Genomic DNA, 72089 nt, shown 5'->3' with positions numbered 1-72089 from the left:
ATTTCAGTTCAGTCTATATCTCCAAGATACTTGGGATTAGTTTCACTAACAGATTACTACTTTATTTTCTTCTAAAAGAGAAATCACAAAGCAGAAAGAAATAATATTCTCCGCAGAAAGGAGGCTCTTTCCCCTCTTTTCAAACAAGGTGAGTAAATGGATTTAGGTTTTAAAATAATATAGAGGGAATAGAATGAGCATTTTCTAGGGCAAAGACTGTATCACTGAAAGGAGTCCACTGGCTAGAAGCAAAACGGTGTGGGGAGGAAAGCATGAGTTTCATTATCTAAACCCTGAATCAAAATGGGCTAGAATCTGGCATCCATCTATACGCTCAATGGTTCCCTAAGGAACAGTCCTACACTGAAGTAAGGTGAAATAATGCAGCACCAGCTACTAAAATGGAGCTTGCACAATGAATAATTCTTAATTCTTAAGAAAGCTGCCTGCTGTGGGGGAGAGAATGGTGTGTTCTTGGTATTATTTTTTAAAAATAAATGAAAAAAAATGAAACAACACATTTTCCCTTCAAGAAAAGTCTGCACATATATGACTCATATACTATAGTAGAAAAATAAGGGATTTTTTTTTTCCCTACTTTAGGCTTTGGTGTGAAAATTTTAGCTGAATGAGACAGTAATTTTTTCCAAATTCCATACAGAGCTTTAGCCAATGATTTTTCCTGATGATATCTAATAAGGAAATTACAATAAGAATGGTGACCATGGAAAAATATATAATAGCTAATAGTAATTTATTATCCTTGGCATAAATATAATGTTACTTTACTTTGTTAGTAGAACTGTTTTTTTTTTTTGTTATGCTAAGACAAACAAGAAGTTAATCAGGTAAAGTTCTGAATACAAACAGTAGATATTTGGTGAAAAATTTCCAGGAATTTAAAGGCATGCATGAAGCTGAATCTGAGAATACTTAGACTGCTGGGGGAGCTAAAGCAAACCAAAAGGAGAAACTGAGGCAAATCCACTTCTATGCAAAGAGCAAAGAAGAGCAAAAAGGTGTCTCTGCAAATTCTCATTGATTCAAGTCAGGATGAACTGGTACCCTTTGATGGATAATGATCTGAACAGAAGACTGCAAGAACAGAACAAAAGGAAATAAGTAAAAATATCAGCCTTTGAAATCATCAAAACACATGCTCAAGACAAATATACTACGGATCCCAGCAAATGCTGAGCTGGTGCAAAATACAACCAAATTTATAAGGGGATATCTCCAAGGACATCTGCTTTTTCTTCCAAGAAGAACAAGGTTTTATCCAAACAGGACTTGAAAAGCTTTGTAGGCAAGAGAGAAATATGCTAGTAATCAGAGTTTAAATTAAACCATAAAATGAAGTGGATTAGAATTTCTGACAAAAGTACTAATTGTCTTGTGAAACAGCATTAAAAATGCCTAGACCTAAATGCTTCTGAAACAGAAAATTCTTAACTTTGAAATTTGTTTCTACCTCAAATCAGTCAGGTCCATTGAAAAACAAGAGTCTAATTTTCCTAAGGAGCAGTGTAATGTTGATTTATGGTTTTAGCAACATGGAAGTAAAAAACAAAAAACAAACAAACAAACCCTAAACAACAACAAAAATTTAAAAACAAAAAACAAACAAAACCCCAAACAAACAAAACCCAAAAACACACAACCACACAAAACAACTCTCTTTTTACCATCACAAATGTAAATGGATCTGGCTTTTGATTCTCATCCAAGTTTATCTGTATTGTCTTCCCAACATAAATCACTGATTTTGCATATGGATTGTGGACTACACAAAAATAATGTGTTCATTCATAACATTAAATTTTCACTTGGGAATCACTTGGAAATTGACTGCTTCAAAGTGGCTGATCTCAACTATTTTTCTATATAACTCTTCTTGGCCAAATTTGTATTTTCAAGGATACTCTCTTATTGATTTAATTTAATTGGGAATTAGCCCTAAAACAAGAGTTTTCCTTCAGCCACAGAGTCCTCATTAGCTATATTAAAATAAACATATACAAAGGCATATTGAGAGCATTACAATTACATTTCTTTGATGTCTTCTCTCTTTTTTAGGTGTCCTAGCCTCCTAGAAAGCTTGGCTTATTTTTTAAAACCTTCCTTAAATGTTTAAATAATCAGGTAGTAACACTAAATCTATTAGACTGGCAGGGATGTGAAAATGCATTTATACAGATCAGGATAAATATTGGTACTTAAAACAAGAATGTTTACTACATCTAGTGCTAACAACTAATCAATATCTATTTAAAGGCTTAGCATAAAGAAAAGCAGAAGCGTACCATGTGAAAACAGATGCTGGTAATTAGTTTGTAAACGTTTTGAAAGATTTGCAAGGAATTCAAACCCAGCAACAACAAAACATCACCCTTAATGTACATAAATTGTTCACGATATATCCTCACTCACTACTTCACACCAGTTTACGGCTATTGCCACCAAGATTTTGGTCCTATATTCAGAGAAGCATTCAGTGTAGAGATACCAAGATTATTTTAATGTGCACAGTCTCTCAGTAATCCCAGAAGAAACGTTCTGTAGATCTGTACCTGAATGTAAAGACACTCTCCTCAAGGCCACTGGTCTCAAACTTTGCCTGCTGTGTTCACTACAGGCAAATAAGAGATTTGGTGCAGCATCTGCCATACAAGCAATTGCACCTTCAGACAATTCTCCTGTGCTCAAACATGAAATTTAAGACAGCGAAACCCAATCTGATCCCACAGCCTCCCGAGTTATTTTTCTCTTGTGCATAATTACTAGTAAGGCTGGAAAGAGACTGACTTGACTAGATTTGAGCACAGCCACTGAGACCATTCCTCAGTCCTGCCCACGGGTGCATTAGATCTGGTGCAGACTGTTCATTTACAAATATATTTGCATATGCATGTTCTGTATATGTGTGTACATGTATTCTGAACACAGTTAAGAAAACTTCTTGTAACCATGTTCACAGATTTTGACCACAATATAAACAAATAGTTGGTGATAATTAATTTTAAATGCACAGCATATTCTGATAAAGACATTGTATATGCAAAGAATAAATCAGTGGGTAGAAGAAAAAACACAGATGATAATCCAAGTAATCCAGTGTGTTAGGTCAGAGTTCTAGGTTGCTGTATGTTGTAAATTCATGATGGGGAGGAATATAGTGACAGGCCAGTCTTTAGGCCTTAATTAATGTCATGAGGATGATAGATCTGCAGTGCCTTCATTTCATTTCATACAAATGACTACGCAAGTCACCTTTGTTATCTACTAACTGCTCTGTGGGAAGAAAGAAAACAGTCACAGACAGGGCATTATAATCCAAAAGAAAAGGTCTTAGACCACCATTTCCAAAGATACCTAAAGTAATTAAAATGTTTAAATCCCTAGGGATTTCAATATGATTTAGATAAGTACATCTTTCAGTTGTACTGAAAGTCTCAGCTGCAGCACTTATTTTCTTCTAGGCTACACTATCAGTTTAAGAAATAAACATTAATATTCATGGTGTTAAAATTCCAGTCTAATTTCTAATGGTCCTATTAAAATCGCATTGGTATTTATTTTAAGAAATTGTGGATAATATATGACCCTCTGATGGCTTTAGCACGCAGGTTTCTTTCTCTTTTCATCACCCAGCTGAACACTTAGTTAAGAAACCACATCTTATTGGCTTTTGTGCTTGTAAATGATTTTAATTGACAAGACTTGTTTACAACGAGACAAGTGACCTTTTTTCCAGTGAGTAGTGTTCCATGGGGCATAGCTAATTTTTATATAAATTGTAAGAACTTGTGAAAGCCATGTGATTTTACCACAGACTGATCTTGAGATCAAAGATGGTATGCCAGGCCTCCACAGGAGATGGATCTAACAGGATTTAATCATCTGGAATAAGTCTATCACATCCTGATTTGCTCTGCTCTCCAGACAAATTAAAAAAAAAAAAAAAAAAAAGAACTAATGTGGCTGTTTCAGGTACATGTTACTTGAAGTTTCCAAATTTGAATCCGGACTTTACAGTGAAATAGAAAGAGGTACTTTCATCACTGCAGAGCTACCACAGTGGAGCAAAGAGGCTCAGCGGGGCCAACACTGAGGCTGTGAAGCTGTGCATGGTGATGTGCAGCTGACACCACAGCCTCACAGCCTCCGCTCTCCTTTTCTGCTTATCCTGTAGCCGCTGCAGGAGAGCAGCTGCATGGGGTTCGTATGACTGGCTGAAATGCCTCAGTGTGTGCATCACAGGGTGCAAACCACGGCCGTTCAGGAGCTGCTTCTCCCCCATTCAGCAGCGGTTCTGCAGGAGCTGCTCTCTTCAGGAAAAGGGCAGGGCTGCAGTTGGGTCTGCCCATGTCATCTCATCCCAGATGTGCCAGCACAGTCGGGCTCACACCCTCACCCATGGAGAACACTCCTCCGTGCTTGTCAGGAGCTTCAGAAAATAAACAATTATACCTGTTAGATGTCAACATTATCACATGCAATCTCTGTTAAATGGTACAGGTCTTTTGTTCAATTATTTAATCAATGTGTTTGTCCAGCTCTACATCTGATGCAAAATTTACGTCACTGAATACACATGGAAATGTATCTCACATATTCAGTATAGCTTAACATTAGCATTGGCATTTAATATTGGCTAATTCCACTTTGAAGACAAAACATTAAACCTTCGGAACTAAAATTCTTATTAAATATCAGACCAATTTTATCTGCATGGTAGTCACAAGGGGCAAAGGTGGTAGTAACAGAACAAGACAGGAGATTTGAAGGTTCACAATCATTAATTTTCTGTACTACCTATTTTTCAAGGGATCCTAGCTTTAGTGGCCCAACTCATAGCCCTTAGTCAGTTTTCCTTTACGGAATGTTAATCCTACAGGAGGTTGAGATTTTGCTACAGTTCATGTTCAGGATCTAAATCCAAGCTGGGGTCTCAAAAATTTGCTACTATGATGCAAACAGTAATGGTTTTAAAATCAGGATCACAAATGTTTCAATCCTTTGTGTACATGCCAGAAGGTGAGAACGTATTGCACCATGGAGTATATAATGGAGGATATACCAGAAGGATGTAAATTACCTTGAAATATCAGAGCCACGGGCTTATCCTGCACACCAGTGCAGGAAGGAAATTCACACTTTGCACCAAGCCCATGAACTGATCAACTTCACCAGCACATTACTAAACCCTGTGTCTCTAAAAAAATCCCAATCACTCAATCTCTTGACCTAGCATTCAATGACATTGGTATAAAAGCTGGGCTAGATTTAGTAAGGTCATATCTGTACTTATTGCTTTAAATAATCATGATCTAGTGTGGTCCCAGTTCTGCAACATTTCTCCTCATATCAGCTATTTTTCACCCTGTGCGAAAACTGAACAGTGTGTCCTGTCTATAGGGTCTGACATTCGTAGCCAAGTACAGAAGATAAGAGAGGGTCAGATGACCGGGTACCAGGAAACAGTGAGATAATCATGGTCAGCACAATAAGAAGACACTCGTAGCCAATTGCCCACAAGCTTTTAAGTATCAGTTTCCCTTGCTGAAGAACACAAAGTGCTGAAGGAGTGATCTGAGAGATGATAAGGATGTATTTTTGTCAATGCTCAAGGAGGGGGAAGAGTTGTCTGAGACATGTAGATGCATGCTTGAAAACAGAACAAGAGAGAAAAGGGAAGTGGCAGCAGAGGTGGATTGCAAGCTGGAAGTCAACAGCTTGACATGGCCTGAGAACCAGAGGAAAGGAGGAAAGCAGGGAAAGGAAAACCAGCCCCTTCTGTTCAATACAGTGGAAGAGAGTAACTGAGAACTTAACTTGTATTATCACGGTATTTGAGGAAAGTGGAACCAATAAATTGAAGAGGATGGGCTGGATTTAGAGAAGGAAGGCCTGACACTAAGCGCTGTTGCAAGATGATAGCAGGTGTCTATTTCTAACCACAATCTCTTTAAGGCTTTATAACATGGGAATGTGAGAGTATATTCCTCAGTCTCTTAAATCTTGAAAATTTAAGTGTAGGAAGTGTAGGAAGATCTTTCTTTCTAAAGCAAGGTACATAATCTTTTAAGTGTGTGACATTCAGCATGGAAAGTGCCTCAGCAGACAAGTCTTGATCCTACTCCATGGAATTCGACTACAATATGAAATGCAGGACCAAAATACCTTGGTTCAACAATGCTTCATCTCTCTCACGGGTGCCTCATCATCTATGCCATCTTCTCACTCTGTTTTAAACCCAGAACTGAACTTTGTGCTTATACTTTGTCGTGGTCTCCCATTCAAGTTCAGAAAAACCTAACTGAAGGCCACAATGCCCTCAGCCTAGATACTGGTCTCCATAGCACCTGATGAGCTGGGATGCAGTTTCCATAAGGGGCAATCTGCACCACACAACCCAAAGCACCGCTCCAGAACGATTTTCCTATGTGACCCTCAGACTGTGGTCTGATTTTGTGTTGTGACATGGTGGTCTTCGCTGCAATATCTGCTTAAGGAATGCCTTCCCTATCACCTCACTGCTAGGTGGTCTCCTTTCATAGCAGCATTGAACCCCTGAACTCTGTCAACTTGTTTGCACAGGTTTACTATGAACCTGATCACTGAACCAGATTTATGAGCCTGTTCACAGCAGTTTTTGTAAGTATTTCTTAAAGGAGGGCACTTTGGCACATGGAAGAGACCAAATATAAAGAACAGGGACAGTGGCTTCAAAGAGGCCAGTATCACCACTGAAGACTCATCCTTTACTTAAGCTGATTCTGGAGCTGGGTAAAAGCAAGACGAATTCTTCTCTTCCTCCCTTCCTAGGTAAATGACTTGCATCAAAGTCAGGAACAGAACGGGCAGGACAGGCCTATATTTTGGTGTATTTTTTTCCAGAGCATCTCAGAGCTGTGCCTGAATATGGCTGTTACCTCTTCACCTTGCTACATGCAGTAACTGTGACTGTAGCACCAATGGAGTTACCAGCCACCAAGTATTAATGGATGCCAGGTGAGGTCTAAAATAGACCTTTGTCACTTTGTGTCTTGGGTGGAATTAAGCATTTGAATACAAGGGACACGGACTTTCTGTCTCACAAAGGACCTAGATTCAAGCTGAAAACTTGTTCTGGACCTACAGTTTTAGTACTGACTTCAACTAAAGTTGTCACCACCTAGACAGTGATGAACATGTAGGCGATCAAACCTGCTTGCAACCCACACAGTCTCTTCACACCTAGGTTGCCACAGGCACTCAGTCCTGGAAGCATGTTCTGAGACTGGCTAACATGCCCCAGCAGCACTTCACTGCCAGACGCAGGCAACACATGGCTGAAAGAGCTAGAGATTAGTTCTATTTCTTGTATAATTTCTTAGTGCTAGAAAAAGTCACACAGGAAGTTACAATCCTAGATTCAGAGCTCTCTGAACTCAGAGGCTATCCAAATCTATTTGGCCTCTGCCACCAGGTTACAAACTTCTGAACAAAGGCCAGAGTATTCCCAAGATGCTTTCAGACCCAGCAAGAAAGTAGGAGAGAGAGTCAATGTCATATTGTTTGTCTTTGCACTAGCAGCAATATTCTGTCAGCCACCAGTCACAAGTAAGAAAGCTCAGAACAGTCTCTGACTTTCAGTGATCAAAATCCTGGTGTACCCATGTAAATTCTGCTTCAGAGAAACTAGTAAATAGGACACCTATAATGTCAAATAACTGGAAAAATGTCTCTATTTCTCAAAGACATATTGTAAATAGAGTCACATTAAATTTCTGATGTGTCCTAGTCAGAAATATTTCTTTTTGAGGCATTTGGTATTTTGGAGAATAGGTGAAGAAACACCAAGTGAAAATAGGGAAAGATGCTGAAGAGAGAAAACAACATTTTTAAACACATGGAGAGAGAGAAATATGTGTGTGTGTGCACACACCTGTGTATATGCATGTACACATAGGATCATCAAATTTTGTCCATCCCTGACTGTGAAGAAAAAGCAGATGTAGTTGTGGAATTCAAAGCCATTGTTCCTTTGAACCTGAGTTCACATCACTTGCACTACACCTGAACCAAGCGCAATATATAACAGGGAACACGTTACTTTAACAAGTTAATCTAGCAGCAATAGAAAACTCTCTCTCAAATACAGTATATTTTCTTTACTTCCTTTCACTTCTATTCAACTCCATGGAGCTATCTACTTCCTGACTTTAATTCTCTAAAATTGTGCCAAATGTGTTCAAGATTTTTACCTTAGCATATCACAATAGGATCTTTCCAGCTCATGAGAACATACAGTCAACAAAGCTCCTTCCCCTTCATTTCCTGAGCTACTGGCAAAAGCAATTTCATTTTCAGGATGTTAACATTATTATTTTTGGCTAAGAAAATAGTAATTCATCATAAAAATGCTGATAATGTATCAGCAAAAAAATGTTTTGATTGTGGTTGCTATCCACAAACAGAAATTCATATGTAGCTTTTTGTAAATTACAGCACACTGTCAAGGAGAGTAATAATAAAATAAGTGCTGAAGAAGGCTGTGAATAATGGGACAAAGTGAAACCCAAATTAACCAGAAAACTATATTTGATTCTAACACATAAAACTAACAAGAAGCAATCTCAATTTTATACCTAATTGTTGCCTTTGGAATACATGCTGGAGTTTCCTTATATTTGTATTATTGCATTGGTTGGTATTTCAGTGGTGCACAGTGAAGTTGCTCAGTGGACTGGAGAAAGAATACCTGTATGGAGACCCACTTAACCCAGATTCCTGCTCCCTTGCTTCAGGTCAGACACCTGTTGCAGTACACATGTGAAGCCGATATCCAACCTTCCTTCTGCAGAAGACACTAAGCAAAAAATTTACAGAAGGGTTTTTGCAGGTCTACATCTCATCCTCACCTTGAGTGCAGATACAGCTGAGCCTCACTCCAGATCTGAGACATTCAGAAGTATCTCTGGTTTCCACCATCCAGGAATAGCTTGAAAATGCTTTTAAACTCTTAAACACAGCATTCCTTGAGCAAATATGCTCTTCCATAACTCGTGAATTGCAAGAAATCTAAACAATCAAGGTATTTTCCAAGCAATGGTACTACTGTTTCCATTCTTTCAGTTCAGGGTAATCATAAATAACACAACTCTTATCCAGCAGCTCTAATTGCATTACAAAAAAACAGTAGATAGACTTTAAATTTATGAACTCCTTGACAGAATGAACAGAAAATGCAGTTTGTTTGGTTTTTTTTTTTTTCATTTTATTTCTAAATGCCTCAAATTCTATTTTACCCAGGGAATATTTTGTTGCTTTTTTGTTAACTAACACCTCCTGTTTTCTCGCAAATGCTAAACAAAATCTTTCTGATCATCTAGTTACAGTCATCTCAGCCTTGTTAGATAATTTCCTACAGAAATATTAGTGAGTTTTAATTACAGCAAGAAAAGCTGTGAAACTTCTGAAAGCTTATATATAATCTGGCCAGAGAGTTAAGCAATTGTGCTTTCTTTAGGAACTTCTTTGCAAACCTTAACCTTCCTTTCCCTTTCTCTGAGTTAGGGTGCTGGGTATTTTTTCCATGCCATGTAGAAATCGAAGTACAACTGAATTAATGGATTTCCTATTTCTAGACCACTTTATGTTATATAAAGAAAGTAAATATTTGTATTCTAGGGTGTTCTTGTTTTCTTTTGACCTGCGGTAAACAAAGAAAGATCCTTTTTTAACCTGAATCTAATATCATAAATCTCTTTCAGGCCTTTCGTTTTGAATGCAAACTTTCTCTTCTCCTGTTCCATACCATCTTCCTTCTGTTTGATTGATTCCAGCACCTAGGTAACTCTGCTCATTTCTGATTTTTTCAGAGCATGCTCAAAACTCACTCATAGCTCCTACAGTTGTTCCAGCAATAAATCAATAAGGAACCAACCAGACATTCATGTTGAATAACCTCAACCTAAACAATCTCCAGTTCAACTCAAATGTTAGAGGCCAGATCCAAAGGAATATTTTTGCACCTAAAATGTAGATGTACCCAGCACTGAATCCAAGCCATGAGTTGCAGAGCCACATCGTCAACAGTGTCCATGGCATGAGTCGGACATCTTGAAAGAGGTCAAAAAGAGTCACTATCTCCAACAGAGTTGGCTAATGGCAGTGAAATCAATGTACTGATGCTTAGAACTGTCCAACTAACCATCTGTGTCTAAGCAGTCATGTTTTAAAATTCTCTTTTCTTTGACTTTTCATTTAGAGGCTTCTCTCCTCACTTGAGTGGAGCATCTACTAAAAGAAGGCACCTACACATTTTATTTCAAAAGACAGCCATGTTCGCCAATTCTATTAAAACACCAAGTAATGAATTAAGATCCCCTTTTGCTACAACAGTAGCATACTTAGAGCCATTAGCTAGAAAAAGGATGATCATTTCAGTTCTGTGCTAGATAAATTATTTCATCTGATTGAAAGCATCCAACTCACCAAGTTTTGCTGCCTCAAAGACTGCACAAAACACCAAATCACAAGACAGCTCCTTTCAGTTAAAAAGTGACAATGAGTAAAAAAATCCAAAGCTATTTTGTAATTCTTCCTCATTCTAAGTTGTGAAGTACTTCACAAGAAGTTTCAATGAGTACACGCAAGGCTTTCAACTAACAGGTTTGAATTAATTTTGTTAGTTTTTGGAAAGGAGAAAAAAGACTTACAGCAGGTATGATTATATTACAAAGGCCAGCTTCAAAAGGCAGAAGTACCAAGTTGAACCAGAGGAACACTATTTATGAGCTGTGACTGACTGGACACACTTAATTCTTAGAGTATTTCCAGATTTATCAGATGAAGTCAATATGATGGAATAAATGAAGAAAATTCATTCACTAAATAGATAGAACAACTGTTCTCAAGTACCCTATGCTTTTTCTTCTATTCAACTATTTATTTTACAAGTTATCTTTTAGAGTAGTTTTATATCAATATTTAGGAATATGTATGTAGAAATTTGTATTTCTAGGAGGGTGATACTGACTTGAGAAAAGTGAGTCAATTCGACAAGGTTTTCTGATAAATGTGATAGAAGCCTGGATGGCAAAAGGCAGAGACTTACACTAGAAATAATTACTTGGGGTTTACTTGAAACTTTGACTGAAATTATTTTAGAATTTTTGAGGAAAAAAAAAATAAAATAGAAGGAGATATCTGTTATGACAGGCATTTTTTACATCCACGTTATGAAGGTGTAATACTAGGGAGCTAACTGTTTGCATTTTTGGTTAAAGTTTTACCATAATTATTATGCCAAAAAATATTTTTAATAGTAGTAAGATACAATATATTCCAAACTATACCTCTTTATAGATTTTAAATGCTGAGAAGCAAATACTTATTAAAAAGTCCAATTAATAACTTGTGAAATGCTATCAAAACTTGCAAATATTTAACATGTCATAGTAGTATGAGCTGATGAAGTAATCAGAAACAATCCACTGAGGTTTTTTTACCAGAAGATATGTCAAAGAGAAGGAACAAAAATCCCCAAAACCAGAGAGTGAGGTCAGGAAGACAAAATAAATTCAAAAGCTTAGGGTTATTGTAGCCTTGCATACAGAAAATAACCTGGGAATAGCATATTAACTCAGAATTAAGCAGAAGATGGGTAAAATACTGACTAATTAGCAGCTGAGCTAATGAAACAGCAAGTCCATGGAAGATAGAATAATGTGCTGAAAGTTTAATTAAAGCATCAGAGTTGTAGATATAAACAATTGCAAACTAAGACCAGAGCCATGGAGAAAACCCTGTTTAACTCTCCTTGATCAATTGCCAGGTACAGAGCTAAAAAACCAACCATTGCATGGCTCCCACTGACAGTGGGTGATGTGATCCATGCATGTTGGTGCAAAGGCAACTCATAACCAAATTAGGGAGAAAACCAAAGTCAGGACAGCATTGCAACCAGTTGTAGTTGCCCTACTTGAAAAGCAAGAGTGTCCACTGAAGGAGCTGCAAACTAAGCCAAAAGCAAGAACTTGTAGCAAAAGTGGGTGTCTCAGAGGCAACAGCCAAGAACAGAAAGGATTAGCAGATACCACTTATAAGAAAAAGAAGGTGAAATACAAATCTAATCAGTTTAATGCAGTGTGGGAGGCACAGCAGAACAGTACACCATGATCAGTAAAAATGCACTAAACAAAAACTAAAGAACAAAAAGATTGCATAGCCTCATTAAAACAGGTATGTGAGGGAGGACATAAAAAGAATCCTTGTGGAAGAGCAACAAGGTTTTTCATTTACTCACACCAGATGAGATTTACTTAAACCAAACTCATGATCAGGCAGGTTTTTTGTTTTATTTTTGTTCGGTGTTTTTTACCTTCTATCTCAACTCTACAGCATGGTACATTTTTCTGCAGAATTCACACTCTACAGGTTGAACCTAAGGCACTGGTGGTGAAAGTAAAGAATAGTAAGATGTTTTACAGATTGGAAATTTAATTAGGGGAGAATACTTGCAATGAAACTAACCTTGCCGTTTAAATTCTCTTAATTAGAAGGATCTCAACAAAACGTTGAGCTCACATTACCCTAATAGGAAGAGCTGACAATAGAGTCCTTGTTGATGCTAAGCATGGGTATATGTTGCAAAGTCCTGCGAAATCCTTATCCCCATCTGTGCAGGTTAGGTACCTAGTGAGAGTGAACTATGGACCTTTCTGGCATATGAATACAGATTTGCTTTTATGGAAACAGGTTCACTGCATATCCCTGTTTGCATCTGGAATGAGGTCACGATATATGTGTTGGGCCTAACCAGCCCTTCAGGAACACTCCTAAGCCAAACGCTTTAGATAGTGACAACCTTATCCCTGATTTGCACTAATGTAACATAAATCAGAATTTGCTCTTTGTTCAGTACCTTTCTCCACGATTAACACAAACTCTAAATTTGCTGCCTGCAAGAGAAGAGACTGTAGTCACCTCACAGCTAGCTCTACACAATTACCTGCTCAGTCAGTAAAGTCTCATTTTACAGAGAGCTGACAGTCATTCACCTCTGCCTTCTCACAGAACCTAGAACAGTAGATCCCTTCTCTTAGTAAGAATGGTTGTAAGAGAAACTGTGTTACATTTATACATATGCAGGCCTACATGCAGTTGAAATGGGAATTTGCATCTTTCCATTATGCCCAGCACAGCCTTTTCCCTGTGCCAAGTGTCAACATCTTATTGCTCTGTGACTTTCAGCTGGCCATATTCCTACTGTACTGGCATGAGTCCAGTAATCTGCTGATCTGACAAATTAAAGTTGCAGAATTTGACCCTGAACAGTGGTTCTCAGTTCTTTCCAGATGTGGTTATTAACATTTATTTCTCCAATCATTCAACCTCCTTGTCAGTAAAGCACTCTGGAAGTTTCTCTACTTTTTCCTAAGGCATAACTTCCCTGTTTGTTTGAATTCTTTCTGCATGATTAAAGCCACTAGTATTACTTATTTACCTGACTTTATTCACAGAGAACAATAGGTTTCATATTATCCACTTCCTGCTGAGGGGCAGGGAAACACATCCCAAGTATGTGCAACTCCCCTGCTCAGTGAAGTTAACAGAAGAAAGAGAATTTATTCCATCCAAAGTTTTGCTGATGTGGAAATCTGAACCCAGAAGCAAAATGCATCATAAGGGCAACAACTATGAGAGTGACACTCTTCAATTTTATTAAAAGTGCTGAAAATGTATTTGTTAAATTATAACCTTTCCTGCTTTCATTTTTTTCCCTCTGGTAGAACAGGCTATAGTCAAAGAATTCTGGTGGGTGATTAATTTTGGCTGGTTTCAGTGAATTATAATGTGGTACAGCTCAACTCTCGAATTAGTCACTCTCAGATAACTGATACAGACACTCACAGACTTACCACAATCTTTCCTACAGAGATAATAACACTCATTTATTAAGATGACCACTACAATCAAAGGCAGACAGAAGACAAAGATGCAGACCAGTTGGAGTTTTCTCTTCATGCCTTCTAAACTTTCATCTTTAACTGATAAAACAGAAATCTGAAATCAAGCTACTATCATATGGGGAAGTACAGTTTGTGGCGGTTTTTCCCTCCCCGAAAATATGTTTGTAACTGTTCTAAACTACACTGTTTCACTCATTTATTCTGAACACTGATTTAAAAACATGACTTGTATTTAATTTTGCTGTGTGCAGTACTCTGTAAATTAACTGTTGTAGTAATTTACGTTTAAGTCCATCTATGCCAATGAGTTCCTGAGGCATTGCTGTGGGATTATTGCAGTTGTACTATTTATTTATTATGGCTTGGCCTGCATGCAGTACTAATTCTACAATTTAAAATATGCCTACTTTGCTATAGTAGTTAGCGTAGATCAGTTGTACTACATACAGTATATTACTTATCTGCATTCAGATCTGTATTACATAAACCAGCAAGACAGCACTACAAAATTTACATTTGCCAAGTCTCATGACAGGTTTTGGGTTGTTCTGGTGGCAGACTTAGTTTTTTGTTACTCATGTTACTGGGAAAAAAAAAAAAAAAGCTCTAAAATGATAAAATATGCAAATTTGTAGTGCTTCTCTACCTAACCTTTGCACAGCAAGACTGAGAGATAAAAATCCAACTTTAAACACAAAAAAGCAACTCAATTGTCTGCTCCAGCCTAAGGATACAAAAAAATAAAATAAGGCTACCATCAAAAAAACAAAAAAACAAACAAAACAAAACAAACAAAAAACAAACAAAAAACAAACAAACAAACAAACAAACAAACAAAAAAACCACCACCACACACACAGAAATCTTCAAAAGATTTTCATTCAATGCTGCCACATTCATACTTAGTCTTGAAGATCTGGGTCTTTTTGCACCATTTTATGCAAAAACAAGGAGACAAGATTGTCCTGAGTGTGCCATCCAGGCTGCAGTCTGTGTCTTTTAGTTGACTTCAGTGTTAGGGAATGAGACCACAGACCACATTAGGATGAACCTAGAGTAGGGATGTCAAACTTGTTTTCACTGGGGCCACATCAGCCTTGCGGTTGCCTTCAAAGGGCCAACTGTAATTTTAGGATTGTATACATGTAACTAACTACTCCTTGGAGCAGTTCACTATCTCATTCACACCCTTTACAACAGAGTGTTTAATCACATGATCACACACTATCTTCTAAAAGATCTGCTTCACACAGAAGCACGGAAATGTTGATGTTTTTTAAGAGGGCTTGTGTATCTTTGCCCATTCTTGTTTGAACAGCAATGGGCAAACACTGACCTTCTCTTCTGGTGTTCATCATTGGGTAGGTGTGTATTGCCCTGTTCTTAACTTCACTGAATGGAGAATTATTATTTCCTCCAAAGTTTGTTGTGCTGTCCTCACCATATTTTAGACCTGGTTTTGAAGTGTAATTGTGTAAACAACAGATGAGCTTACAGGTCATGGTGCAATTACCTCTCAAAATTATTGGGCATTTAGCTCTCTTCAGAAAGTCCAGCCCTCTGTGAATGCTAAATTAATGGATACAAGGTGAAATTACAATATCGCCTACTCTTCACCAAGCAATAATTGACAAAATTTAAGGTAAAAATCAAATCCAAGAAGTCTTGCAGCACCCAGTACACTGACTCAGGTGAGTAAAGATAAACAGTTGTAAGAGAAGCTTTGTTCCATCCCTTAAAAAGGTTCTGTACTGCTCTAGGTATGCTGCACATCCCATCCAGTCACCATGTGGGAGTTTTATGAGATTAAAGTGTGCTCAGTCAAGGGGGAGTCTTCTAACCATCCCACTGTCCCACTGTCCTGGACTCTGCTTAGCATATAAGAAATCAAATTCTCTTTGGATTCTTGGAAACTGGCAAAAACAAGCTGATTTTTCACAGATGGTAAACACATCTGTTTACTACCATAACAAATACTCTAAATCATTGATCGAAAGCACTCAAATTTCTCAACAAACAGGTACAGAGACGCAAAGAAGAAACAACAGTATTTTTCCTTAACTTTATTCTTAGAAATGGCCAAACCATTAAAAAATAATTTTCTGAGTCATACATTCAGCATGACAAATGTGTGCCCAAAAGCTTTAAATTTAGCAAAGTCATATATCTCTGGAAACATGGTCTTGCAGCATAAATGCATTTATTTTGATAAAACTGTTTACACTGCAGCATATAAAAGGGCTGAGATATGAATTGGATTTGGGATTATCTACAAACTTGTAAGGAGCACTGAAAAGAAATAATTCTTTATGTATATTTCTTATGTAATACCTAATCTCTTCCTATTTTACTTAGGGAAAATAGCATATTTTATATGTGTGGTTTAAGGACTGACTTATCTTCTGTATGGGTAGGTACCAAACATCACAGACCCCCCATCCTGTGTCCTGCAGGCGCCCTTCACCTCTGTCAGTCTGTGACCAGGGAAAGAAAGAGATATGACTGCAGTATTTCTCCTCAGAATGGTGACAGGTAGATGGTGTCTAGTTCTTTCTAAAGAGAAAGTCTGCTGATGGGCTGCAAAGAAGCAGCACAAGAGAGGAGCTGCTCAAAGAAAAGGAAGGGATATGTAAAGGAGAATGTGGGCTAGCAGTGAATAACCATTATTTCCCTGACACCCTTATTTTTCTTAAGTCAATACATCAAAATTTCAATTCAGGACAAACCTCTTATTATATATTAAAAATTCAACATGTAGTACTAATTTTGGAACACATGTATTTGTAGACAAATGTCACTTCTTCCCATTCCTTGAAGAGAGATTGGTTTTCAATTATTTTGCTGTTTTATAATTCTGTATGGATTTTTCTCACTCATACATTAGTAGGTTTTGAACTTGCAAAAAATTGCTTACAGTAGAAAGGAAGTCAAACTCCTGTAATTGCTAGATGGCACCATCCTGCCCTTTTGAGGTTAAAGCAAGACAATATGTGATTTTTTTCCTTACCCTCTTTCAACACATGAGCCAGGAGCAGACAGTCAGTTGAAACAGTGATGATTACAAATGACAACTTGTAGCATGTGTTATCACAGCCACTGTATTCCGCTAACAATGCATTTTGTTAACAACCATATGGATTCAGGGAAAATTGTTTTTTCTGGAGGAAATCAACTGCAGACACATTATTACAGTATGCCTTTCCCAGGATCTTTATCGGACAAGCAGACTAAAAGCAATGTTAGTTTAAAAGCTCTTTGGCAGACTTTGGGTGAAAACCTGGTCCATTTAAAATTAGTGACTAAACGTGCATAGATGTTAGCAAGGTTGAGGTTCTTACAACTATTCATATAACTATTGGACTGACAAATATTTTAGATTCAATTCAGCCAGCTTACAGTCTAAGATAAATCTTTTCTCTCAATGGCTTTCTCAGTTATTTTAATAAAATAAATTACCTCACAGGCTCATGGTCATACAGGCACGTTGCAGGTTCCTGAAGGTGTCAGATGTGAACTTTGTTGAGGTAACTGCGAATTTTAAATTCATCTCTTGAAGGACACAGTTTCCCTGGATGACACTTCAGATGTATTAACTGAGGGTCATTAAGCAACAGCTGCACTTGACGAGTTTGTAGGAAGCAAGTAATTAGATGGAATTACCCTGTTTGAAGTATGCCTGGACAAAAGCTTTTGACATGCCTGGGCGAAGGTATGGTGCAACCACATAAAATGAAACTTAAAGGATTGCATTTGGGTAAAATCAACATTCCCCAACACAAAACCAAAGTATGAGGAAATAATGAGAAGCCATGGAACAACCCTTCCTGGGTCTTAGTGGCAACTTTATCCTGAGAGTGACAAACAGCAAAGCAAGGACCCTCCCTTGGCCTTCAGCAGCTACAGCAGCATGGCACAAATTAGCTGTCCTACAATCCACTTCGACACCTTAATGACAACTTCAGTAAAATTACCATCCAGCCAAAATAGTCAAGGTTCACAGGTGAGATGTGCTGGTGTCACTAAGACAAGTATAAGGAATAAACACAATCAGTCTCCATAAATAACATAGGCTGGGTAGGGAACAGTTTTGAAAACCAGAAAAGAGAAACAAAGTGAAGGAAGAAAAAAAAAAAAGAAAAAAAGAAGGGAATTACTTATGTTATTGTGAAAGCTGAGGGCATAGCTCAGAAGGAAAGATATGCATTTACAGCTTGAAGACTTAAAAAATATTTTTCTAATTAGGGAGTCATTTTAAAAGCATTGGGTCAGATTCTTCAGGTTCACTCATGTAAGTCTCTTCAGAGCAGTTTGATCCTCCATTTTTCATTATTGTCATGTTTTGCAGTTAGTTGAAAGCTATTCAACTGAGAAATCAAAGGTTCTTTTCCCAGCATGGTGAGTACCTCTCAACCCTGTAGAAGCAATGCCAAAGGCAAAAAGCAGGAAAGCCTTCAAAAGCACTACTTCTTCACTTCCAGTTGCTATTTTTGGTAAATATTTCCCTGACTTTACCAGATCATCTGATATCAGCTCAAATGGAGACTTCAAAAAAGATAGTCATAGCTGTCCCATCATGCCTCAGCTTGTGAAATAAATGAAAATCACTTTCAATGACTGACTGAAGAAAACTCCTCTATTATTCCAATGTCCAGGAGAATATTTATCTGTATATTTAAGACTGCAGCCTCATTTCAGTGGGATGTCCATTCATGTGAACAGAATTCCAGGAAGTGAAAAATCCAACCTGTTGCTTTGGACAATCACACTAGCTGCAAATATTTTTATACAAAAAATACTGCAACAAAACGTTGCTAATACAACATTCTCAGCAATTGCAATTATATAATTACTAGCAGAAAGTTCACCTCTTTCATTCTAAGCCCTGCAGACTGGGGAGTGCATTTGTGCTGTCAGGATAATGGGAACAACCAGGGAGCGCTGAGAGCCCCTTCGCTGGCTCCATCTCTTCCATTTTCTCTGGTTGCACACAGAGAAAGACTCCCTGTAACTCCAGATATTCTTGCTGCTCAGACACTTCTCTTGGAGTCTTTCTAATATAATTTATCTGGGAAAACAGTATATTTCATTGTCATTCACCAAGACAGAAAGAACATAGAACAACCTGGGGACAATCATTTATACCTTCCAAATCATAAGCAGTTTTCATTGCAAATATTTTTAAATATCTCTAAAAATAGTGTTATGGAAACCCCATGAATCCAGTTCTCCATCATGCAACACTTCTCAGTCACCTGTGAAGCTGTGGTACTCTTGACACTGGCTATTACATCTTCTCCCTCAAAATGAGGATAATAAATAGAAATCTAAAGCCAGAAATGCCAGAACTGGAGTCTCTGTTATGCTGACCAGGGCACACTCACACTATGGAAATCAGGGCATGAATGGCAGCCTTACCAAATCTCAACGATGGCACTTCACATCCCTTTGCAAAAGTGTTAATGACTGTGCAAGGTTGCAAGAGGAGAGGATAATCAGGTCTAAAATTGGAAAGTCTCTTCCTCACATTCATTTTTTTTCCCTGATTCCCAGAGGAAGGCTACTCTCATTTCCCTGAAATGCAAAAATGCATTTCTTATTTTTAACCTACCCATTGTCATCTAGGTCATTATATAGGGATGATTATTCAAAAATTTCCTCTTACTTTAGCAACTTGACATGAATTCAGCTCACTGTGCTGCACACAAACTCAGAGTAGCACACCCAGTGACAGGACATTTTCAAACAACCTTCAATTGTATGATTCATTTCCCTACGGCTGTTTTACATGAGTACTAATATACTCAGAACTTCCCTGCCAACAGGATTGGCCTCTTGACTTACTCGTTTGGTAAGGGTATCTTCCCTTAGGCATCCACCTCATTATATCCAATTAGCAGTTACCATTTTACCATCAGAGTTCACTGTCTAACTGTGCCTTGCCAAGTGATATGCTCTCTCTCCCCGACACAGATATCACCAGCCTTTTCTGGCACAGCATCACAAGTTTGGTCCTTGTATCATGATCATAGGTACAGCCTTATTACATGTACAGCAAAACAGAGAAATACTTAACAAGCTTTGTCATGCAAACACCAGAGACACTCATACAATCCCCATGTGCCCCTGGTTTCCACAGTGCTTTTGTCCAAAACCAGTTTAGTTCTGAAGCTAAATCTTTATATTACTGTAATGGACCTCTTGATGATACAAAGACCAACATAGGACAATTAAAGAAAGTACAAATTGAGCCAATACTTCCCATACACGGTGCAAGTTGACAAGAACATACACAAGACTGCAGTGTTCCAGTCTTCAGGGAACAAAGAGAGAAACCCCAGTCCAGAGGGATCCTCTTTGAATTAGGGGCTTAGCAATTAGCCTGCTCTTTGCTAATATGTCCTGAGACTGAAAGAGTTATACTGCTGTTGGACACGTTCTAGCTGAAAAATGAGCAGCTCGGAGCAATGCTCCATATGTGCATTGACAGACCTGGGAGATGACTTTACAGGTCACCTGTACTCCTCTGAACAGGTGGATACCTGCAAGAGCAAGATGATACCATCACACAGCATCTGCTACGTGTCACTGATTAACGCTGACCGTAATTCGCCAGAAATGATTAGCACTGTAGAATGAGTCATTTTACCTCGACTTATCCCAAGGATAAAGAAACCACACTTATGTAAAGGTACCTAAGTCAGGTCCAAATGAGTTAGTTTAAGCTGCAGAACAAAGGCAGACATGTTAGCACAGTGTGACGCTTCTCGACAGAGCTAATTAATCTGTACAGAGTGTGGCGGTAATGCAGCTATATTGTTTCTGGCAGCAGTCCAGGGTGGGCCTTCCCACAGCTCTGTTGCTCTTTCCTTCAGGAACGTCAGCCCTGCATCAGCAGCCACTTCCCAAGCACGTCAAGAACTAGGTAGATTAAAGCAAAGGCAAACTCTACTGCCAACTGGGAAATGCAATTGTTTTTTTTATATTTGAAAAACAGAAATACACCACACAAGCATGCTTCCCATGTAACAGTCCTTCTGACAAAGCTCCTCTTCAGGATCACAGGCCAACTATTGCAGGACAAAATGATGAGTGAAGAGCAGTGGTTGGCAGAAAGAGGTACCAGAGTGGAGATTTAATGTCATTCATGGCAGGGAAAAAGGAGGATTCTTCATAACGTATGCCTTCTCCTGAACACTGAGACATCCATCTGACATCACTGGTGGGATTTCAGTGGATTTCCATTGAACTACCTCATTTTATATCAGTCAAATTTTCTCTACCTGGGAAAAAAAAAAATACATTTTATCAGTAAAATATCTGATCTGTTTCAGAAGCAGCTGCTTGATAAGTTCAGTGAGAGCTGATTTCATCAATTTATTTGCTAGATAAGATAACCGTTCTCAAGTAAGAGGATTTTGTTTGTGGTATTAGTTCTCTGTTATGCCTATTATTGTCCTTAAATTTTTAAAAGACTACTGTGAATTCTGTGTTCATCAGATGAACTAACTTCAACTGGATTCCTGCAAGAGGTGCCTGTTCACCAGGCTAATTATTAATCTTCAGTCTATTAATGAATTACCCTAGAATAAAAGTAAAATAAACATGCCTGACTTCACATTGGGGTATGTGCACCCCTTCTTAAACACATATATACATGTTTGGTTGGTTGGTTTGTTTAGGGGGGTTTTTGCAGGGGGGGGTGTTTGTTTGGTTTGGGGTTTGGTTTGGGGTTTGGTTTGGTTTGTTTTAATAAAAGTATTAAGTTATTAAAATATTCTACAAAAGCATTGACAGGTTTGTTTTACACCCATCCTTTGAGCAATAAAGCGAAGGGCAGACCTCGTTGTGCCAGCAGTAGTACCACCTCGGTTCTGAAAATACAGGAAGTTTCCCACCAGTTGTCACAGTGCTGGATGGAGACTTTGGAAATAATGGCTAGAAGTTCAAACACCTGAAGGCTCTTGTGAGACACGTTGCCAGCCTCCTGTGTCCCCTCTCTTTTATGAGATGGCTTGTTCATTTGCAGCCAATTCACTGTGAGTCTTGATGCAACATTTGCAAGGTATGCAGAGGTGCACTGATAAAAAATCATCCATTAATTCTATCATCATCATTATTTGCATTTATCTTACTATTGAGCAGTGTAATAGACTTTCCTGTTACACAACAAAGGCAACCTATGAATCACTGCCACGTAACACAGCAGGGCATGAACTAGCTGTGGAAAAATTGGACTTCAACGTAATTCCTTCTTCATGAGAAGTATTTGGACAGATTTCACCCTTCAGTTGAGAATGGATATTGGTTCCACAGAAAGTCTTAATGAAATAGGTCCTTCAAGGCCTTGTTACTTGCATAAGCCAGTAGTATTCAGAAGCGTAAAAGACTTTTTAAAACTTGTCCCAAACACTGTGTCAAGACTTCGACGCAGTAAGAATAGCACATACAAGGTCATTACAAAAAACTTACCAGTAGGTGGCTTCATGGTTCTCAGAGACTGCAAAAAATCTTTCATGAAAGAAAAAGTAATGACAATTTTCTGCCTCTCCTGCAGGATCCAGTGTGCTGACAGATACTTGAAACAGGCCTCTACTGAAGTCAAACGACGCATATTCAGTAGATTAAATGCAATCATGTCCACACACATCAGCTGAAGCTGATCTTTAACTGAACATTTGGCATCTAGACCACGGACCACTTAATACAAGCTATTTTCTGTAAACAGGTGATTGATATACACTAAAAAGGGGTAACATGATTTTGCTTAGTCATTTCCACAGCTAAATTGATCTAAAAACCTTTGTGCTGTAGAAGGATTTTGTGTTCAGACAGAAAAAGCATGCCAGTAGTACCAAACACTTGTTTGTAGGAAAGCTGCCTTTCACACATATCTTGTCTCTTAATAGTCACCATTCCTGAAAATAATTACAATTTTTTTTTTCAATTTACTTGAATAAACCCAGGTAGTTAGTGCACTCCAACAGCACAACTCATACTCACAACAACAGTGTGCTTTTTGAGCCATATCTCTAAGTCTAGCTGTAACTGGGTCTAGAGCTACACAACTTAATAACAAAGTCAATGCATCCTTTCAACTAAGTTGCTTTAAAAAACAGTCCTGGAGCAGGATTACCTACACATGGAAGGCCTGACCCAGGAACTACACAGATCTCAATAACCAGCGGAAAATTCTGTGCAGAGCACCCATTACTATGTTAATGTTTTCCCCTTTTGAGCCTCTGAAGCACCTCAGAAGAAGACTGCACTGGGTCTCTCATGCTGACTGGACATTCAAAAGCCTTAATAAGGTGTAAGATGTGGAAAAGATACTTATGCCACACATATTCTTCTTTTGGGAGGCTTGACAGAAAAGTTTCTAGGCATGGCATTCAGAAAGCAGTTTCTATTGGCATTGAAAATCCAGAAAATTGATTAATGCTCTGTTCCTTCTTCACAGCGAGGCTTCTCAAGCTGACTGACTCCCTTGCTTCTTTTCAATGCAACAAAGTACATTGCATCTGACCATGACAATGACAGTGACATTGGCAGTGCAGCTTTCTCTCATATAAATATAGTTCTACGACAGCAGAGGAATGAATACAAGTCAAGGAGTTCATGAAGAGCAAAGTCACAAACATTCTGTGATAATACTGCTATCACTGTCAATAAAACTAGCCTTAACCATATCTTGAGCAAACAGAAGGATTTATTGCTTTCGTTAGTTAATGTCTGACGATATTCCTGTGTCATATTTTCTTAGCAAATTAGTTGTTCACCTGACCGCTTTCCGGTTATGAGTCTCAATTTCAAAATGTCCTACAATTATTTTTTAGAAGCACTGACGCTTCACAAACATAGGAAAAAGGCAGCTCTGGAAGAGGAGACAAACTCTTCACTTAGTGGCAATTTTGATGCATTTTCCTCTTGACAATACGCCATTGAAGAGAAACAGAGCAGATACTCACATAGCCACTGGAGCACTGATGATAAAAGTACAGGTCATGCATGCTATCTTTTCTATGTACATTTTCCTGAAGTAAAGGTTGAGAGCAAAAAAGATGATGATGGCATGTGCACCTAATTTAACATTGTGCCTGAGGAAAAAAGTAGTATAGCCTAGAAGCTACATTTCAATACTTAGATTCCTTGGATAATCCAGCATTGACGACAGACATCGGCAATTAATTTCACTGAGAAAACGAGTATTCTGAATATTTTTCTAAGAACAGGTTTGTTTCAATTACATGTTTGATAGGAAGAAATCAAAAAATTAGTCTCAGTTTTCTCAAAGAACTCCAAAAATGGGAAATTATTTTATTTTGACAATGTTAAAAAATTTCATGCTTATTTCATTTTTAATTTTTATTAGGCTGCGTTGCATTTCATTGAAAATCAGAGATAATCAAAGGAAAAGGTTGAACTGTTTTAACCATATTAGAATTATAAATTATACTTTCTTTGAAATGGAAGCAGGTGATGAACTAAAATGAAATCCTTCAGTGGTCCCAAATCACAGTAATCAGATTTTTATTTTATTTTAATTTCTATTTTCATTGAAAGATACTAAACTACCAGATCCTATACCTCCCACAAACACAGATCCAGTTTCTGACCTGCTTTGCTATACTCATTGCTTGTAAAGATTATTTTATTACCTCCCTATGAGCTAAATTGTTCCTGTTTGGCACAGGCTACTGGAAAAATCAATGCAGACTCATACTACTGTGGAAGGAGTAACAGGAAACATTGGGGTTTCTCAGAACTCCCTGACTGTCCTGGGAGATGTGTCAAACAATTTAAGCCATCCTTTTAGTGAGGTACAGTATATTCACCACTATTAATCTCACTGTGCTGGTAACAATAAAGCTCAATAGCTACTTTAATGGTTGATTATTTTTAGAAGTTGCAATGAAGGAAGAAATGGGAATGAGCACTATAATACCCTACATGAAAAACAGAGGAAGGCACAAGACTTACTGAAAGGAAGACTCTGGAAGATCAACAAGTTCTCAGTAATAAGCTCACTCCACAAAATGTAAGATGAAGTAGTACTGCATATGTAAATATTTGTTTTAAAAGAAAGAAAATAGTTTGATACAAATGGAGTCTGTGTGTTATCTTGTGCAGTATATGAGCCCAAATGATGGCACACAGTGCGAGCTGCCTTTGTGAGAGAACAGAGAACAGATTAGACACATAAAAATAGAGAAAAGGAGGGATGAAAAAAAATGCTCATGCCTCAGGTAACTGGAGTACAGAAACTCTCTGCAAGTGCCAAACATCTCAGGTATACAGAACTATAGTGTCTCATGAAACATCACTACTAAACAAACAGAATTCAACTTTACAATAGGAATTGATGTGCAATCGACAGTTTACATTTTCCTTCTCACTCACTGCTCAAAAACTTAGATCATCACATTCATTTAACATTGCTCTCAGGGGTTAGTTTTCACTGTTTCATAAGTGCCTGAAACTGTGTCGTTTATAAAGCAAACAGATTGTTCTTTGTTCATGTGATGGTTATTCATTGAGTCGTCAAGTGAGATACTGCAAAATAAATAATGATAGCTTGGTTTTGAATGCTATATTGCACAAACCACATAAGGTCCCTCTTGGGAGAAGGATGACGGTACACTGGTTTCTCTGTGATTAGTCATTCTGTACTATTGCACCTTTTTCATGAGGAGGATGGCATAATACATATGGCTGCATAAAAACATGCATACTTCTCAATTCAAAAAATGAATTTAGCCTCCCTACATTCATGACCTAACTTACCCTTTTGTCAGCATGTTTATCAATTCCATAGAAGACAAATTAAATAAACAACTGACAAAATATGTACTAGAAAAGGTCTTAAAGCTAATAAGTGTATCTCACTAATACAGTGTAATTTTTAACACACAGTAGTAGAGAGCACTGAGAGATATTTCTGGACCAAGTGACTGCCAGCCAACCCTGATTACCTGGCAAGCTGTTGCAGCTAAACCGGTTTACATGATCCTAGAATGAACCTGAGGAAATAAAGTTCAAAAGATGGTTTAGGAAGAAATAGACAGTTTTAATGGCAGAGACCACTATGAATGTGGTCTAATGAATAGAAATGGTGGTTGTATGACAGCTGTTTCTGTCCTACAGGCATGGAAGTGCAATATCCATGAGATAAGTATTCATAGTCCATCTTAGTCCAGTATTGATCTAAAGCCTACAGGAAACGGGTCAGGTTATTCATCGCCTTCCATTTACTCCTCTGCAAAGAGTATAAATTGTTGTCAGTGTGGGTAATGATTCAAAAAAAGGCAAGGCTGAGCACAGAGCTCACCCCTAACCCCTGAGATGAGGGAAACTGAAGAGGCTACGCAGGGAAGTTTTCTTCCCATTCTCCACGGCCTTGTGATCTATAAAAGATGGTACTTTGCAGAGCTCACTGTGTGAGTGTCACAGAGTTTCGCCAATGATGTATATTTAACTTCAAGAAGCAAAACCCTCAGGTTTAAAGTCAAAGGCAGGAAAATCAATAGAACTCAGTTTGGCAACTCTTCATGTTTTGTCCCCCCAAAAATATTGGTTAAAATATAAAAGTTATCATCACTTTCCTTTTTGTATTCTTAATTTGCTCAAAGCTGTACACCTAAGTTTTTCCTGTAGTAAAGATTTGAAATTTTATATATATATACTATTTCATACAAAAAGCCAGCTCAATTAAAGAATGAAATCCTGCAGTTACTCATATATTTTAAAATTATCCACAAGTAATCACAGTGAAATGCCAACGTTTTCTGCATACACTGGATACGCATGCAAATCTCAGTTTGTTATCCCTGTAATGCTATATTTTATTCTTCGAGTGCATAGTTATAATGCAAGAAGACAAAGCAAAATATTGTGGAAATTCCATTAAAATTAACATGGAAAATTGTGACAGGCTACAATGAACAAGCCAAATTCATCCATAGTCTGAAAATGTCAGTGGAATTAAATCAGAAATTAATTTGGGCATGGACAACCATATACAGATACACCACCAGATTATTTCATTGAGCAATTTTTTTTTTTCATTATGCAAGAAACAGATTGAAATCTAGTGAAACTGTATAGGCTAATCTGACTCAATGCAAGCTGGAAGTTCGCTGTATAATCAACACTCCTTAGCAAGGTTGCATTATCTTTGCTTAAGGTGTACAGGAAATGATAAATGCCCATGAATCCCGACGTACATGGTATCTGTAAGTTACATGAAAGGCAAGTCAAGCAAATCTCTTCCTGGGACATGTTTGAACCACCAGTGAAAAGCTTAAAGTAATTGCAGATTGGTGAGGCCACAGAGGACTTAATTCACCCATGTACCCTGAAGCAGCCACCTTATTTGTTAGATACTTGATTGTTGCATAATGTTGGCGGCGGGGGGGGTGGTGAGGAGGGGATGGGAATAACACGGTGAAGAAACAGAACAGGAATGAACAAGTAGCTGAGTAACAGCAGGTGTTTTATTACAGAGCACCTGGAAAGAATAAATGTTACTTTTTAGGTATACCTATTATTTTACTTTATATATACATATATATGTTAGAAGTTCTGTATGAAAGCTTTACAATAAAACAAAACAATGTCTAATAACTTCAAAATTAGGCAAGGAACATGATTAAACCTTTGATTCAGTGATTTTGGGACTACAATTTAAATATGCTTATGACACCGTATTCCATAAAGTCACAGGTCTGGACAATAGTTCTCAGCACTCATGAACTATTCCCATCATGTTGCTAGCACACACTAATACTGGCCATGAAGGTCATAACCATATGACCATAACCAACAGACTTCTTTATTTTTCTACAGAACTCAAAGTGGAAAGACAGAAGTGAATTTCTGTGCAATGCATTTATCCATTATGCCATTCAGTTAAAACCTCCTATTTCTCTCTCCCACCGTTTTTTTTTTTTTGTAGTAAATGCAAGAACACAAACTATTATCTAAAAGCAAAGCTCTCAGCCTTAAGAAGGAATAACAACAAATAAATGAAAATCAGGTATAAAGTTGGTGAATATGTACTGATTTCCTAGTGGTGGGTTTTCTTCTGAAGTAGATTTTTTTCTTTTCTTATAACAAAGTTTAGGCATCAATCATTACTTTCTCTCGTTTTCATAATTTCACAGAATCACAGAATCACAGAATTACAGAATGTTAGGGATTGGAAGGGACCTCAAAAGATCATCCAGTCCAATCCCCCTGCCGGAGCAGGAACACCTAGATGAGGTTACACAGGAATGTGTATTTTTGCCCAGTTCTGGCATCCTCACTCAGTGTTAACTGCACTATAACATCCTTCATTGCTAAGGCGCTACTTGCACTGGGGGCTTTACAGATCAGAGTTTCCTATTAGAAAAAAATTATTTATTTACATTCATCCAATGTGATGCTCATGATCAGCTTCTCCCCTGGCAGGAATTAGGATAGTATCACAAAGTTACATTTTAAACTGTTGCTTTAAACATATAAACACAGGTGATCTGTTGTTTTGCCACAGATGTTCCAGCTGTTCTACTTCCTGCTCAGCCACTCAGAGATGCTGAAATGGGGAAACCAGCAGCCACACAGGACCAGTCAACTGCAAGTGACCTCATAATTCAAGTCCATTCCTTCAGTTCCCCAATACCCACACTATATAATCTTTCTCATAACCTTGTGACTTCAAAAATAATTAGATATTTTTTAGCCCCTATTATTGCAGACTTTTCTTTCTCTGATGGTGGTCATGGGGAGAAACAGGAGAGACTCCCCTCTTCCCTGGGACACTTCTCACCCCCTCTCCTTTTCCTCTCTGCGGCTGTACCAACGTCAGCCTTGGGGCAGAGCTACTTTCATCACTTTGCCCAAATTGCACTAGAGCTGCCCAGGGAGCAGCAGGCACCTTGCAGTGATCCTGGCTGGAGCAATCCACCCTGGTTACAGGCAGGGCAATGCAGGGGTTTTGCAGCCTGATCTCAGATGCCTGTGAGACACAGGCAGTGCAGCATTGGGGGGGTGTAGCATCTGAGGAAAAGCAGTAGTTCTGCCATCTCTCAACAGCCATGGGACCATGTCTTGAGACGGATGAGCCTCCAGTTGTGGATGAAATTCTAGTTATTGGAAATACAGTAACCTCCACAGATCTTTGTGATGGATGTGCTGATTTCAACAGTGTCATGCAAGTACAAAGGGGATTGAATGTGCTGTCCAGAAGGCCAGAAAAAAAAAAATAGAAGCAAATCTGTGCATAAATGTAACCACTGCTAGTGTATATTCAACTATGAAGTAAATCTTTTTCACAGAGAAGAGATGGAGGATGAAGAGTAGTTCACAAATACTAGCCAATTAACTGGATGAAATAGGGAAACAAGAATGTGACTGAGTAGACCCTGCAGAAAATGTCCCCAGAAACACTAAGGGAGGTGGATGTTCCAGCAATCATGGCTATGGTATCTACAATAAGTCTTCTAGCTCTCACGTGGCAAACACAGAAATAGCAGGAATTGATACTGGTTAGCTTTGCTTCGGCTGTGTTGGTGTGTTGGTGTATTATCATACATGTGTACTCATAAAAGATGCAAGATTATCTGGAAAAATAAAAGAGGGGGAAAAAGCAAATAATAAAGGGGGGAGAAGAAGAGAATTGAAAAGAGTTGAAAAAAGGAGAAGAGGGAAGGGGAGGGGAGGGGAGGGGAGGGGAGGGGAGAGGAGGGGAGGGGAGGGGAGGGGAGGGGAGGGGAGGGGAGGGGAGGGGAAGGGAGGTGGGGGAGGAGAGGAGAGGAGAGGAGAGGAGAGGAGAGGAGAGGAGAGGAGAGGAGAGGAGAGGAGAGGAGAGGAGAGGAGAGGAGAGGAGAGGAGAGGAGAGGAGAGGAGAGGAGAGGAGAGGAGAGGAGAGGAGAGGAGAGGAGAGGAGAGGATAAGAACATTGAGTAGGAAGTGGATCCAATTAAAAGGTATCTCCACCTCCTGACCAGAGAAACCCTCACAATGGATGTACCTCCAGTTCTGTAGTGTCTCTTTTTAAGAGGGATGACAATCAAAAGATCACTAGTAATGTCATATTTGCATATATAATGTGTGCATGCATGTGCACACACACGTATGGAAGTAACTTTCTGTCCTTATAAAAATCTGGTTTTGAGAACTTCAAGAAACAAAGGCGAATGATTTTCCTGGGCCTGTATTTCCTGTGGTAAATTTTGTTTGAACACGCTATACACCATGAAATATTCCCTTCACTCTCCCATAACATGGCAGTTCTTTCAAGTTCATCCAAATGCCCAAGAAAAATCTCAGCTCTCTGGCACGTCAAGGCAGAACGCCCATAGGAGCATTGCTATCTGGCTGGGATTGTCCCTCCTTAAAGCAGGGTCATGAGCAGAGTTTTCAGCAGAGCTTCTGGGAGCTGACGCTGAGAGTGTGTTTTCCTGAGACACCCCATATCTGCCATACATACAGCTGCTTTGCAGCAGAGTGGTTCTTTCCTTCCACATGTGAAGGCATCTGAACTGTACCTTTAAAGCCCTTGCATTAAAACGAGGTCTCCTACTCAGAGTTGCTAACAGGTCAGATCATAATATGATCAGTCAAACAAATGATTTTTAAAAGCTTTGTTGTATAACATGACCTACAAAGTGCATTAGTTGAGTTAATATATTGTTGATTTGTTTTTCCATTAACAATGAGTGATTTCTCTCTAAGTGACCTACAGTACTGCTTTCTGGGAATCAAGCAACATTATTAAAGAAAAGGGAATCTAAAGGAAGCGTTTTTGTCTTTTGAGAGAACTTGTACACAAAACCAGGGCACTCAGGTTTCTCTGGTTTTATATGCTTTAGAGTGACATGCCTTTGTTGCTTTGTCTTCCTTTATCTCCAGGTCAAAGGAGTCATGCTGTACATTATAACAGCAGTACTGTTTTCATTTTCTCAACAGCTATGCTCAGGTTATACCTTTAAAAAAGACAAATTCATCTTGTGACTGTCTACACTGTGACATGTTATATAATTTGATGTATATTTATTTATATATCTCCATTGCGAAGAATGACTGTTTTCACCACAAGAAAACAAGGCATTCATTCTCATTTGTTTGGGGATCCAAGATGTATCTAAGCAAACAATCTTCCTGCACTGTTTGTTTCAAGATTGAGAACAGGAAATATAGATTTGGGATGGAGAATATGACAAAGCATGTGGCACTGGAGCTAATCTTTTATAATCAACGTTGTCCCATGATAGACTGTGCCTGAAATTTTCATGCATTTATGCTTTTCTGATCTGTTAAGAAGTATACATCCACTGTAAACTTATATTCAGCAGATTTGTCAGCATGCAGACCTTTGCAAGATAATCAAGAGAGTGCTTAGGAAGTATTGCAATAATAAATTTCTTACAGCAGATGTTTCTTAGCAGATTTTATCTGTGTCATTTCAGTGATAAATCCTTCTGACTTCTTCACCTTTAACTACAGTTACACATTTACCTTTGGTTATGAGAAATAAAAGGAACTGATAAGAACTTTATAAAATTAGTATGATTTATCTGGAGGTCACTGAGCCTATGATGATGAAAAAAATGCCCCTAAAATTTACCATTAGGAGGAAAAGTGATTAGAAATTGTGCAAAACTGTTAGTAAAAACATTGCATCTTATACTGTGAATTCTCTGAGTTCTTGTTTCAAATTCTTCTTGCAAAGTGTTAAGCCAAAGGTCTAAATCTAACCTTCCTAAGACATATTGTGCTCCGTGGATTCTTTATTCAAGTACGGTTTCAGTCTCACAAATGGATTAAAGGTGCAATTCATCTCACATAATATTAACATTCTAAAATTAAGGTATATACAATAAAATATTCATTATGGCTGTCTTCATAATTAGTAGAGAAGACTTATACTAAAGGGAAAGTTTATCTACTTTAGATAGCTGTCTTAGCATGAGATAAGTCATATCCAAAGTTGCTGAAGTGTTACATTTACTGTGGCTTAGTGGTGGCAGAACTACAGGGTCAGTTTGGGCATTAATCCTAGCTGCAGGCTTTGTCCACAAAAAGAAAATTTGTTCCATTTGCCTGAATTCTAATCAATGATGGGTTCAAAGCCCTTTGTGCCCGTGGATGTCCTCGGTGAATAAAGTTAGACCTACTTCAGTCTTTGAAGTTGTGAGAATTGCATACCTAGATGCTACTGAGAAAATAAGCATTATTCTCCTTGTGCCTTTGTCAAGCATAATATGTAGCAACATTTATTCCTTTCCTCCCACCTCAAGCTGAACCTCAGTAGATTAAGTATTGAGAGCTACTTATAGACCGTTACTACATTTTTACTAGAAAATTAAACAATGTTTGGGAATATTTTTAGCCTTGATGTCAAGTGATATGGTCTGTCCATGATCTTAAGGTTAAACTCTTTCCCTCTTAAACATAGTGGCCAACTGCCTGTTGGAAAAGATCCTTGGTTTGTATTAATACCCAACCTTTGCTGAGAATTACTTGGGAGACTGCTAGTTGGCCCCACTCAAAGCATGCTAGAGATTATTCAAATTGCATGGAAAATGGCATTTTCAGGTCAAGAACATTCCCCGGTATTGTTTATTTCAGACATGCAGTTGTTGTCTGTGGCGACAGAAGACAAATAAGTGCTTTAATAAGAGTAGATTGTTTGTACTTGCATTGGCAAGTGTAGCTGTGTGAACTTCTTATTTGCAAAACATAACTCTGAGGACCATCATCTAAATGATAAGATATAGATGAAACTCTTTTTTCAGTTTTTATTGGGGCACCAGGACTCATTTAGCATAACCTGTAGTGCTTTGCAGTCTAGAAGCTTTTCCACCATACAATGTAAAGAGAGTCTTCAAAAAGTGGAAAAATCAGCAGAAAGATGTGCAGTATTACTGCTTCCATCAGTGTGGCTTGATGATGCACCAGTGATGGAGAAAGAGGAGACAGGAGGAAAGCAGGTAGAAAATTGTAGTGTTTCCCAGGCTTCTGCCCCTCTTCAGCTTAGAAGATCCTTGGACTGAAGAAGAGCTGGAATACAGCCACTACAGAGTGGTTGCAGTGATGATGCTAGAAGGATATATAGCTGCCAAGTCATTATTGAAATTATCTAGTTTGTGTACCACACTGAGTTGAGCCAACGTGAAATATATACCTTTTAGTCTTCATTCATTCCCAGTAAATGTACATGTATCAGCAAACTTAGGACTGGGAAATGGGAACTCTTTTTGGAAGTTCATTTGAAACCATGGTAGCTCTTTGTTAATGACATGCTGGAAGAAAGGGATACATGTGAGAAGGACAGTGGGGACAAGTTCATATCTGTCCCTTCCTCAGGAGGAATTTAGGGCACCCAAGGCTGCTAAGAATATAGACATGCCTGGAGTTGTTTAGTGGCTCTTACTGGATTTGTCAAGGTTTCATTCTGAATGAACCTGAAATGCAGTCAGAACTTGTTTGCAATCAAAACCGACAACAAGCACTGCCAACAGCCTGAGCTGCTTCAAACAAACAGCACCAGTTTATAGGTTCATAAATATCAGATGCAGTGCTTTGAAAACTGTATTGAGCAGTCCCAAATGCCATGGTGGCAGCTGAGCAAAGATTAAAAGAGTAATGGAGAAAGAAAACCCAACTGCTTGTGTTCGTGAGGAAGAATCTCTCAGGCAATAAAACCAGAAGACAATATAAGCATTGTTTGTCTATAGTACATTAAAGAATATATACAATTTACCCCACACCTGAACTTCATTTGTTCTGAGAGAATGAGGTGACTCTCTGATAATAAAGGTCCCTAGAGTTCATGAAACAGAGGAGGCAGCCAACACATTAGGGCGTCAATAAGTGTTTATCCCTAGAATGAAAACATTTTTCCCAGGCTCCATGCTTATTTTCAGTCTTGTTAATAAAAAAAGCAATATGCCTTTTGTTGGCTATGCAACAGAGCTGAAAAACTAGCAGATTGTGCACCAAGGCACAACTCAAGGTAAGATGGGTAGAGGAATGGCTGGGTCGTGCCTATTGTTGAATATTGCTTTAGCAGGCTATGCTTCTATGATTGCTGCTACTATCAGTTTGGTGTGGTCTTTTCTGGCTTGATACTTGAGATAGTAGATCAGGGTATCAGAAGACCAGGAAGATCCTTCTTTCTCTGTCATGATCATGCTGAATTATAGTTATCTGACAACTTCCATACCAAACAGCTTTCACATCACAACTTCTGCAGGTAGATATTTTACAGGCTCATCTAAGAAAAGTATAGAACTTCGTGAGGATTTTTTTGGCTGCTTTAAAGTAAATACAATTTCATGCAATAATTTTCACTGTTTTTATTGTCTGTGGTTCACTGCAGTTTACATTCTCACTATACGTGTATCCCTCTTCAAATAAACACTTTTCCAGTCACATTTAAAATAAAAGGAAGGAAGAGACAGAGAATTGTGACAAACTGTGAAGTCTTTGGGATGCAAATTTCCTTGGCCTCAGGTTAATTTTAAAATGAGTTATGTATGGGTTTGTAATAGAAGGCTGAACTGAGGTAGGAGTTCAAGCATTTTATTAAGTTCTGTTGGGTTTTTCTGAATAGTACATTTCTGTAGGGTTTTTTTTGTTTGGTTTGATTTGGGTTTTGTTTGCTTGTTTGTTTTAGTTTTATTTGCACAGAAATAAGATTTGCCCAAGTTTCATAGCTAAGGGTTAGACTTTGGATCTTGGCTTTCAGTTGGATTTCTATTAATCCTGAAATCTGAATAACATCAGATCTATGGTCTCTACTTACAAATAGTCATTTCTTTGTAGGTACATGTTTTCTTAAAATTACATTTAGCAGGGAAGGTGCATACATTTGCTGACATTTATGGTACTCTTACAATTGAGTCATTCAGTGTATTTGAAATCAGCACAGTATGCTGACACACTGAGAACCGTCATGAAATGGGTTAACTTTAGAGACAGAGAGTCTGAGGAAGGGTGAGGTAGAAGGTATTTCCTGTTTTGCAGAGACAGTGGAAGTTACTCTCTGAATTACTTCCCCTGTTAGAGTTCTCCAGTCTGATGAGATTCATGGGTGTCATAAACTGAAGTATGCTTATGCTGCACCCAGAGTGCCCTCACTGTAGTCTGTGGGGCTATTCAGTATGAATAAAGGCAAGTGACTGATTTTGTATAACTCATAAGCAATTACAGCAGTGAAGGTAAGAGTGGGACTGTAAATAATCAAAGTAAATGAGAAGGCAGAATGCTCTTGAGCTTTTCCCACCTAACCACACAGAAGTGAAGGGCAAGGGTAAAGCGGTTTACACTCCTTGAGAAAACTTATTAACTTATTCATTGAGAAGCAAAAGCAAGTGAAAGGGCACCTTCCACATCAGTATTTGAAGCAGGCTGTAATAGCATTTTTAATGAGGATGAGACCCAGGCAGAAAGAAGGCTTCATCTTTCTTGAGAAATCATCAAGCAGGATTGCATGGCTCATCACATAATGCAAAGACAGACCTTCAGGGAAGAGGTAAGTGTGCATGACTCCTTGCAGAGATGCAGACACTGGTGCCAAGCACAGCTCTTTGTCACTGTGCTGCGTGTCACTGCCTCCTTTTAACAAGATGATCTCAGTAGGAGGCAATGTTTGCCCATCTGAAGTAGGACTGCTATTTTGGGTAACACATAGACCCTACCCTGGTTCATGTAGTTGTGCCCTAGTCCAGCGTGCCAGCTCTACTGTGGTCCTGCCCATGTCTTACAGTGTGATCCAAGAGTACTCAGGCATCCCGCTTGAGCTCTGAGCTGCCTGTATAATGTAGATAATGTCGTTTACCCACTGAATAGTCAATCGGTCATGCTGTTAAAATATTACCTAAATATTGTTAATGGCAGTGTATATAGCAAAAGTATGAATAAAACTTATGTCATGATAAGTACCAGTTCGTGCTCTAGTAGTGATTTCAAACTTCACTATTGTGAATCTGTGTTTGAAAATGTTTATTTGCATTCCTATGTAAGTCAGATTTGAGCAAGGGGCAAGGTTGGGCTCAGAAGCTCATTATTGCCACATGCATAAACAAGAAAGAATCTGAGGAGAAAGGGAGAGTGGGAGACTGTAAGTTAGGAAGATAACTATCAATACATCACATCAAATGAGTAGTTCAGAGGTTATTAAGCTACAGTGCCTCAGTCACCAGTAGTCCTTGAGTCAGTTACTGATATCTGAAAAAAACCTCAACCACGTTGCTTATATTGTATTTTCAATAAAATTTGATATTACAGCCTCACAGTGATCTGTGAGAAACTCACTATGATCTGTGAAAAATTCTCACACACAGCAACAGTCTGTTACAGAACTGGCCCCTTATTTGAAATTTCTGGTCTTCTGCGGCCATTCCTTCAGATGTTGGACTGGAATGTAAAAGAAATACTAGAGTGAACATCATGGAAGTAATGCACTTAAAAAGAAATTTCTTCTTAACAGCAAGCAGTTAAGGTTTTCCCAGAAGTGCAAGTATTTTCATCTCTTTATTGTTTTCTTCCCATCTGATTTAATTGTGGGTGATTTAATTAGGTAATCAAAAGCCCAATTCTTCAATATTTTGTTAGGACTAGATACCTGGCTCTAGTAATACCTTCTGGCTCAGCTGGCTAATTAAATGCACTGTTAGGAAGTGTCCAGGGAATCTTTTGGATTTGTGAAGTGTTTGTCCCACAACAATCAAAGAACAGGACAAAGTAATGAGCTGGCATTTTATGAGAATTTGGATTTTGCAGTTTAGTGGTTTGCTTCTAAGCTGACTAAAAATATTTCCAATAAAAAGGCATATAGGTACATATATAAATGAGTATGTATTTACTTTATATATATGTTTTATGAAACAATGCAGGAATTGCTTACACCAGTCCACATCTCAGCTGTGGAGTGATATGTGAGACAATGAAGTGAATGCAATGCAGAACATGTACTGGAGATGGTCTATGAAGATAATCTTATGAGAAAGAACTAACAGGGATCACTTGGTTTGACAGCAAAATTAAGGGTGAAAGGGAACATGACAGTAAATATTTCATGATGAGGAGAAGAGGTAAATGGAGGGAAGTGAATTACTTAAGTTAAAGGGCAAATTTTGGCAGTAAAACTAGTGGGTCTGAGTTGTGAATGGGGATTTAGTCTGTAAGTAAGAAAGTTTGTTCCCATCAGAGAAAGAAAAGTCTGGAATAATAGGGGCCAAAAATATCTAATTATTTTTGAAGACACAAAGTTATGAGAAAGATTATAGGGTATGGGTACTTGGAAGATGAGGGAACTGATTTGAAGTATGAGGAGATCACTCATCAAGCTACTTCACTTTTTAACTTGAAATGTCAAGGTCAGAATTAAATTTGGTTTTGTTATCGATTTTCATCCTTTACGTTTAAAAGACTATGTTCTGAATCAAAATATATACAAAACTACGTACGTAACAAAACAAAATAGAAGATAACAATCTTTGTGTCAGAATGTCTCTTATTAAAAAAAAAAAAAAAATCTAAAATATCTCCTAACTTTGTATTAATTTACAACCTGCAGTTCAATTTTTTGATATTATGTGGTACGGCTGCTATCTTTCCAAACTTGTTATGAGTGGCTGAGAAATTCTAAGCATCTAAATTTACCTTGATTATTGTTGGTCCGGTCCCTGGAAAACCTCTAGAATCTTTGTTTTGGAAAGGTTGCAAAAGGGGAAGTGTATCACTGTCTCCTTGCCCCATTCATACCTCTAGCATCCTAAATCAACCACCAGCATATGTGCACAGCAGTCTAAACAGACCTTTGGTTTGACTCATTACAGATGTTCTTATGTTCTCAGCATTTAAGATCATTGCTTTAGAGAAGAGAGTGTATGGCTTTTCTAGTAAGGTTTGTGGTGTTTGCTTCTAAAAGCAATACAGTGCCATTTTCTTTTTTAGTCTGTTTTACATTGCTTAGCACTGATATTTTGCACTCCCAATGTAAACAGATTGCCCTTTGATGTCAGGACTAATTCCTTGCATGTTGATGGAACAGAGTATCAGAGGTGAAATCAATCATATGGCTCTGAGACAAGAATCCATCTGTATCATCATGCTAACTTGAGAACATATTTGGAGTCAAGATAAAATACAATACTGCGTGGAGCTAAATATCACGCTGATCAGCACAGACACAACTAAATGCCATTGAAGTCCAAGGAAAATAAAATAAGTGAGCAAACTGAATCCAGTTGCCCAGCTGTATTTCTCTACAGCTATACAAATATGTGTGGTGCATGTGTACGCACATATACTACTAAATTAATAAACTGGGAAATGTACTTGAAGACATAGCATTTGTGTTTGTTGCAGCCCGGTGGAGTTCTAGCGCAAGTATTAAACAGCATTAGATTTTGGCACTGTTTCCTTGGAGCAGACAATAGGACAGCTCTCACCAACTTCAGCGTAAAATAAGTTAAGCCTAAAATTTGCTCCTTGTGGCAGTTGCCATGAGGTGGATTTAGCTGACAAGAGCTGTTAGCATATGAACTATCCTATAGGATAAGGGAGTAACATAGTTCTAAAAATAGAGGAGTACATTGAGTGTAAACAACCTGTCAGACGCTGTGAGAGCATCTTTGTGGAAAGCCTTTGAGACAGATGATTGCGAGCACCAGGGCCAGCTAGTTGTTGGGTGTTGAGGGAATCTGAACAAGCCAACCAATAATTAAATTTTCTCTACCCAATGTTGTAACTATTGGTGTCCAGATTCACTCAAGAATGGAAAGGAACCTCATAGCACTGCCCTGTGACTATGTACCACACAGCTGGAACCACTACATTGACTCCCTCCTAACTTCTTCTGGATTGTGTTGCTATGGGTACACAGCTGGTTATATAGTGGAAAGGACTGGTTACACAGGGAAGGATGGCAGGTCTCTGGAGAGAGAGCATGGCAGAGAAGAGGGCAAGCAGGAACTGTTTGGAGTGGCATATATGACCTGTGGTGCCCCATGCCATAATCCACCTGACAGTCCTTCCTAGCCCTGACCAAGCCTTGGTTAGTCCTTTCAGAGACAGTTCTCACTGCCTAAAAAGCACATGAACTAATCCATTTTGCCCAAATCTGGTCGTTAACGTGGGGAATGTTGAGGACAAAACTACATTTCTGCAACGCCTGAATGGATGTGGCCTGTCTCCTCTTTCACACATCAACACTGACACAGAAGGGGCACAATTTATGTTCTTCTTCTCTAAAGTTTCTTTATTTCTCTGCTGAAAAAGAGGGTGGTCCAGACACCAGCTGGTGGATCAGCGAGAGGACTCTTTTTGTCCCCTACTTAGTCTAGGATCAGCCTGGACTAGGGAGACTGGACAAGATGTGCAAAAAATCACAGCATGATGAATTTTAACAGAACCTGACTTTTAATGAATTGTTCAAATCCATAGAAGTGATGTCCTCCATCTGTTATAAAAAATGTGTAATATTCTTCGTGTCACTTAACTGGTTCTGAACACTGTGTGGGAGAACACAGGAGAAAGATTAAACTAGGCTAGGAAGATTTCATAACATTTTGTGGCATCTCCTCTCAGTAGAGTAAATTGCACTGCCTACTGCAACTTTTCACATACTTGCACTTTTATGCTGCATTCCTAAAAAGCCACAAGGAATGACACATGCCCTTGGGTCAAATTCATGTTCACACAACAGCAGCACACATTGATATGGCTACAAGCAGAAATCACAGCAAGCTTTTCCACTTTTTTCAAGGTAATCTGCAGGAACTGGGAGCTGGGGAAATAGAGCTGGAGAGCTCTAAGTCAAATACAGTCAGCTGAAAAAGAAGGACCTCTTCTCTGAGATGTGGGTGTTACTTGGAAAACAGGAGCATTGGCAGGTAGTTGTAGAAGAAAGAGATTGGAATATTCTCCCTGTTTATTTTCCCATTCTTCCGAAAGATGTAAGAAAATGCTTCCTCTGCTTTTCCTTAGATGTGGGATGACTCAACAAAGCCTGAAACTCTGCTATCTTCAGCATTGTTTAAAGATGAGAAATACAAGGAACATGTCAGCATGAGGGAGATAGTAGGTGCAGAGCACAAAAACACTGAAAACAGCATTTTCCTATGCCTCTTCCCACAAGTAAGCAAGAAAGTGCTTACAAGGCACACAGTATGGGGTGCCAGCAGGTAAAATTATTTCCAGCAGGTCAATGAAGGTGATCCTTCCTTTTACTCAGTACTGGTAATGCCAGTGCTGGGTCCAGTTCATGCTCCCCAGTACAAGAGAGACATGGACAGATTGAAGAGAGTCCAATAAAGGGCCACAAAGATGATGAAGGGACTGGAGCATCTCGACGATGAGAAAAGGCTGAGAGAGCTGGGACTGTTCAGCCTGGACAAGAGAAGGCTCAAGGGGATCTTATAGCAGCCTTCCAGTACCAAAAGGGGACCTACAAGAAAACTGAAGAAGAACTTTTTAAAAGGGCCTGTAGTGCTAGGACAAACAGTAATGGCTTTAGACTGAAAGAGGGTAGACTTAGATTAGATATAAGGAAGAAATTCTTTGCTCTAAGGGTGGTGAGGCCCTGGAACAGAGAAGCTGTGAATGCCCTATCCCTGGAAATGTTGAAGGACAGAGCTCTGAGCAACCTGCTCCAGTGGAAGGTGCCCCTGCCCATGGCAGAGGGCTTGGAACTGGGTGATCTTTAGGGTCTCACCTGACCCAAACCATTCTGTGATTCTATGATCATCAAGGTATCTAAATACCTGAAGGGAGGGTGCAAAGAAATGGAGCCAGGTTCTTTTCAGTGGTGTCCAGTGACAGGACCAGACGCAATGGTCACAAACGGAAACACAGGACATTCCCTCTGAACATCAGGAAACACTTTTAGTGTGAGGGTGACTGAGCACTGGTACAGGTTGCCTAGAGAGGTTGTGGAGTGTCCATCCTTGGAGATATTCAAAAGCCATTTGGACATGTTCCTGGGCAACCGGCTGTAGGTGGCTCTCCTTGAACAAGAGAGGTGGACAAGATGACCTCCAGAGGTCCCTTCCAACCTCAGGCATTCTGTGATTCTATGATGAACTAGAAAGAAAACTATGTTTCTTAACTCTGCACTTGAAAATCTTGGCTTAGTGGAGCAAGTTAGAAATAATTCCACTTCAGTCAGTGAACCACATGGGCAAAAGAGATAGAACTGGGCTGTAGGCTGTCGTTCCATTATGCCAGACTGATAGCCAAGCTGAAAAAAGAATTTGTAAAGCAACTGCTTGAGTAAACAACTGATGATATTTACAGGATATTTGCATATTTTCAACTCTATGGATATCACTAATGCATAAAATTGGTTTCTTCTTCTATGAGTAGTGACAATGATGAAAGAAGTGTTCTGGGAGTCTTTCTACCCCTCCAATAAAAATACAGAATTTTCTCTGGTGCTGTTCCTCTCTTGTGGGTATTTTATAACAAAGAAGCTTATTTCTATCAGAAGGAGCTGAAATCCACTAGAACTAGAAATGCTACAGATCTGAGTGAACAGATCAACCTTCTCTGCACAGCAGGTGTATTGTCATCACAAATTACTTCTGCTCAACTCCATGAGTGATTGAGCAATGGTGCCCAGAGACCACTGACATTCCAAGAGGGCAGGTGGGGTATTTGGCCTATGCACTAAGGCAAGGATTTAGTCCCAAATGTTGATTTTCTTTTTGCGACTTTTAACTAGGCTTTTTTGACCTTCTGTGTCTGAAGAATTTGTATAAACATCTTTTCTGTAGTAGCTATATCCCCTCTGCACATCTGACAGCCCAGAGGTTTACTGCAAATGTTTCCATCTCCTTTTAAAAACAGGTCATTTGTCTAGTTGAATCAGACTTATATAAGACACAGCTTACCAGGGTAGCCCATGTGCATTAGCACTCTTTTATTAATGAGTTCTACACAATGAAACTAAACAATTCTTTCTGCCATTCTCCCAGAGAAATGAAAACAGGCAAGGAGTTTAAAGTGACTTTCTAATCGAGCTGCACCTCATTAATGGAGGTTTTTTTAAAATAGTTTTTATAGTGAAAATGCTTAAAAATGCACTTTAATTAATTCCAGTTCATTTTTGCTTACTTTTCTCTTAATATGATTTAGAACAAAGACTGTGTGAGCTGATATTCACAAACAGGAAGAATTCTTTTATGATGGCTTTTTAAACAAATGAGATTTAATCTTTTTAATTCAAAAAATCCCCCGTCTTTCTAGTCATATTATTCACTATGTAGATATTTCTATAACATCTAAGTATTTATATGTACAATAATTTCTATGTAGATATATTAGCCAGGCACATTTATTAATGAAATATACTCTAGTACATACGAGTACACATGGACAGAAACACCAACCTAGAAAATTTAAATACTAGAATATTTTCTTATTAGAAATCAAAACAAAAAAGTAATTAGATCTACTTTTTAGAAAATCTCACATTTTGTGAGTGAGAAATGGAAGTAGGTTTTAGGTCTGTTGGTAAAGATTTACCAGTCCTAATAATGAACATTTTAAGCATAAAAGACTTTTCTGCTGAAAAATGTCTAAACAGGGTTTTAAGAAAGAAACATGTCAGACTAACGTGACAGAAATGTTTCTTTTAATAAAGGAAGATAGGAAAGGAGGATCCTATAATAAAGGCTAGCAATATGTGAAGCCATGGCTGAGAATGGTCTACACCTGAAAAAAATGTCAATGGAGAGGAAATTGCAGAAAACGAGGAAGTGATACAATGCCAAATAAGTTAAAGTAGACAAAGCACAGTCTGCCCAAGAGATTTTCACTGATCAGGTAGTTGGAAATTGTGTGCAAACAACTAAACATGCAAGAATTAGTGGAAGAACGTGGCAGTTGACCATGCTCTGACTTTAGGAAGGCTGGACTAGATGACTTGAGATTCCTCCCAGCCTGAACTATCCTATGATCTAGACAGGAATATATGTTAATGATGATACCCTGAAAAATAAAATATTTTTTTTAAATATTATTGCTAAATAAAATTGTAAGAAGAGGTAGATACAACCAAACCATACTTCCTTTGAAAAACCTTCTGTCCAAAAAAAACCCACTCAAATCCTTGAATTAAAATGCATTTCTCCTCTTTTTCTTTATCAGTCATCAAATTCAGACATAACCACCACCAGAGAAGCAAGGACAACAACTGCAGGGGATGAACAGTGTTTTCAAGAAAGGCTACAGGTTACTTTTCTACTAAAGGCCATTTTTTTGTACACTTTTTAATCAATAAGACACTACTTCATATTCGTAATTTCCATAAAAAATGGTATTCAAACACTACATTTTCTCTTTAAAGATGAAGTGGCGATCAGCTACCTTTTCTGCTATTGAAAGAATTTAACCAGCTTATACAATCTGGCTTCTCCAGGAATGTAGGGACATCTGTGCTAAGGATCCCAGGAATACAGCTTCCTTATACAGCCAGTGTGCATCCCAAGGACACTGCCACATTTAGCAACCCAAACTACATTGAAATCAGTCTAAATCGATGTCAGATCAAGACCTGAATCAGGCCAGAATGATCATGTGTTACTCTAAGGGTGAGCATGAAACAGTAGCACGTTTGGGTTCCTCTCCCACTCCATAAAGGAACTGTACCATGACACTTGTCCTAAGGATATAATAAACCTCTTTCACGCAGTCCAGTATAGCTGCCTTTCAGTCAGCGTAGCCCAGTGAAAGACACATGCCTCCATGGGCAGGCAGATAAAGGTCTCTCTGCTTTTCTGATGATTTTGGTATTTCAAAATGGGGTTTTTACCAACTACAGTTCAGCATTTAACAATTCTGAGGGCTGGATTCCTGGCTAACAGACACTTTTGCAACCAGAGAGTCAGGATGACCTAGGGACCTCACAAATGCAGCCAGATCCCAGTATGCTGAATAACTGGGGAAAAAAAATCAAGCCCAGAAACCAGGAAGGTCTATACATGATTTCACAAATAAATGTATTTCCTTCAATGTCTAGCAAAACCCATTCTCAGCTGAAATACTCTGACTTGACTATATTATTTGGGTAAGTCTTTCAGGTGAATCTGTCAAACCAGTTTTCAACTGTACCCTCTTAAAAGGCCCATAGAGAACTGGTGTCAATCCTGTCCCTCAATGTGTAGGCAACCCGATTCCACCTCTATACAACTCAAACAGCCAGACTCAGAAAGGTAATGAGTTTCATTAAAGCTGTATTTTCTGGTAAACAGATACAAGATTTGTTTTTCATTCTTTCTAACAAGTGAAATAGGGAATAAACGTTCTTCCCCTGTAGCTAAAGAAATTTGAAACAATTCCAAACAGTTTCTCTATTGAATTTACACAAACAGCAGCTCTAAGCTCATAAAAATATATCACTGTGAAGACTACAAATATGGCTTCATTTTATTACTCTTACAATGATAATTTTGAGCCATAAATATTTTACACTGAACTTGTATTCTGTCTGCTACACGGGTCATCTGATTTCCTCGGACTTCACTCTATCTCTGGAACTCTGGTTTCATAGCCCAGTTGCTTTGTGCCTGGAAATCCTAAAAACATTAGTGGCAGCTATTCACATGCAACAAAGATAACACACCAGCCCGTGTTACACAGGAGTGGTATTTAATGAAAGCCTGGTTGTAGCTTTCTTTTTCTCTGTTAATTGTGCCTTTCTCTGCAAGGTCAGTTGATTGCCATGGAGTCACTTGCAAACTTTAATGCTTTAAACCAGGGTGGCAGAGCTGAGCCTTGAGGGTTAGACGCCATTACAGGAGATTAAAAAAATTAAAAGCAACAGTGCCCTTAAAGGGACACAGTTAAGCTCAGTATCATCTGGTAGGTGAAAGTATTCAACTTCGAACACTGTGTCTAATAAAGACTACAAGGCATCTCTGCGCCTGGGTATGCTCTTTTCATCTAAGGTAACCGTACCCCTACTGCAGCTATTGCAAACACCTTAAACCTTGTTTAGCCTTAAGATCAAACACAGCCTGTTTTAGGCTTCCAGTTTGTTTAGTGATGTTACATTCTATTTGAAATAAGTAGAAACCCCAATGAAAAGGAATTTTTGCTGTAGTGCAAACTCAGGGGCCAGAAGACCACACAGTGGGTCTCAGACCTGGACCTGAGGAGGTAAACACATCATACTGTCCAGGGGAAGGATGGCTTGAAAGTGTCCCATCACTCCCCAGTGCTCATGAAAATACACAGTATGTTTCACATCCTGCTGATTGTGTGAAAGGAAAGTGGCCCATGGCCTTGCCTATTTTTAATTCCTTTAAAGCCAGGAGTCATCCCAGATGATTCAACTGGGAGCAAAGTGCCCTCACTGCAATGCTCTCAGGCTCCTAGACAATGTACGGCACTCATTTTGATATTCTATTCCCTGCCCATGTCATAGACCAAAGGCAGGGTAAAGTCTAGTTCTCAACAATATACTGCAGTGCTAGAAGAAATATGTCTGTATTATTACCTCATGTGGGCTTATATTTCAGTTGCAGAGTATAAATTCAACTGAAAGTCTTTCCTTCACCTAAGCAAAAAAACAAGTAGAATATCCTTTGAGTATGCAGATTAGTTCTTGCCTCTTAAGATCTCACAGACCACATGGCATTGGCATGACAGGGACTTGCTTTTAAAGAAAGCAATAATGATACACACCAACAAAAACTAGTGTAATATGTTCCGTCAGGTAGCAGATACAAGAAAACAAAGAGGGGCAGAACAAATGTAGAAAAGTATTCTCAATCACAGTGATGCTCTCTAAAATCTGAGATGGAAACTGTCATTGTGAACAGCATGAATGTCTTTCTATTAAAATAATCCAAGGCAAGGCATTCCTAATTTAGTGTAGCCTGAAGACTGAGCAAAGAATTAACTTGTTTTATGGAGATCTTCTGGCTATTTCCTTACATTTGTAGAGTGTTATGCATAGAAAAAAAGTCTTATGTCTCTCAAGCTGAACGTATCATAAACCAAAAATAACACAAGACACTTTTTGACATTGAGAGATGTCTGAACTCCCAAGTCTAAAAGTATAATAATGCCTGAATGAGAAGGCAATTCCAGAAGGCAACTCTGCCTCCTTTCACCATCTTCAGTTGTTTTTTCTGGGTTTGAAACTGTACATCAGGGCTCAGATGCATGGACCACTGTCACCTATCCTGAATGAAATGGTCTGCCTGCTGCAAGCAACCTCTGAGGGATATAATAGCATTCAGCTTTTTTTCCTCCCATTTCAAGTGGCTAGGTACTGCTGAAAACAGGGATACTAAGCTTTTCTCACCAGGTCTTAGCCACGCACTCTTGTGCAAAGCTCTGGTGCAGCAGCTCACATGAAACCATCAGGAAACCATTATCTTTGCTGGTGGCACCAGTAGTTTTCTGTCGCTTTAGTAAACTCCACTGCCCAGTGAATGAGTCTGGCAGCAGGACGTGAGGACAATTAGCAGCTGCTAATTGTGCTGCCCTTGCAAGGCTCTGCCAGCCTTAGGATGTCACCCTGAAGAGAAGGGTGGGGAAATTGAGGAGCAGCAACTACTTTGGACTCACCTCTGCCTCTTGCCCAGAGCTCTTGTCACCCACACAGCTGTTCAGGAAGATTACACCACACCAATTATCACTTTGTACCTACCCCTTTCTCTTTATATAGCAATATCTTACCTGAAAGGGGTAGTCTACATTCCCAAAGGAAAAGGCTTAATTACTTGCAAAACTTTAATGAGTCTCACACATCTTCTGGAACTTGGATCTCTTCCACTGTCAATTTCCAACTAATTTTTTTTTCCTTTACTTTGTTAAACCAAACATTCTTCAGATCAGGTAAAAGCCATCATCCCGAGTCTTGCATCACTAAGTAATAATCTCAGTTTCTTATTACAAACAGCATTTCAGTTGGGAAAGCAAAAGTCTTAAGTGCTTATAGTGAACTACATGTTGTTGACGGGACTCTTACAGCAGTATAAACCTCAGTGCCCCTCAGTGCTTGACTCCTGGAGTTTAAAGTGCCAAAATGAAAACATTTGCCTAAAGAAAGCACATTACAATGTCATACCATTACTGCACACTTCACAGAGATAATTTTAAATAAAAATCTAACTGTGCTATGAGGCAGGGCTGTCAGGAATCTCCAGATTAATCCTTTATTTGTTTCTCTAGAAAGGTTCAATATTACCACTTAATTATCATTCATCTTCTCTTTTCACTGTAAGGTTCCCTCCTGCATGGCTCACTTCCACCCAGCTCTCATAAGCGTGCCTATACAGCAAGCCTGCACTTAGTCTCTGTAGATAAATCTTCCCTGAAAATATTTTTTATGAGATTGAGCTTTTTAGATTTTCCTTGCACCTCCTTCAGTATTGTTCCTACACCAGCCTGGTTCCTTTCACACAGTTCCCTTCCATCTGCTACATTTTGTTTGTTTTGCCTGCATTTTATTGCTCAATCTAAGATGTGAATTTGATTAAAAAATGCTGGACCATAGAAAGAATATATGGTAAATGTGGCTCCCAGCCTGGACCATAATGCTACATCTCCTCAATATTGCCACTACTAAATACGCCACCACGGTTTCTGAGAAGCTTTGATAGTAGAGCTTGTTATCAGCAGTGCTGGACACTTGACAGAAGCAAACTCAACCTTCATAAGGTTGACAGTTTGGCCTTCTGTCTACTTGTTCAAATCTGTTACCATTTGGAATTACTCTCTCCTTCCTATAGTTTGTTTCCCCATTTCATCTGTACCTTCTAGCAAGGACAACCAAGCTGCTGTCTTCCATCTCAGGGACAGCTCTTCTCTGGACAACCCAGAAAGCCTTCTCTTCCAGAAAAGAACCTTACCCAGACCAGAGACACAGTCTCTTCTGCCAGTGCAAATCTAACTCTACCTGTGGACTGCAAAATCCCAGGCCCTTCTTTCCAATCCAACAACTCACATACCTTGTACACTACAAGGTTTCACCATCCAAGAGTTCATTTTGAACGGTTCTTGTTAAGCCACAGCTCTATCAGCAATGATATCAGGCCTAAAAAGCAGCACTGTCTTACTCTGCAACTGTGGGACCAAACCATTTACAGAGGAAAAGGATGGCTCACTGGATTCATATTGACTTATTCTATCAAAAGCCACATTGCCTGGTGGCCATGCTGTCCTATCCAATCTGAACACCTCATAAGTGCTTGCCTTTGGGAATAAAGAAAAAAACACAATGTGTAGGAAAGGAGGAAACTTTACATGTATTTCACATGAGCAAAGGACAGCTTATAACCTCACACTTCCAACCACATACATCTTTCGATACTTTCCTTCCCTTTTCATGTCCTTTGTTTTTCACATCAATATGGTGCATTCCTCATGTGTTTATATTCTAGTTCCAAATTAGACCTGTCTTCACATTTCAGACCTGAAGTAATAGGCTTTTTTTCCAAATTTAAAATAACATTATAACATATACCTATTTAAATATATTTTGTAACTCAATTCCTGAATTCCCTTAGCTGACTGGATTATAACACTACTTCCTCCCTGCTTTCCCTTGAGTGTTTCCTAACGACAAATTTAGAAATCTGTGAGCCTGAATTGGCCTGAATTGCTTAAGTCATAACTGCATTACTTTAACCTGACAAATGTAAACTTTGCTGTGAAACAGGCATCTCCAACACAGGCCATACAGAGAAAGCTCTAATTATTTCCTCAGTTAAGTAATTTTCACTTCTTTGCTTTTTCAGCTATCTTCCACCTCTGCATTTCTGAAACAGCTACTGTGAGAGCCAGTGGAATGGTGGCACAGGGTTTGAAAAAAGTTTTCAAATCCCACTGAGAAGGAGTTCCCTCCTTGATGCTTATGGCAGGGTGAAACCAACACTCTCTGGTCTGTCCTGGGAAGAGATGCGGAGGTGAGCCCACCTCCAGCTCCAGCGCTGGCAGCTGAGCCGTGGTCCCATCTGGGAGCCGCATTGCCGCGGGTGAGTCACCCCCATCGCCGTCTCCCTCCCCACCTCTGCTGCCTTCCTGTCTCCCACACAGGCCCTGACCCCAGCCGTGTCCCCAAATTTTCCGACCCTGGCTCTGAACAAGTTGTCATCGCCTTCAGCAGAATTCTTTCCTCCGAGCAGGGTCCCATTGCGTTTACTGTATGGGCAGAACACCCCTCTCTTCAGAGTGTATGACACATGCCAGTCATCCAGGATATGCTGGAATTTTGGTAAATGAGACATCCTATTTTTTCACATCCTCCTTTTCAAACTAACGAGGGAAGCGTAAATGAATATTGGCAAGGTTTCATTGATAATTTTAATTATTTTTCTCATTCTTTTGACTTTAAGAATTCTCATTTCCTTTTTCTAAATTAGTCATTGCTCAATTAACTGAAAAAAACACAGCACATGTATAGTTACTGTCACTCTCTCTTACCAGTTTTCCCACAGTTGAAGAAACACTACCACAATCATGTAAAACAAATCTGCTTTGAGAAAATTACAAATTTGCTTGATAAAGAGAAGTATGAAGGCAGGACATAGACTTTCAGATATAAGATTCAGTAGCCCAGAACATGTGAATTTAAAAAGTCAGGATTACATGCCAATGAAATGTACTTGCAATAGCTTAAGAATTGAGTAATTGATAGATCTTGAATCCTTATTGGCAATTGGGATTCATTATCAAAGCACTGTACAAATGTTTCCATTGTGAATGTTTAGCATCAGTATTGCACTCACTAATGAAAATTTGAGAAAAGTGAAAATAAAAATCTAAACTTCCTTGAGCCTAGAGAAAATGCCTTTCAGTGAGACACTACAAGAGATTACTTTGTTTAGCTTATAGGAAAAAAAAAAAAAAAAAAGAAAAAAAAAAAAACCTAAGCAGTAGTTAATTAGAATAAGAAAGTATTTTTTCAGCAAAACATATCTTTAATCTACCTGGGAAAGTGATAATATAAAGCAATGGCTTGGAGCTACAGTTAGATACCTTCAGATTAAAAGGTTCACAGACAATTTCTGTTATTCTTTGACACGAAAGATGGTTCACGATTGGAACAAACTACCTAAAGAAATGGTGAATTTTTCATCTTTCGATGCTTTTATAACTAGACTGGCTATTAAACATGAAATGGGTATTATGGTAACTGATCTAGAGATCACATAGAAGAAATAGTGATCCCATATGACTGAATTGTGTGGGTCTGTAGCAGTTGAAAAACATCCAAGCTTTTCAGTTTTAACCTGTTTGCGAGAAAACCAAAACCCACTGTTATGTCATAAATAGCAAGAGTTAAGCAGCAAGGCTAATCTCGAAGGAAAGTGCTTCTCTAGTAGACTCTCAGATTTAAATAAATAAATATACAGGAAGGCATTAAAATACAAGCAAAACCCCCAGTATTATTGTTATTTTGTTAGTAAACACACTTGTGAAACGCTCTCTTTTTATCTTAAAAATTAAAAGTGAAGTATTTGCACAGGTCTGTTCGTGCTAAAGAAATTACACTGAAATTATTTAGTAAACTTAAGTACAGTAAACACCTGAAATACTAAACATGAAAAAACATAAAAGTCATTCATAGTTATATCATCCTATTTTTCCTTAGGTAGTTGCACTTGCTTCTTGAAAACCTTTGACAAGATTCTATTTAGAGATACTGCTTTGAAAACATAATTGAGTGCTTTTCATTCCTTAGATTTTCTATTACATATTTATTTTCCTAATTAATTTAGCCATACAAAGTATGCCTATTCAAGGCTGGAGGCAGACAAACAGTTGTAAACAAAATAACTCCCTAAACACACCTACTTCCTGTAATCCATTTGAAATTGCTCTTGATATTTAGATAAACATAGCATCTTTGTTCTGCATCCCTCAATAGAAGTCGTGATTAGAAAACAAAGTTCCATAATTTATTGCTGTGGCTCCTATTATAATACCACTGCAGGCCAAGGCTGAAGGAAGAGGATTTAAGAAAATATATACGTAGAGAATTTTTGCATAACATTGGTGCACTAAGCTGTTTTTTGGGTGCAGGAAGCACGGGTGACCTCACATTCCCACAGACTAGCACTCCAGGACTGAATGAACAGTGAGTAAGTCACAATCAATGGTCACAGCATCCTACAAACCTCTCATTAGTCCACTTTCAACAGGAATATTAACCGACGTCATGTCAAAGGTTGGAGAGGTGATTTATGCCTTTCTCATCCACTGCTTATTTAAAGAGACCATTCTCGATGCTTAGGTCCAGCTCCTGCCAACCTCCCAGTCCTCACGCAGCAGCCACAACAACAGTTTCTAATAGAAGGATGGAAAAAAACCTGGCTTGTGTACAGGTACAGTGAGAACTCGGTCCTGCAATGCTTGTGCAAACAGCTCCACCAACGTAGATGGAAATTTAAACATCAAACCTTAAATCAATATAACCACGTGCCATTAGAGAACAGCAGTTCTCAAAGTGAGCTGATGAACAAGCAAGTATTCTTTCCAAGCAAAGCTACAGAAGTAAAATTACAGAAAGAGGTTAAAGTTTGGAAGAGAAAACATACAAAAAAATTCCGGAAATCTTAAACTGACCCTCAGTTGCAGGGAGGGTCCTGGCTGCCACCCAACCCCCATCAGGGGACTGATGATCTATGATTAAGCAAGTTACCTCTTCAGGCGAACGGTACTAAAACCTGTGTACAAACACTGCTAATCCACATTCTTTAGGAATACTCTACCTTTTTCAGATCTGTCAGACGTCATGAAAACCCCCAGACAGGAATGAAACTAAACTGATCCAAATCAGCAGAGAAATTAACTCCTGTAACAGGTTGTTTTGGTTTTGGTGGTTTGTTTTGGTTCTTTGGACCTCCTTTTTATTCCCAGTGAATTTCAAGAGAGTTTGGCTGTTGAAATAATGGATGAAGAAGCAGCATGTTAATGCTGCTTTTAATGCATATCATCTCGAAAAAAACATACATCAGTTCTTGGCAAATACGGACCTATTTCCATAAATTAACCCTATGACTTAAAATAAATCCCCAGAAAGCCTTTCTCCCACTGCTCTTAGGAAGTAGCATTTCTGTCATTCTAGACATCCATCCTGCTTCAAATTCTTCTGTCTGAACAAAAAGCATTTCAGGGGGAAAGAAAAAAAAAAAATCAAAGCCACCTTGCAAAGTCCAGAAAGCATAAACAAGAAGTAAAAGAAGTAAATACCTACAAGTGCAATCAGTCTCTTATTCATGCCACCTCGCACGGGTGTTATTTTTGCAGGTACAGGAAGGCGGCAATCAACAGCAGGGGGGCGGGGAGGAGAGAAGCTGTTTTCTGTAGACAGCAATTTTTTCGCCCAGGCCCGCGATGCTGTTGCTGTGCGTTACTATTTCTGCACACACGCGTACCCATGTACGCGCTCACCTGCGGGCGCTGCCCACCCGGCCCCGCGCTGCGCGCACCCCGCCCGCTCTGCCCTCAGCCCCGCGGGGGCGGGCCGTGGGCGGGGCCTCGCCGTGACGCGACGCGGGGGGCGGGGCCGTACAAACAAGCTGGCGCCGGGCGCGGGTTGCGGCGCTTCTCGGCGGGCGAGGCGGGCGGCAGCGGGCGCTGGTTTCCCCGCACGCCGCCGCCGGGCGCGCTTCCCCTGGCTCCGCCGCCGGCACCCGCAGGCGCCCATGGAACAGCGGGGTGGGCGCTGCCCTACGGCTCCGCGCCCCGGCGGTGAGTGATGCGCGGTGCGGAGGTGAGGCTGCCACTGCCGCGGGAACTGCGAGAAGTTTGGGGTGGAAGCGGGGGGCGGTGGCGGAGGGGTCTGTCGCCCCCTGGGGTGTCCAGGCGCTGGCACCCTGCGCTGCCTCTTGCCCCTCCGCCCGGCACCTGCTCCCGGCAGGTGGGAGCTCCGGGCCCGCGGGAGGCGAGCGCCGCACCGCGCCGCTCCGAGGCTGGGGAGCGTCTGACCCACCGTGTAGAACCGGCTGTCCCCAGCCCTGGGGGAGGGATGCGCGGCAGCTACCCCGCACCCTCCTTAATGACCGAGTCGGGCTCTGGGGGGCATTGCTGTCGGGGGTGAAAAGGAAAAAAGTGTTCGGCCAGCACCTGGATTATAGATCTGTCCAGATTTGACCCCTGGGCACTTTATTTCTTTACCTTCTTGTTTCACTTGTGCCTAAATGACAGGGACATGTAACGGCAGAATGGCAGGGATGTGGAAACAGGGTGGTAGAGCGCAGGGCTCCTATCTGACAGCAGAACAACTTGCAGAAGCTCCTCTGAGCATCTTTGATCCGTTCCCACGCTGAGTGTTGAAGCTGGCTGGGTGCGGCGTGCTGAATTGGAAGCTGTCAGGCTGTGTAGGGCCGGAGGGCAAAGTGGTCCTTGGGGGCTGGCAGGAGAGCACAAAGCCTTAACTCGAGCTCACTTCTGTTTTGAAGGACTAGCTCCCTAGAACAGTTCAGGGAAGGCTCGGTTACTGCAGTTCTCTGTGTGCTTTCTAGGGAAAAGGCTGTAAGAGGTTCAGATTTTTTGTGGGTAAAAGGATGCTTGAAGAGAAGGGTGGCAGTCCCCAGCTGGAAAAGTTCTGGTTTGGTTTTGTCTTCCAGCCCTTCCAAAGATCAGGAAAGGGCACCCAGCTAAGTACAGGCAATTCAATCACCTCAGTTGACTGGGAATTAACATGTATATAATTCTCTTTCCTCCCTATGTTAGTGCAGTAGGTTGGGGGCTTTCCCCATTCCAAGACTGTTCTTCTTTGTATACTGGGGTGGAAAACAAAGTACCAGGAAAGTCCTATGAATACCAGGCTTAAATGTTGTGGGGATGGAGTGTCTGCAGGTATCATCCTGGTATGAGAAACCCATTCATTGCCCACTCCCACTGAGAGCCTCTGCAGTTTATATGGCAAATGGAACATTTAGTAGAACAGGTTCAATTCAGTATATGCCCATATGTTGTCTGGCTATCAAAATTAATATGTAAATAAATATATATATATATAAATATAATAACTATTATAATTTGCATCTGCCAGGATTTTTTGCACTCTTGAACAAGTGCATTTTCCCACATTGTTCAGAAATGAGCTCCTGCCTATCTGTAAGAGCACAGTTTCTGACATCAGCTTTAGGTATCTCTTGCACGTTCACCTTTTCAGTACTCACCCTGTTTTGTTTTGTTGTTGTTTATTTTTGGAAAATGCAGAGGTGTTTGATTTTACATAGCCAAACAAATGCATCTGGTGGGTCAGCAGCAAGATTACGCATCTGAAGCAAAGCCAGCTGCTGCAGTGGAGAGGCATTAATTTGACAGAGCGAATTCCAGCCCCAGCATTGCCAGGTTCCAGTCTGTGTCCCCTCCTTGTCAGGATACAACCCTGGTTATTCTAAGTTAGCCATATGCTTCCACAGACATTACAGAAAAACAGTGGGTGGAAAACAGTTTTCCGATACCCAAGAATATATGCACGTATAGATACATACAACTCTTCTGCTTTTCATTAGAGGAAACCAGAAATGTTCTTATTAGTCTGACTAGCAGGGGGTCTCTCCCTTGCCTCTTCTAGAAATGCCACCCAGAGCCAAAAAGCTGTCAGAGCCAAAAAAATATATGTCAAAGCTGATGGATTTCAATGAAAAGTTTTGGTAATTAGAAAAAAAAATAACTGAAAATACGCCTGGGCAGTCCAAAATGGAAGATCCTGCTGGGTCATCTCACTTCCCACTCTGGAGCACGAGGGTTCCCTCCAGGTCACCATCTATTGCCTCGCTTAGTAAATTGATTGGTTTAGCTAAGTCTAATACAGTCACAACCTCACCAGTACACACTCTGCTCCAGTGTTATTCTGAAGGCAGGATGGTGAAAGACATAGAAATCAGCTTGGAATATGAACTAAAATATTATTTAGAATATGAAATAAATATGATTATTTGGAGGTTTGGAGGTGTGTGTTTGTTTTATTGATGTTTTAAATGTATTACTGGTATTTGAAAGGAGGCCCACAGCTACAGGCAGTGGTAAGAAATTGCTTGGCAGGGCAAATAAGAATGGGGTTGCTTAATCTGCTGTGTTCCCTTTTTTGATAGATCCAGTTAAGGTGAGCCTCTGTACAGAAAGGGAGCAAGACAGGACAGAGCCATCCTTTCACACAGGTTGTTTTCTTGGGGACAGCTTTGATGAATTAGGAAGCAACTCTATTAACTGTGCAATAGATTTCTGCTTCCTAAATAGAATATGACCCATTTTGCTTGGGAAGTGGGGTAGGGAGTAATTTTTGGATTTTTTTTAATTGAACATTTGTGTTTGTGAGGGATAGAAAAGGCAGTGATTCAGTCTACCCTTTCTCTTTAGGAAAAAAAAAAAAGTGCTGACAGGTATTAAAGAATGCTAGAAAGTGGTAGGGGGATTCCATATTAGCATTCAGTACAAAAATTTCTGTGCACCCTGAGCTTTTCAAGTTTATTTTTATTCTGCTGTAATGTCCCATTTTATTCTTATCTGCATGAGGTTCTCTGAAATGTAGGGTATTCTCTCTTCTAAAAATTTTTATGGTCTCTTAGCATGAAAGATTGCAGTGGTCCCTTCTGACCTTAAGAAAAAAGATGCATGTTATATATAACTACAGTCTATTATAAATTTGGTACTTTATTGCTCATACTGGAGCTGAACTCCTTCTTTAGAAGTCATGAACTGATGACCTAGCTAATTTGTATAAACTGTATTTATCACAGCAGGTGCAGAAATGTAGCAGATTTCAGCCAAAAATACTTCCTACCAAGTCAGCCCTTCTCAGCTTAAGTTCTCCTAACTGAAATTTAGAGACTTTTAAAAGTATATTCTTGAAATCTTAGAGCTGGTAGACAATATATCATCTTAACAGCACTGAAATTATTATTAGATTTCTTAACATGCCAACTATAGAAGCTATAGCCATGGTTTAATCTCTATTGGTTGTGCAACATTTTTTAATATAATTTGAGATATGTACCTAGCCAATATCATTTATGCACTATAATACAGGTTCATGCAGTTACTTATCTTTTCACCTCCCCCCTTAATGCACAGATGGCTTTTTACATATATATATATATATATCATGAGGCGATCAAGAGTTTATGCCCCTAGAGAACTATGGCTTCAATAGTATATAGTTCTATTTAATTTAATACACTTGTCTCTGTAGCACTTGCTGAAGTAGGCAGTTACTTGTAGTTAATTACTGAAAACTAGATTTTGAGCATTTCATTGCCACATGTTTAAAACTTTTGTTAAGATGTGATTGAAAAGCAGTGGTGGAGGGGAAAGTGTGGGAAGCATTTCTTCATGAAGAGGGCATTGTGAGACAGTTTAATAGTTAAAAATAACAAAATGCAGAATACATTTCCAAGGAAAAAAAAAGTTTCATAAACTATATTAGGTTTTTTTGAAAAATTTGCTCCCTTTCCTGCTCTTTACTGAGCTTTAAATGAGAACTGTGCTGGAGAGTTTTATGCAAACTGGATACAAAGTGTCACTTGAAAGAGCTCATATAAAGAACTAAGGAATCTATCCTATAGCAGACACCATTTATTCTTGGAGGATAGGAACATATACTGTTCATATCGATGAGTTCTTGAAGAATTTCAGGTACACTACAATTGATCTAGTTCAGTGTTTTTAAACACATAACTGAACACAAGCATTCAGATCACTGACTTTTCATCAGTTTAGAAAGCTGTTTGCAGAGTTGGTTAGCTCAGTTATGGATTTTTTTTTTTCCCAATATAAGAAGCCAGTGCAGCAGATGTGTGGGTTGTACTGCACAGCTAGTTTTAACCAGCAATGTTAGTATTATGTTTTGCAGTATTTGAGTGCTCAAATATGCACAAAGGAAAATAGTCCACAAACTGTCCTGAGGTTCTATTACATCTGCAACACTAAATATACTTTATGAGAACAGAATATCTCCCTCAGATTTTCAGCTCTAATCTCCCTCTAGAGACAAACTTTAGCAACTGATCTATGGTTCTCATTCAGGCCAGACAGTGCTTTTTTAAATGCCTGGGCAAAGATGTCTCCAGTGAAGGGTTTCAGTTCTGCAAGGAGGGAAAGTGAGGACATCTGAAACTTTATCTGTTCATCCTCAGACCCTGGAGAACCATAAAAACACAGCTTCTCTTTAATGACAGTGAAGTCACCTGCATGTTGATGGACAGGATGTGGTCCTCCCTCTCCTAGTCACTGTCCTGGTGTAACTGTGTCCCATTAGCTCTGCTAGACCACTTGGTAGGTTGCTGTGGGCTTTTTTTGTGAAATATCCCAGACGGATTTGCCAGCAGACTCTACTTGAGGCTTACTGACTGCCCTACACACACTCCTTTTGTTCCCTCCTACCTGTTTTGGCACCTAACTCAAAGATTCTTATGCAAGTTCAAAGCTAAATTCACCTCTGCCCCTAACAAAAATGGAGTTATCAGTCCAGTCAAAAACTACCTTATTTTGTTAAAGCAAATGAAACTAAAAATGACATATAATCTAAGTAGTTTAGGCCATTCCATTGAGTGAGGATAAATATATTGAGGCATTGAGATACCTTGGTAATATGGTAAGAGATAGTCAGAAGTCATAAAATGGTGATGCATGTTTGAAAGCACACTGTAATATGCTTTCAAATCAATGAAATATGGCAGCTGTGGCCCTCATAATGCATTTACTGAGAAAAGCTTCCATTTATTTCCAAGTTACTATTACTTTTGGAGAGGTTTTAATCATGAAAGCTGTTTGATTGGCAATGTCCACATTGAATCTTGTTGAATAAACAGTATAGAACATTTTGCTAATTAATTGGAGAAAGCTGAAGAAAAGATTAAGCAAAAGCAATCAGACTTTTTGAAAAGTATTGTTATAATCTTCAAAGCACCATTTAACAGACACTGTTTCTTTTACCAACTTGCTCATTTACTTGTAGCAAATACAATGGTAATGACTGTCAAATTTTTGTACTAATCTGGAATACAAAGTCACTGGGTGAAGTCATGTATGCTCTGCATGACTTGTGGAGGCAGTGAGGAGAATTCTTAAAGCAGAAAAGTAATTTGGCAGAGTGGCTGCTATAAACTCCTCAGTGCATGCTTATTATTGTTGAAACAGGGTTTTGGACCCACAAATTAGAAAGCTATGGAATACATGTTTGCATCATTTAATATAAACTGCTATAATTCTAGCCACCAAATTGCAAATCTGCATAAAGCATTAAAGAGGACATAAGAAAGTTGAATGACAACAAATTTATATGCAGTTTTATTCCTGGACACCACTTTGCCCTCACAACATATGTTTAGTGCTGACTTTAGAGGCACATTCATGTCCATTGTGTTGCATTAGTCTAACACAACAAAATAATTGATCCAGATATCAAACATATACAATTTGAGAGAAACAAAAGAAAATTGAAAGAAAATTAAAACAAAGCTTTATTGCTAGCAAGCAAAACACTGGTAGTGTATAGTTATTTTAAATGGCATAATTACTGATATGGCTCATTGGGTGTGCAGAAAGACAGTAAATACTACAGATACCATAGGAGTGTTCTGCAGTGTAAGAACACCTGATGCACATCTGAACAAATAGCTGGGGAGGAACAAGGAAATCCTGTATGCCTGAAACAGAAGATACTTACATGTTATTCTGAGGTCTCACGTTGCCACAGCAAACAGTTGTTTTTCTTTGTTTAGAAAAAGCTATCCCCCAAAACGTATGAGTTAAGAATGGGAAGACACTGAGGCAGAGCTCCACTGAGGCTGAAAAAGATTTCTGAGGTGAGGCTCTTGGTACCACACCTGTAATATCCCAGAAGTCTGATTTCAAAGAGCACTGCCAGCCAAAACAAGAGTAGAGCTACAGCTACGAGACACCTTGCTGTGTCTTTTATTTCTGCCAAACCTTGCCATGCTACAGTCAGCCACAAGAAGGCTTGAATAAAAAAAAAAAAAGTTGGTAACTGAGTAGTACACAAATCCTGAATTAAAAATGAACAGTCTTAATGAAGTGGTTTATATAGTTCATTAAAAAAAAAGTCCCAGCAATGTGTTGTCACTAATATCTGAGATAAGAGCTAACAGTTAATCTTGCACAGACAGACAGCCTATGGTGATTAGCACAACACATTCCAATAGAAGAAATAAGGGTTCCTACCATTAGGTTTTAGCTCCTTTCAACAACAGTTCAACCTGTTCCTCACTGGAATCCTATTATGCTTTTCCAGTAAGGTGTTAAGACAACAACTCAGTCTTACTATTTATGGAGCTAGTAACTCTTAAAATATACTCTGAAGTAAGTGGCTATTCCTTTAATCTGTGACCTTAAAATTCAGCAAGAGTTGATGTTTTGTTGCTCTCAATGTACTGAACTGCCCATCAATCACTGATCCAACCCATCTGGTGCTCTACCATTTGTTCACATTTCTGCTGAGTATGGTGGCAACAAGGCTCAGTGGGGACATCCACCATGAATTTACCTATATTGAATTGTCTGTCACCCAGTGTCCCCCCCACCAACAGCCTGAGTGTAAGGCTAACTAAGATTATTTCTCATTAAAACCGAAGTAGATTAAGCTGAGAAAGATTAACAGGAATGGTAAGGACAGGGAAAGAGAGCAGAAGACTGACGACAGCCAAAATGGAGCTCTTTCAGCCAAATAAACTTAACAGTGACCAAAATACCTCTGCAAAGTTGCCTGATGTGAGACATCACAGAACATCCCAGGACATGCCCATGAGCTCAAAGCCTGCAGGCACACATGGAGCACACACTCTTTTGTCTTCACATCTATCGTGAAACTTTGCTTCCCTCTCCTTTCAGCCTTGATTTCTACTTCTGAATAATATTGCTGCCTTGTAGCCCTTTGAAAGTGATTAAAAAAAAAAAAGGAAAGCATAAAAGTAATAATCAGCAACAAACATCAGGAAGCAGATCTGTGCCATTCAGGATGGAGTTGTGACCTCTGTAAATGCAAAGCTATCAAACAGAACTTTCTAGATCACTTACAAACACATCATTAGTCCTTCTCACACTGGGACTTAGCTTATTGTGGAAAAGTCATTAGTTTCTTTTCAGATTCTCTGGAGAATTTCCAAAACCTTGCCCTTGCATTTCCTCAGGTTGTTCATGTGTAATTTCGTATTTCAGCCCTTGTTAGCCAGTACAGTACATACCGTTCCAAGCTTAAATTCATAATTACAGTAGCCTACTAAGGCAAAGCAGTGAGGTGCCCTGCCATCATGGCCTTCACTTCTAAATGGAGTTAGACAATACCAAAATCATACTTATACCAGCCCTCTGCTGAGGTTATAAAGTCTTTGGAGGGCATCTTAATTTAGGGAGCTTGTATACACAGTCTGCTCATAACATAGCAATCTAATAACTATACTATGTGTGAGGCCATTAAGATTTCACTTCAAATATTGCATTAGAAACATCCTGACCTTTAAATGGAGTTTAGTAGTGGTATATAGTTGCCTTTTGATAAAGTGTGAAGTTGTTTATGTCACAGCAGCTTTGCTGGCTGACTCAACCTTCAAAAGTACCCATTGTGTATTTTGTTTTTTCTGAGTATCATGACTAGAACCACAGCTCTCTTAACATTTTGTTGATGCCATCATACTGTAGTCTGTGGTTTCATTATCTTGCCTTTTTGCAGAGCCAGAGTGCATACTACCTTACTCTGTCCTTAGAAACCCTAAACACGAGTTAACTTCACTTAAAAATGACACAAAAATTCAACTTTTCCTTGGTCTCCTACTCACCCAGATCTTCTCCTAATGTCTTCCTAGGAGAAAAGTTACTTTCCCACAGTTGAGCAGCTCTGTCTATATTGTGTGAGCCTTTTTCCCAGAAGGCTTTACTTCTAAGGTTGCTGTCACATGGTCCTTTAGAAGGCTATAATTCCCAGACTTCTTAAAGACCCTCAGCTTTAAGAAATGCTCTTTTGGTCCAGTTCAAACCTTTTCCTTTTTATGTTTTGTTTCTAAGCCTATTCTTGTAGATTTAATTAAAAATAAATAAGTTAAAAGCACTTAATTCTATTGTGATTATTGTGATTGTGTATCAACTTCAATGAAATCAGACTTCAAAAAATAACTAAAGAATACTTTGGATGAATCTTGGGTGCAAGAAGAAGATTCAGAATGGTCATGCCTCCTGATGACTGGAAATAATTTTCTTGTGGCATTATTGTATGTACCTGTCTTTTAAAGAATTTAATTATACAAAAGGATCTATGAGCCTACAGTTGGGAAAGCTAAAGAAGTTTGTTCAGTTGTGAAAAGCAAAAGATACTTGCTGTGTGGCTTTAATAGTGATATGTCTGAGTATAAAATAATGTGCTCCTTTTTTTTTTTTCCCTCTTTCAGCAAAGTTTCTGTTTGAGAAATACGCATTCACTCAGCAAAACAAAAACAACTTTTAGAGATTGTTCTCGGTGGAAATCACTCGATGCCCCATTACCTGCTTGACTGAAACCAGACTAAGAACTTCTGTCATGGCAGCTTTTCTGCTGGGAGCTGTGTTGCTTATTGTTCAACCTCAGATAGTGCCTTCCAGACCGGCTATAAATTCAAAGCCTGGGAGTTCTTCTCAGTCTGTTCAGAGAGAGCTTTTAAAGAGAACATCTCAAAAAAATGACTTCAAGGAAAACATTCATTCTAATGGATCATGCCAGCAGCTGCCGCAGACTATTATTATTGGAGTGAGAAAAGGTGGAACAAGAGCGTTGTTAGAGATGTTGAGTCTCCATCCAGATATTGCAGCAGCAGAAAGTGAAGTTCACTTCTTTGACTGGGAAGATCATTACAGAAATGGATTGAAGTGGTATATTAGTCAAATGCCATTCTCTTATCCCCATCAGATCACCGTGGAAAAAACTCCAGCATATTTCACATCACCTAAAGTGCCTGAAAGAGTTTATAACATGAACCAATCAATGAGACTTCTCCTTATTTTAAGAGATCCAAGTGAGAGAGTACTATCAGATTACACCCAAGTGTTCTATAATCACATGCAGAAGCACAAGCCGTATCCATCCATTGAACAATTCCTGATTAAAGATGGTGAAGTCAATGTGGACTACAAGGCAATAAACAGAAGCTTATACTACATTCACATGCAAAACTGGCTGAAGTATTTTCCTCTTGATCATATCCACATTGTAGATGGGGATAAACTAATCAAAGATCCCTTCCCAGAAATAGAGAAGGTAGAGAGATTTTTGAAGTTATCACCACAGATAAATGCATCAAACTTTTATTTCAATAAAACTAAAGGCTTCTACTGCCTAAGGGACAGCGGTAGGGAGCGTTGTTTACATGAATCAAAAGGACGAGCACACCCACAAGTAGATACCTGGTTACTCGAGAAACTGCATGCATATTTCCATGAACCCAACAAGAAATTTTTTGAGCTTGTGGGCAGAACATTTGACTGGCACTCATTTGTGGCAAGTTAGTGGTAAGCTTCAGAATGTATGTTCCAGTGTACATTTAGACATTTTAAAAAAGGGCATTTAAGCTATAATTTATTTGTAAAATCCATAAATACTTCTGTACAGTATTAGATTCACAATTGCCGTATATACTAGTTATATTTTTCTACTTGTTAAATTTGAAAGCATTTTGTATTGTTTTTCATGGTTGTTAACATTGTCTATGATGTGTCTATATGAAGAAACTAAATTATTTCCCTGCAGAGGATGCTCCCTTGAGAATGTGTTGTCTTTTTATTAAATAAGAAATGCATTTCAACAGAACCCTTCAACACTATTTGAATACTTTGGCCTTTCTGGACTGTTTTGGACTTTCTCCTCTAATTGCTAATGAATACGCTACACTTTACATTTCCATTTTTCTTGCTTCAAAGTGAGGTTTAATTTCTTTTTTTTAATTTCAAAACATTATTGTAGTTAGCAAATTGCTCCATCCTGCTTTATAAAATTATTTCCTGATAAAGTGCTGGTACTTATATGTGTTGGGACATGCACACCCAAACAACAACAAAAATCTCTGTGTAACAATGACATATTAACTGCTGTATTTACCTTTGTATTTACTGTTAAACAAGTGATCCTCAAATTCTTTGGCAGTACAGTGCAGGTTTTGTGGCAGATTTTTAAAGATTCTGTGGGGACCAGCTCATAAAATCCACACATTAGCTGCAGAAATATGGTCAACTTGAAAACTTCCTACAGTCTCTGAATGTATATATACTTCATAAAGGAGGAGTGTTGAGAGAAGAATTTAGCAATATAGGGACATATTCAAGGTTGCTTATGTTTGTTGCTACATTTTATAGCACATTTATGCTTTGCCATCACTGAAAATGAGCACTTAAACCAGAAAAAATATTTGGTCTACGTTCCAATAAGAAGCACTTCATTCATATAAATATTTCCGTGCTTGTACCCCATTTAAGGCAGTTTTATATAAGTTGAGCTTTATGCAACTGAAAATTGCTTGTAGAATACTCTTCATTTAATCTCCTTCGAAGAACCATGATGCCAAGTCTTGCTTAGGCTGGTTGTGGGATTAACCCCAATTCTAGGAACTTTTATGGTCTTCCATCAGCTCAAAATGGAAGTTAATTGTTACTGCACTGGTAAAAATTACACTTCTCCTTGTCTGCAGTAGTTATGATGTCTTGTTAGCCATCAGTTTCTGGAGTTAGAGTTAATCCAGTTTCCACACAAAGATTCTATGCTACTTCTATTCTGAGCTCCTAATTTTCATTTTATGATCTTAATTTTAGCTGTTGAATGTGCAGTGGCAACACCCTGTAAATTTGAACTTGTAGTTGTTTGTTGCAATCCTTTATAAAATTTAAATGTAGATTCATTAATTTTTTTCTGGTGAGATGGTGCAAACTTGGGCACGATGACAAGGTACTGTCTGGATGCAATTATCCCATATTATGCTGCTTGCATGAAAATTTGTAGATGCTGCCCCTCTCTCTCCTGCTCCTTGTACACCTGCCCAAGCTGTATTCAACCTCAGAGAGGTTTGTAGAGCTTTGACAAAAGCCTATGAGGAAATGGTATTGTACTCAATAAAATATTTTCTGAATTGCATACTTCCTTTCTTTTTTGTTCATCAGTTTATAGTTTGGAAGACCAGAATTTAGGGTTCAACTCCAGTTTAGATTCTAGTTAAATATGTAAGAATTTAGCTGTAGCTGAGTGGATTGTACAAAAAGCAGTTTGCTACTGGGTTATCTCTGTATGGTCCATTGCTGACCCAGAATATACAACGAGGAGGGAAAGTTTCTGGTGGCAATAATGCCAAATCTTACATGAGGCAGATGCCAAAAGTAACAGGATTATAGTACTAGCATGTTCCTATTGAAGTTTTAGAAAATAGAAATTCAAAGGGTTTTGTGTAATGTGGGCCACTACTTTTTTTTCTCCACTCATTGTCACATTTCCTTGCTTATTTGATCTCTGTAGGAGCCATCTAGACCCAAAAGATTTTGGCCCAGACTAAATTCATCCCACCTTCGCTAGTGCCTCTGTACAGTCCCAGACTAAGCCCAGCACATTTGCCAGCTTTTTGGTGAGAAAGGAAGAATACTGCCAGTGTATGTGACCAGGAGCCAGGGCAGTAGAGGAAGGCATGATTGCATCAAAATCACCTGAGCAGGTCATACAGGGCAGCATCAGGCGTAAGTGTTGAACTGTGAATGCCAGAGCAATATTGACAGCTGATGTTGGTACCGAGAATACTTTTAGATGTATAATGCTACCTGATACCGGTATCTTGCCTGTCACTGAAGAGGACACATGCACATATATGCATATGTATGCCCTGCACTGTATATGGCTTGTCAGTGGAGAAAGAGAAGTAGAGCATGAACCATTGGGTCACTATTGCTGTGTTAGTGCTAGGACCTCATAGCGTATTCCATGTAGGATCAGGAGGTGAAGCGACCACTTCAGAGGGACATCCTGAAGCAGAAGCTCACGTGACTCATGCCATAGACCCTAAGCTCAAAGAAGTCCACAAACAGTAGGTCATACCAAACATGTACACCTTGTGCAGGGATGGCATGATTGTTCAATACCTTATCCTGGAGGTTGCATAGCTAGCTGTATGGTAGCTACAATGGAGACAGACATAAATTACACCTACAGTAATAATAATGGAAATATTTGCCTGCCATATATGCCATAAATTCAAGCACTACAATACTTAAAACTATGATTCTGAGCATAAATTTTCAGTTTAACAGAAGCAACATTCACTTCTTTCCACACATGCATTACTGTGTTTGAATATATTTGCCAGACTGTTTCTAAAGAAGTGCTAAACAACAAAGGCCAACAGAAGAAAGCAAAGAGAGAATGAAAGAAAGAGGCTAAAGCATATTCTGATTTGGGCTGTAGAAACACTGATAGGGAGCTTTGAAGTCATGCCATATCAATTCATAACAGAAAAAAAAAATCCATGAAAATACCTTTCCAGTCTTACGCAATACAGGTGTTTATCTCTCTAAAAATTTACAATCTCAGGTTTAAAGTACAACCACTTTGTTTGTTGCTCCAGAGGCCTGTTTCTTCAGGGCACCTAGCCAAGTCTGTGATCATTCTTGCACCTATAAAACAAATACAACACTTTATGAGAATTCAATGTCCGGCTCAAAGCCTACCACTCCCCCTGACTACAAGAATCAATGCTAATCAAGTCATTAGTCAGGGTGGCACTGTAGGACTAATTCTTGCCCTTTGCTTCACAGCATGGATTAGCGTGAGTCTTTGAAAGCCAGAGACTGTACCTGCAGAGGACAAAGTTTAAACTATAATGTTTATCGCGTGAACACTGCTAGAAGAGCATGGAAAAGGAAAGAAGTCTCCAGGAAAAAAACCCAGAATTTATTCGTCAAGAATATTTTTACATCTGCTGGTGGTGCTGTATGATCTTTTTACATGTGCTTTGCTGTTACTTGTGCCCTTTTCCTGATTTTGTAGGTGAAGCAACATCTACTGTGCTTGAATAAATCACCATTGTTTTGGTGATCCTTTTTTTAAGTCTTGCTTGAGTCTGTTTGCATTGGGAATATGGTGGTGTTATCCTCATTGATGAGTGTGTGAGACTTGCCAACACAAAATATTTTAGGTGAAAACTTTGTTACTTTAGTGCTCAAAGCTAATCATTTCATATTTCCTTGTCCACATGCATTTTCAGACCCAGTTTCTGCAGAAAGTCAGGATTCTCAATCCTTCTTGTCATCCACACAGATTTCAAATGTCTAAAGAGAAATGAGGTAAGACGTATTTCCATGAATCTTTCTTCTGCTTTATCTAGCATGGCTGACCAGACATTTAAGCAAGTTCACACATGCACCCCACAAGTAAGAATTGCTTCTCAGAGGAGTATCCCTTCTCCTTTCTCTTTTTCAACATCTGTGATCCGAATGTCCTAATGAATGAAATTTTGTAGGAGTATGTTAGTAGCTGTTCTCTAATACAGTAATAAAGTAATAAACAGTACAATAAGGCAAAAATATTAAATTAAATTAACATATGTCAACAAAGTGTGTTGAACTTGCTACTAGGTATATACCAGCTGAAATAGGTGCAAGTACCCTACAGCTGTAACATTATTCTTTTCTCATTCTTAACCCAGCAACTTCCATTTATATGACTCTGCCTAAATTCCAGGTATATCAGAAAGATTGTATGTTCAATGTTAATTCCTTCATTTTGCAATTGCATTGGAAAGGCCAGGTACAAATGGAAGCCATTGAGTGAAAAAAACTTTTATTAACATTTTACTTACCAAAAATAAATGAAATTGCATTTATGTCTCATAGAATATTAGCGAAGGAGAAGAGTGTTATCTTTTCTTGCAATAATAACCCATCCATAGTAAATTTTCTACTTAACTACCACACAACAGTTGATGCAATTTTTAAGTTAATAGTGCAATAAACTCAACAGTGATGCTGCAGATTTTAAATGACTTCTGGGATATATAAAATATGCAAGTCAGTGTGGGGAGCAGCTGGATGCATAGGAACAGCTGGTCTCATTGATCTGAGAACACTTTTTTTTAAATGATAACGGACATGAATTTTTCGGCTTGGATATTACTTTGTGTCATCTACAAAAGCAATGTCTTCAATTAACTTGCAAGTCAATAATCCTATCATAATGACATAATCTTTTTACTTGCTATTGACATTATGTTCTGCCAAAACACAGCTTAAGAGCCAAACCCCAAACAAAAGGTGCATGAGGGATTCCTTAGTATATATATACAAAAATTGTAATGCAACTCAGGCACATAGCTTCAATTATGAAGGCACATTGGCATGAACAAAGGACCGTTCTGAAGTGAATGGCAAAATTCTTAATCTGGATGAGGCTTACAGAAACAGGAATGTGTATGCATTCACAGTAAAAGAGCAGAACAACTAACATGCCCTCTTCTCCTTGGTTTTCAATTGATCGGGCAGCAGTATTTCAACAGTAAAGAACAGGCCACCTTCCAGGATTCAACACAGTTCAGTCCAGACAACATTCAGTGACAAAAGGAAGAGTTCATGCCATATTTTTTACACCAGACAGACTTCTCAATGTATCTCCTATCACTGAATTTCATGAAATTCCTCTTTACTCTCCAGTATGCTGCTGTATCACAGCTATCCTATAATTAAGAAACATATTAACACTCTAGGAAACAGATCCATGATCTGATGGTATTTTTGTGGAATACTGTTCAAATGAATGGGAGATCACAGCATTATGGGGCCCAAAACATATTTTGTGTATGTTTGCTCTGATATATGTTAAACTTTAGTTGAATAAAATTCAGATTATTTGCTCTGTGTCATTGCATTACAGGAGAAACTATTGTTATACCATCACGTGTGAGTAGTTATCTAACGCATTTGGTAAATACAAATGTGTCAAGGTTTAAGGCAAGGTGGCAATAAACCGTGGCAGACAGTCCCTGTTATCCCCTCACTTCCCGCCACCCCCTTCCTGTAGATCAGAAAGATGATTGGAAAGATAAGAAGAACGGAAGAGAGACTTAGACTTCAAGTTGGAAGGTTTTAAAGGGTTTTACTAATGCTACTAATAAATAAAGAATATCTATACAAAATATACAAAACCAATCTCGTATGCTGGATGTGGAGCTGGCGTCATTCAGCAGCAGAGCTGGGTGTGCGGAGCTGGCGGCTCCAGCAGCTGCAGCTCAGGCTCCTGGAAGTCATGGGCGGGACTGCACAGCAAACCGGAACCTGGTTGCAGGATGCAGGGCCTGAGGCCTGTAGGTCACAGGCAGACAAGCAGGGCCCTCTCTAGATGCTGGCAATGGTCGAAGAGAGAGTGACCCTGGTGATCACCCTCTTATATAGGGGGAATGACGATTATGGGATGGAATACTTCCGTTGGTCAGTTGTAGTCACCTGTTCCATCCACCCCTCCTCAAACACGCCCCTCTCACAACGGAACGTGGGAAAACTTATCAGTCTTTCTTAACTACAATAGTAATAAATCTAAACACGAACTTCTTCAGCATTCTGTTGGTCTCTTATCAGCACTGAGTACAGCATCCTAGGAAAAATATGCAGGCTAAAACTCAGAAAAGTACAGCGCCTAGAAGAGCTTAGCTGAAATAAAAATCACTGAAAGAGAAGCGGTCTTTTTTTTTAACAAAACCAGGACAAAATGTAAAATCAAAGGAACGTATTTTTTTGTTGCTAGAGTAGCAGTTATGTTATTGGCAATATAATGAGATTTTTACCCATAATATGAATGGTAACAATATTTCTTTTGTACTAATGGATACAGTCTGAGAACCATCCTTTTGATCCATGTAGGAGTGGGTTCTCTTTTCCTCTTGTGACTTTGTGTAAAGTACAAAGATCAGGATTGGGAATGCATGTAACAGAGTCAGATAACAAAAGTTTACTGCAACCACAGTTTACTAAAAAAGTTTACTAACCAAAAAAACATGCCTCCCTCCCTCCCCCATTTACTAAACCAAATCAAACAAACACAACAAAAACCTAAAACAAAAAACACCTAAATAAAAAAAAAAAAAGTTTTCTTAGACCAAAAGTTTACTAAACCAAAGGTAATGTAAGTGTGCATGCGCTGGAAGAAAAGGAGGTGGAACCATACCATGCCTTATTTTAGTGTCTTATCATTTTCCTGCCTGTACACATGTTCCTGTGCAAGAGGAATAAGAGAGAAAAAATGACCCACTCTACAGAAATGGAATACATAGTCCATTTTGCCTGTCACACTGCCTGGAACCAGGGCTAGACAGCCACATGAACAGATGAGGGCACTGAAAGCGGGTGGTAAGGGAACATTGGATACAAAGCTACATCTTAGCATGGTCTCTGTACCAGACTGCCCCTGGTTTGGCTGTGGGGGCATCACGTGCATCCGCCACAATTCCCTTTGTTCATATCTTCTCATATGATGAACAAGCACTCAGGAGAAATAGCTTCTTGTCCAGTTATTGTCTGTGCCACCCAAACAGAGAAAAGGCATCCAAATCCATCTAAGCATCAGCTGATTCCCGCGCCTTAAGGCCTTTTTAAAAAGTCAGTACAGTATAATGCAATTAGATTTATTATTCACCTATGTGTCTAATCTTCCCCTTTTTTGTTTTTACATTTGTACTAAGTATTCCATCTGCTACAAATAAAAGAGTTTGATGAATAAATGATTTACAGCCTTCAGGAGGAGAAGGGTTCATGTTAAACATTGTGCAGACAGCAGACTTGCAAAAGAGAATATTTTCTCATAGAGAAAAAGAGCATCTGTGGACCAGTTGGTTTCTTGCTGACTAAGACAACTGGATATGGTACTACTTTTGGCAGCTTCCTTGTTCTTGTGTGGGCTTCAGTTATATGAATTCCATAAGATATTTATTATTGAATATCATGCATATGATGGTTTATGATGTTGGCATAGTTTTCTAAGTTAATTATTTAACATCAAATGATATTAAAATCCTAGTGCTATTCTTTCATGTTTAAAGAACTTGAGTCAGCTAATGCTCAGACGTTCATAAACTGAAAAGAAAATAATGTTAAACTTGAACTGCCTCAAATGCTCCTTTTTGTGACTCATACAAGAACATTTTTTCTGCAGCCTTATGGAAGAAAGTTAAATTTCAATCACAGTAAATAAGGGATAGGATTTACCATCCCTTACAAACAGGGCAATGCATGAAAAATGGATTTTAGCAAGTGAATTAACTGTCCATGAAGTTGAACAGGGATTGACAGCTCAGGAAAGTGAAAAGGAAAGCCATTCCTGTTCTCAGAGAAAGTGTAAAATGGGTGTCACAGCCTCTGTGTGGACCTGCAGAGTTCTGGTCTGTTCTCTTCACCTTTTCACAAGTATGAGAGTTTTACTGTCTCTGATCTGTCACCAAAAGATGTTTTTTCTTCTCCTGTGCCCCAGGTTACTGGACTTGAATTGGTCTGTTTAGCTGCAAGTTTACTGGAAATAACAATTTAAACATAAAGGAGAAAGTGCCTTAGTAGAATCAGCTCTCCTCCACCTACATAACTGCTTGCCTTACAAACAATTATGCTGAACCAGCTGGGAGGACAATGTGTCCGGTGCAGACAGCAGGAATATATTACACTGATATTGCTGCAAAACTCTTCATTACCTTATTCAGGAGACAGCTTTGGCATTGTTCCTACTAACTGAAGGACCTCAGCTCTTTAAAATTGTGGCCATTTCTTTGGCAGACAGGCCATTATCTATTGTGTTTGATTGTCTAGTAATAACTACTTGCTGGGGGATGATGCCCCTGAATTTCTTTTTCCCCAAACCAGTGATTCAGAATGTGATTTCAGCAGATACAAGCTACGGTTGAGCACTCAGAGATACTGCTTGATCTGGCCAAAGCTGGTCAGAGCTGTGCCAGAACAGGAGTGGATTCAGCTGAAAAAGAACCCAAACAAAAACTGTTTTTTCAACTGTATCAAGTCCCTGGTTCAGGTCATCGTGCAGTTCTGCAAACACAGACAACCCTGAGCAGACCTGAATGTGAGACAGCCTTCCATTCCATCACTGCCACCAAAAACTAGCCAATTAAACTGCAGAGGTCTTCAGGTGTTACAGCACCTCGAGAAATCCCTGCCCTGTATTTCTCCTGCCTTAGGACTGGTACAACTTTGTGGGCAATTGTCCAATGAATTGGATCAGGGAACTGATATATTGTTACACATTTGCTTCAAAGCAGTGGTCATGCAGAGACAACTAAAGAAGGGACATGCTGCGGCCATTGTGGGGATTGATACAAATTTTTCCATTTAATGCTTTATGCTGTGACACCACAGCCCTGGTGTGTACACTGCAGCATGACCTATCTTCACCCATTGAATTGTCTAGTTCAGACCAGCCTGCAAACTGACAAACACTCTTGATAAAAACATTTAGATGGAATGAATTCCCAGAGCTCTTTTGTACCTCCTGAGTGATGTTAGACATAATAGAATTCAAATGACCCCCCAAATCTACCTGTAAGGACACTGCAACAGTTAAAAGTGCAGAATTCCATGCGGTTCTCAAAATGTTCATCTCTCAATGGATTCCATTTACTTTTCCGTTTGATCCTTAATTTCTTTGTCTATCTGCCAACAAATGGTAAAGGGTCTAAGACAATTTCTGTTTCTGAAGGAGACACCTTTAGTACCACCCTTAGCCAATTTCACAACGGATCTGTGCCACAGCTTTGTATTTATAGTTAAATATGTGATGGGTGCAATCAACTGGAAAAAAAAAAAAAAGGACTAAAAATGTCTTTCCTGATCTAAAAGGGTATACAATTATTGATCACGTTTAATGAAAATTCTAATAATTGTGAAAAAAAAATTTCTAATAAGCCAGATTGCTACATTGTTCTGCTTTCAGATACACTGATTAAACTTGGTGCCCTCCATACAATCATCTGAGAAAAGGGAGGCAATACTATAGGTCCATAGACCTGAACTGTAGAGTTAAAGTCAGAAATTCCCAGTCTTACTGAGGTCACCATACTGGGATAATACCTAGGTGCTCAAGTCGGTTCCTCTATGTCCCATCAGTGACATATATCACCCAAGTATTTTAAGGAATCAGATTTGCTTTTATGCCTTATTCGGTTAGTGGCTGCA

The 72089-nt window shown here is 39.0% G+C and overlaps 1 protein-coding gene and 1 long non-coding RNA gene across 4 annotated transcripts; one reads left to right on the top strand and one right to left on the bottom strand.

The window, feature by feature from the left end:
* Positions 1-16009: 16009 nt before the first annotated feature.
* Positions 16010-52409, bottom strand: LOC139827975 (uncharacterized). Its single transcript, XR_011739123.1, has 2 exons — positions 52165-52409; positions 16010-21241 (listed from the first exon to the last, which is right to left on the bottom strand). It is a non-coding gene; the product is annotated as an uncharacterized lncRNA (long non-coding RNA).
* On the top strand, positions 48862-64026 carry HS3ST1 (heparan sulfate-glucosamine 3-sulfotransferase 1). Of its 3 annotated transcripts, none has more exons than XM_071808579.1 (2): positions 48862-48940; positions 61322-64026. In XM_071808579.1, exon 2 carries the CDS (start codon positions 61450-61452, stop codon positions 62410-62412), a length of 963 nt encoding a protein of 320 aa, XP_071664680.1. In that variant the 5' UTR covers positions 48862-48940; positions 61322-61449; the 3' UTR covers positions 62413-64026. The 3 variants fall into 3 exon arrangements, with proteins under 3 accessions (XP_071664680.1, XP_065693922.1, XP_065693921.1); XM_065837850.2 differs by lacking the exon at positions 48862-48940 and adding an exon at positions 52509-52661; XM_065837849.2 differs by lacking the exon at positions 48862-48940 and adding an exon at positions 52509-52683.
* The last annotated feature ends 8063 nt before the right edge of the window (positions 64027-72089 follow it).

This window comes from Patagioenas fasciata, chromosome 4, assembly GCF_037038585.1.
Source record: "Patagioenas fasciata isolate bPatFas1 chromosome 4, bPatFas1.hap1, whole genome shotgun sequence".
NCBI classification, from domain to species: domain Eukaryota; kingdom Metazoa; phylum Chordata; class Aves; order Columbiformes; family Columbidae; genus Patagioenas; species Patagioenas fasciata.
This window is presented reverse-complemented; position numbering and strand designations above follow the sequence as displayed.

Bases quoted from the DNA above. Each gene is read 5' to 3' on its own strand.
- HS3ST1 (XM_071808579.1), top strand. From the start codon at position 61,450: ATGGCAGCTTTTCTGCTGGGAGCTGTGTTGCTTATTGTTCAACCTCAG.